The sequence below is a fragment of the Papaver somniferum genome, chromosome 1, assembly GCF_003573695.1.
Source record: "Papaver somniferum cultivar HN1 chromosome 1, ASM357369v1, whole genome shotgun sequence".
Lineage (NCBI taxonomy): Eukaryota > Viridiplantae > Streptophyta > Magnoliopsida > Ranunculales > Papaveraceae > Papaver > Papaver somniferum.
Window position 1 is genome coordinate 8,323,611 of NC_039358.1, and position 72,089 is coordinate 8,395,699.

At 36.1% G+C, this 72,089-nt stretch overlaps 1 protein-coding gene and 1 pseudogene across 1 annotated transcript; both read left to right on the plus strand.

Moving 5' to 3' along the window:
- Window positions 1-834, plus strand: part of LOC113325411 — a 2,119-nt pseudogene extending 1,285 nt beyond the window's left edge.
- A 42,605-nt stretch (window positions 835-43,439) lies between these two features.
- On the plus strand, window positions 43,440-47,496 carry LOC113325417 (thymidylate kinase-like). The gene is made up of 8 exons (XM_026573626.1): window positions 43,440-43,567; window positions 43,908-43,950; window positions 45,203-45,547; window positions 46,007-46,118; window positions 46,203-46,262; window positions 46,366-46,470; window positions 46,758-46,870; window positions 47,215-47,496. Coding segments are annotated over exons 1-8 (789 nt in total). The 5' UTR covers window positions 43,440-43,566; the 3' UTR covers window positions 47,225-47,496.
- The last annotated feature ends 24,593 nt before the right edge of the window (window positions 47,497-72,089 follow it).

Consider the following 72,089-nt stretch of genomic DNA (forward strand, 5'->3'; position numbering starts at 1 on the left):
GACCAGCTCAACATACTCAAATCCAAATCCAAATCCAAAGAGGATGGAAACGTCAAAGTTAACTACAGTTCTTATGTAATGCTTGCTTCACACATCTGGAGATCCGCCTGCTGGGCACGCGACCTTCCAGCTGATCAAGAAACAAAACTGTACATTGCGACAGATGGACGATCAAGACTGCGTCCTACTCTACCCTCCGGTTATTTCGGAAATGTTCTTTTCAGTGCTACACCAATTGCTTTTTTTCTAGTTCTCAATGTTTATGTGACCTAGTTTCGGAACCGGTGACGTACGCAGCTGGTAGGATTCATGATTCATTGATGAGGATGGACGATGTATATCTACGCTCTGCTCTTGATTATCTCGAACTTCAGCAGGATATAACGAGTCTTGCACGTGGTGCCCATACTTTTCGATGCCCAAATATGGCGATCACCAGTTGGGCTAGAATGGGGTTACATGATGCAGACTTCGGATGGGGTCGAGCGATATTTGCAGGTCCAGGTGCAGTAGTTTTTGAAGGATTAGCGTATATGTTACCAAGCTCTGTAAATGATGGAAGCTTATCGCTGGCTATTTCGTTGCAGTCAGACCATATGAAACGCTTTGAGAAAATCTTATACGATTTTTAAACCATAATATATTGTCCGAATCCCACTTCAATGGTTTCAAAAGAGAAAGAGCAACTTTGCGGCCCAGGAAACTTACACATGCTTTTTTTCTAGTTCTCAATGTTTATGTATTCGGTTTAAGAATAGTATCTCGGAGGAAAAAAAAATTAATGTAATAATAAACCTTGCCGTTAGTTTATTCGGAAAATGGGTTATTTGTCCACATATTTTTAAAACATGGTTTTAATGGACGAGTAAAACTTAGTACAGGTGAAATGAACACCAAAAAAATAGCAAGAATGAAACCGGATTCATCCTGACTTAAACTTAAAAAAAGAAAGTAAGGAGATTGTCGTCCATTTAAACAGTATCAAATTTTTCATGTCTTTTTCATCTAGAAATTGTTTATTTTGGTCTTTTTAACCAATTTTGTGTTCATTTGTGTTTGCCTGCGTACAAGGTTAAATTTTTTTATGACGGCTTTGCCGCTGTTATTCAAAATTTTGCACGATGCTATGTGAAGTGAAAGTAACTAGCTTAACAGAGCCGTTATCTAGTGTATAGCAAAATTCTTATTCGCGTGTATCGAATTACACGATATTTTAGTAGCAACGCCAACTACTAAATCCGCAGAAGGGCATGGGGGTAATGGCTGATGCTTATTGCTCTGTTGGTGACTTAACATTATTCGCACAACAACTAATCGGAAGCACTGAGCTGTAATATTGCATTTACAATCGAGAGACTATTTCAGAAAACAGAAATTGATACTCATGATGCCAATTTTTTTTTAAAGTACAAACACAAATTAGAAGACAGATCTAAAAGGAAAATAAGCTTCAAAACTAATTTCAATAAATATGTAATCATTAGAAACACTTTTATCATCCTCAATTTACTTGCCTTCAATTTATACAAAAAAAAAACAGAAAGAAAACAGCACATCAACAAAACTTAACTGGAAATGGACCGTAGAGGATCTTAAGACAGCCACCATCCATTATCATTTTCACTGCCTCCACAGCTGCTGTTTGGATAATAGAAGAAACTCAAAAGAGGTCATCCAATGTTTTCAACACATTTTACTTTTATGAGAGGAGAAATCATTATGCTAATGTTGTTGAAGATGTTTGAAACGATCATGATCTGGTTGCAATATAATAAACAAAGATAGATCTGCTTTGTGTTGATTTTTGGAGTTTCTTTCTTTTGCTATAGAGGTGACAGAGGAGATGAAGTGAATAGGGGAAAACTTTCCTGCTTATAAAGGAATTGATATCTTCCCGTTAACATTAGGGTTACATTATAACCGTTGGATTATTCAATTTAGTCTAATACATAACCTTGTGCCTGACCGTGTTGACTGACCGAAATATCTATATAGACGGTTTTGATTATGTAGGTTTTGGTACAAGCTGTTTAAGGGTTGGATTTTCTTTTTTTTTTGAAGCATGAAATTTATTGGATTAGGCTAAAATTACACGGTAATTTTGTTCTGGGCTTGGGTCATAAATATTCATCTACGAAGTATCTCAGCACTTCAGAATATGGTAGAACTTACAATGGTAGAACCTACAAAGCAGGGCTGAATTGGGGGCCCTGGAAAAACAATTGGGGACCCCTAGCTACATGACAAAAAAGGTCATGAAATGGTAATTAGGGGTTATCCATTATCTCATTTTTTTTTAAATGGCTAAACTACCCCCAAATCTTACTTAATTTGATTTTAACCTTTATTTTTTCAAATTTTTTGTTGCAATTTCGTTTTTTTAATTATTTTTAAAAAAAAAATTTGCTGAGATTTGTATGAAAAATCATCATGGAGGTGAAGTGTTCCATTGACGACTCTCAAGAGTCGTTACTATTTCAAAAACGACCCTCAAGAGTCGTCATTGTTTCATTGACGACCCTCAATAGTCGTTAATAATAGAAAACGACCCTCAAGAGTCGTCATTGTTTGAATGACGACTCTAAACAGTCGTTATCACATATAAAAGAGTCGTTATTATCTTCTGAGAGTTATTAATGGCGGAAATACATTAAAGGGTCGTAATAGTATTGAATAAGACCATGACGACCCTTTGATGTATTTTTCCGGAGAAGATAACGACCCTTTTATATGCAATAACGACTGTTTAGAGTCGTCATTTAAACATTGGCGACTCTTGAGGGTCGTTTACAATCATTAACGACTGTTGAGGGTCGTCAATGAAGGTCGTTTTTAAAATAGTAACGATTCTTGAGAGTCATCAATGAAACCCTTCACTACCACGACGATTTTTCATACAAATCTCGGCACAAAAAAAAAGAAAAATTAAAAAAGAATAACAAATAAAGAAAAAAAATAAAAATTAATAGGTTGACATGTGTCACAATCCCAAAAATTGGGGTAGTCTAGTCTTTTCATGGTATTTAGACACCCTTATCCTCTTCGCATGAGTGGGGATTGGAATCTAGGGCCCCTAATTATTTTTCCAGGGCCCCAAATTGAGCCCTGCTACAAAGCCGGCCTTCTAATAAACTTGGATTTCAAGATCCATTGAACCATTATCTGCATACCAAGTAGAATACTCAAGCCATATGTTCGGATAATATTTTGTCCTATGTGGTGTACGTGGAATGTGGTGGTTTGTTTATTTATCTATTTATGGCTCTTAATTTGCAGTTATATGCGAACAACTTGATGCAAGACAGATTCTTCACAATTTTGCACAAAGTCTCGATCCTAGTAGTTACAGACTTACAAGGAACATCTCTCTAGTGAGGTCATAGCAGTACTGGGGGAAATAAAAACGAATTGAAACTAATTTGGAATTATTAGACATTGCAGTGCTGAGGAACAGTTAAAAGGCACACTCTAAGAGCTATGTCACTGGGCCAATAACAATGCCATTGCATTTCCCAGCTAAAAGAGTACTACTAAAGGAGCTATTGGCTCGCATGACGATTAATCATAGAAATTCCAATGCATCACAGCCACTAATTAAAAACCCTTTTTTTTGGACTACTCAAAAATAGTGGCGGACTACTTTATGATATGAATGTCTACCAAGTACTTATAAGGGGTGTCCTAAAATGTGGAAATGACTAACCTTCTCTTCACCTATATATAATCACCTCCTCCCATCACCACCACCTATATATATATATATAACCACCTCCTCCCATCACCACCGCCGCTCACCACCACCGACCACATCAAATCACCACCACCGACACCTCTATATATAGCTTAATTTAAATCATTAACAAAACAAAATCAAAATTGTAACAAACCCATTCCTTTTTATTCGTTTTCCATTGAAAAAATGAGAAGTAATCATCAAAATGAGTTGAAAATGGAAGTTACAGAGAGAAGTTCGGCTAGGAATTATGTAAAAAAAATTGCCGAACTAGCCGAACTCAACTTTAATGGAGGTTTTTGTTTTCAGAGAAAAATTCGGTTACGTCGAAAAAAAAATGTCCAGTCCGAACTTATTGTTCGGTTACGTCGCAAAAAGTTCGGTTAAGCCACAAAAAAGTTCGGTTATATTGCAATTTTTTTCTCCTAACCGAACTCTGAAAAACCTGCATATTGAATTCGGTTACGTCGTAATTTTTTTCCCTAGACAAACTCCTAGTTCGGTTACGTCGCAATTTTCTTCTCCTAACCGAACTTTTCTCTGAAAGAAAAAACTCCATTAAAGCTAAGTTCGGCTACCTGTGTTTTCAGAAATATTAGCTGAACTACACATGCAGATGAGTTCAGCTACCTGTTCTTCATATTTCGTAGCCGAACTTTGTTAACCAAACCGAAATCGGTTTGTAAATTGTTCATTTTTAGGAATGTTTTGGCCAATTTAAGCACCATTAACTAAATTTGAAGTATCCGTGAGTACCCAAAACATCATACTCTTGTTGTCGCTCTTAAAGAAAAAGATCTTGACTTTTATTCTTCCAAAACCCTCATCTTCATTATCATCTTCATCTTCTTCTTCTCCCTCTCAATATTTCTAGAACTAATCATTTAATTCCCCTAATCATTAATTGAGTCTCCCTAATCACTAATTATTACACTAATTTAATTATAAAGGGCAAGTTTGGTATTAAAAAAACTTAGATAAGGGATGACTCATTATTATTTCTAATATCCATCCAAAAAATAGGGAGTAGTCCCCACCATTTTTGAGTGTTCCCCGAAAAACGGATCCTAATTAAAAGCACTGGGCTATTTGCATTTACAATGGGGTAGGTAGGTTGTCACTGGCTGTAATTATGGCCAGCAATTTTCCAATGTCAGTCAGTCACCGACAATTTACAGGGAACCCAAAACCAACGGAGAGACTATTTCCAACTGAAAGCGGTGATGCCAGATTTCTCATAAATAAAAACACAAATTGAAGACAGATTTGAAAGGGAAATAGACATTAAAACTTAGTAAACATTATATGAGATGAAAATGCAAACAATTCCTCAATGTCATCGGCATACAGACCTCACATAGCGTTTTACATCCACAATTTTCTTGCCTTTGGATACAAAGAACAGAAAGCGAAACAAGATTAGACAGACTCTACGGAGCACTTTACTAAGCATGGAGGTGGACAGAAAATCACCAATCACTAATATTTCTACCTTTTCCTCATCCACGATATCTGGTGCTTGCAAAACAGAAGAAAGACAAAACAGCTTATGGCGTAGAAGGAGTTTATGGCGTGTTTTTTTTTTAACTAGGCTAAAGCCGATCCAGATCTATCCGCAAGACCCAATCCCGCCAAACCCCTCTATACAACTAATAATTTAAATACAAACCTATATGATGGGGATTGAACTTCGGACTTCCTTCTTACTGGAGTTGATGTGATACCACTGAGCTACGTGCTTGGACCCAAGTGTTAGATATTTATGAGTAAGTAAATGGATGGTAATTTTGTTTATTCAAAAAAATACAAAAATACAAAAAAAAACGAATGGTAATTTTATTTTTATTCTCAGCTATTTATTTATTATTTTTTTATTCTCAGCTATTTTTTTATTTTATTTTTTTGATGGAAGAGGTATCCTCATAATATTAATATAAAATTTGCTTACATTGATCAATTACATCCGAAAACGGAGAAAAACAATTTGTACAAAAGTTACAATCTCATAAACGAAAATAAAAAATTATACAAAAGTCTTACAACCCATTGGAGAAATTGACATCCTTCTGATGGTTTCAAACCATTTTGTTTGTTTATCTTTTATTTCTAGATCATCATCATCATTGATGTAAGATGCTTCCATAAAAAAGAAGTAATATGCTCTTATTGATATCATCGCATTCATATTGGTCTTACTTTGATTTCCCGAAATAGACTGTCTCCTTCCAAAATATATTTGATACGAGTGCAACACCACCAAGAAATACCATAATGGCTATGAGATAACAAGTCTAGATAGCATAAAAATACCATCAGATTTATGAGAAAATAAGTAGGAAACCCTAAAAATTGTTGTTCCAACAATTTGTTTTATTTAAATATCTAATAGTATCTGCAAGTCTACTCGAATCTTAAAATAATTCAAAATCAAAATTGAAGAAAATACTAAGAAAAACAACGTAAAACCGTCAATATAACTCTTAGTCGAAGAAGACAACCGCTTTTAATTCAAGATAGAGTTGGAGAGCGAAAAAAGGGGAGACGGTTCTCAGCTATTATTTCTCAAACAAACGGTGTCTTCTGTTATTTTACCATAAATCCTAACATTATATTCTGGAAAGATCAATTAATATTTGAATACTGAATGGGAAGGATGATCAGAATCTTGAGGTGGTGGAGGATACCGAACTTGATTAAAGGTTGGCGCCTAATTATATGAACCTGATTATAGAATGCACTTAGTTTACCTTCTACTTGGTAGCATCTTATAGACAAATATAGTGGGATAAAAACTAATTTCTGTTGGGATTTATTTGACATTTGCTAGACTTTGTGGAGGGGGAAGAAAATAAAGTAGTGTGCTTAGTCCAACATGAAGTTCAAGCCTTTCTTAGATTGAAAACTAAGCAAATTTTATTGGGCAACCCAAATCTTTGAAAGAAAATCTTTGGTTTTTATCAAGTTGCTTACCAACGAAAATTTCAATGAAAACATTATACATTAATACATGGTGTGATTTTTAAACCTTAAGTTCCAATTTAATTACTACCTTCTTAAAAGTTGGACACTCTCAGATACAGTTCCCTCAAAAAATATGGATTTCAAAATTAATACCGTAGTTAAGTGTGTTTTTCCCCGATATTTGTTCCCAACAAGACTGGCAATAATACGCAAAAAAGTAATAGAAGTACCAAAAAATAAAGATGAACAAAAAAAAATGAAATAATACCACTTTAGCACTCTTATTAAAGATATGTCTCACTTATTATAAATTATTTTGTTAATTTTTAAAGGTTGTGACTTGAATGCAACCCACATTTGGGTTATATACCACCTTTGCTCTACTTTTATTATTTTCGTTTTTTACTATAAAAAATAACTAAATAAACCGAGGAAATAAAGAAACCTTTAGGATTAATTGGGTGTAATACGAAGCATAACTTGTTAAAATTAAACTTTTTTAAAGAAATTAGAAGAAGGTGATCTCGAAGAAATCAGAAAGATATGGTGATAAAGAAGAAATTAAATTCATATTGAGAGAAGCTCCGGATACTTTCTTGGTGGTTATCATTCCCATTTTGGTATTCCCTACCTCTCGTTACCCTAATTTCTTTTTATTTCTTAATTCTTATTAACCGAATGATTTTATGAATAATATTAACCCCCTTCACATTTATGCAGTTTTGCTATTAAATCAGATTATTTTTTATATTTTTTGTTAATTCTATTAAACTAGACTATTTATTATATTTTTGTTAATCTGATCAATACGGCACCATTTTTTGCCACATCATAAAAGACAATCCTCGCCAATCAAGGTTGATTAGAAGAGTGTTACCAAATTAGACTAAGCTAATTCATTTTCAAGCTTTTGATCAAGACATCAACTTCCAAACACATCACTAATTGGTGTTAATACATAGCTATCACTAAATCTGTCGATTTGTAAAAACCAATACGAACAAAAAATCAAGAAAATAAATCGCTCCCCAAGAATTAAATCTGATAAAAGAATCAAAAATAAGTACTTATTATTGGGTTGAAACTGAGTCAGGTCAAGAACTTTCATCAATATAATCCAGGAAATTCAAATCTTCAACTTCATATTAATGTGCTTGTTCATCTTTCAAGAAAAGGTTTTCTAAGCTAATTTTCTTTTGAATGACTGTGCATATTTTTTTCACATATTTACTTGAGTATATATATTCTTCACAAATTATGGAATCAAAAGATAATTTACAGCTCCTATGATGATGTATATGCCACGGTATAAACAATTATGAAAGGTTAATTATTTTGTGGATAATAGTTGCATACTAGAAACACATTGTGGATATTAGATGCACGCTAAAAAAATATGTGAATAGTATCTGCATACTAAGAAAATATTGTGGATGATAGATGTATTCTAAAAAATTGTGGATAATACCTGCACACTAAAAGATACGAAGAAAAAACTTAAAAATTATCTAAGGAATAAATAATGAAAAGGAAAAGATCATCGGTCGTGTTTGGAACTTGGATATCCCAACCCAGGTTGGATTATCACCAAAAAAAAATGGTTGAAAAGTGTTTGTTTACATTTTATTCCAGGTTGGGATAAGGATAGTTAATCCATCCTTGGTTTTCAGAGGCTAAAAAGTTGGTTCCATGGTATTCTCCTAAAAACTTGTTCTTCCCAATTTCCAACCTAGGATAGAGCCACAAATTCCACGGTTTAAATATTTTTAAAACTATTTTGTCATTTACTCCTACTAGTTAACCTCGATATATGATATACTTTCGTAAGTAGAGTTAAAAATGATCAATTTCAAGGTTAATCTACTGCTGGATTGAGTGTCAAACAAACCCAGATTGAGTCAATCTAAGATTGGAAACAACACTAAAACTGATCAATCTCAAAGTTATCATAAATAAAATTAAAATAACATATCCTGGGATATGTTATCCCATTTGCAAGCTCCTAAAAAGACCCTTCATATTTATTGTATAGGTCATTGAAAAAGCTTTATAAATATATAAAATTTGTCAAATTCCTACTTACAATTTAAGAGATTTGTTGTATTTAAGTTAGTTTGATAATTATATACTCATACAATATATAGTTTACATCTAGTATATTTTTATAAATAAGGTTATTTGTGTCATTGAAACCTTTTATTCAAAGGCTTCATCAAGAACCCACATTTGGGGACACCTCCACAAATTAAGAGGATACTGAGAAAAATATAATATTAAGAACCCCATATCCCAATATTTTATATAATGATTAAATTTTCCTTGATTAGTTGATTTTAGTAGTTATAGTATACATTAGAGTTAGTTGAAAGGATTGATAGAGCTTTTCAATGCCGACAATGTCAACTGTCGTTCATTGATGCGATAATCTCTCTAAATATCTGCAAGGAGAAAAGAATAAGATGTACTTTTTAGAGCATTGGTCGGTTGCACTCACAAGTGTTCATATCTCAAGATTGTTGTCAAAACTATATCTTGATTTCTAGTCTACTACAAGTCATGTCTCGGATTAGGATAAAAGTGTGTAGTTGAGCTTTAGACTTCACGGTGTATACCATTTGAAGAAGAAGATCAACTGAAGAATTTGTGGAACTTCATCAATAAAAGGTATGTGAAGAATACTTCATTTCTATTTCACTCGGATATTAAGACTATTCTACCTACTTAATTGATACCAAGTCCTATGACCATGTGGACTTTAAATTATAACATGTTTAGCAATTTCGAGTTGAGTTTATCTCGTGAAATTTACTTCTCGAAATATGAATGTAAGTTTAAACATTTCTTTCATCCACTCGATATGTTTAGCAAAGAACGATTCCTTTGTTGGTAACTAAATTACGAGTTAAATTTATCATGTGAAAATTACCTTGACATTTTATTTGATATGTGTGAGGCGATCATTTAATGTTAATTAGGGATGTTTTGTATTGATCAAATAATCATTTTAAAATTACTTGAAGCTAGTGATATGTGTAAGATTACCATTGTCGTCTTCTAAGGATGTTTCAAATCGATTATCGAGAATTAATGCACTACTGAATTCTGTAAACAGGACAGTATGCATACTCTATACATGTACTGGCGCAACTGTTAGTTCCGGAGCTTTTGAGTGCGTACCTAGTATGCGTATTTGGTTCAGAAGTTGTTGTATGCGTACCCGGTACACATACCAGCGTAAGTTCAGATTCGGCTACGGCAGCATGGTACGCAATATGCAAACTAATTTCCTTTAATCTTTATTGCCTTAAGGGTACACATACCCGATTTACATACTATGGCATAAACGGTGACGAACTGGTTAGAGTATACGTACCTAGTATACATACTTACCTGGTCGAATACTTTTGAATGCATTCAAATATATTATATGAGATATTATGCATTTGAACAATTCTATAAAACACATTAGATATCTTTGATCACATATTAAGTTATGGTTAATTATCAAATTGAGTCTAAAGTGTTGGATGAACTAGTTCATTATACACGTTTAGGTACAAATCATCCTTATCTAAGATTGTATATCCTATGTATATAAATCTCAAGCTAAACCATCTAATGGTGGATAATGATCACTTGATTACCAAGTTATTTTAGCTTGAATCTCAAGTCGAATTTCATCTAATGTTGAATATTGTTTGCTTGTTTATAAAGATACCCTAGCTTAAACCTAAAGCAATCTTCGATCTTGAAAGTCTATATAAAGAGAACCTTTTGTTTCTGGGAAAACTAATCCCGACACTTTTGTGTGTCCTAGTTGAAAACTAGAGTCGGTTCTCTCTTAACCAAGGTTTCTAGTTTTACTGAGAAACATAATTAGGTTTAGCGACTTAAAGACTTCGCTTAGGGATTCGTGAAGCCAGGTCCGACTATTTTATCTTTGATAGTTCGTTTATCCTGATCTTACTTTTCTATCGTTTTGAGTTTTAATTTTTTTCTAAGATTATCTCGTGTTTATATCCGATGGGTAAGATATAAAGTAATCATAAAGTTCTTCGTCTCAGACTTTGTGATTCCACAATAACTTCTTCTATCTATTAGTTAAGTTTATTATGAGTTGATTATTAATCTAGGATGCTGGTGGGCCCGGAGGAGTGTATAAAAATGAAGCGAAGAGAAACGCGGGCCTACAGTAATACCGCAAGTGCACGGTCGTCGGTTGTAGCTCGTGCAAGTACGGGTCGATCCACAGAGATTGGGAGTGTTTTGTGTGTTTAGCTATTTTGGGTTCTAGTTGCTATTGTTGGGCTTTGGGTTTAGTTTTGTTTGTAATGATGAAGTGCTTTAGGCCTTGGGCCTTTGAATTGAACTGAGCCTTGGACTCAGTTGGTCTTAAAATGAATTGAACTGGGCCTTAATAATGAACTTGGGCTTTGGTCTCTGAATTAGGCTTTTGATTAAGCCCACAGTTGACTGAATTGGGCTTTGAGCCTTAATGAACTGGGCTTTGGTTAAGTTCAGTGGACTGATGGGCTTTTGGTCTTAGAAACTGGGCTTGGTTTAGCTAGGCCTTTGGGCTTGCCTTAACCTAAACTGTGGCTGGGCCTAGGAGAGGAAGCAGTAGCAGCAGTAGGACTTAGGCCTTAACCAGCTGCAGCAACAGCAGCAACAGGGAAAAGGAAAGCAGCAGGCCAAGGGGAAGACAAGGCAGCAGAACAAGGCAAGAGGAAGAAAACAGAGATGGCAGTGAAGCAAAGACAATGGAGAAAATTTACAATGGAAGCAACACAGGGCAACACAGGGCAAAAGCATTAGGAGAAGGTGACAGAACACAGCAACCACAAGCAGAGAACAATGCAAGTGAACCAAGGCCTAAGCCAAGGGCAGGGGAGATGGTGAAACTGAAATGGTGACAATGCAAGGCCAAGGCAGTGGCTCTAGGCATACAAATAGAATGGGAAGAGAATTAGCTTGCTATGAGCACTAATTTCTCCCAATGCTCAATCAACACAATGCATCCTAAGCATACAAATGGAATGGGAAAGAGAATTAGCTTGCTATGAGCACTAATTTCTCCCATTGCTCAATCAAAACAATGCTTCAAAGCTTCTAGCCTAACATTCCACTAAACATGTATCACATAACAGGTACATTAACAGGAAATTAAAACAGGAAATTAAAACATGCACATCAACAGGAACATAACAAACATGAACATCAACAGGAAATTAAAACAGGGAAAGAAACTAACATGCAATAAACTGAAATTGAAGCAGGAATTGAAATTGAAAATTAAATTGAAACAGAAACCCTAAATTGATTTTGAAATTAAAAACAGAAATTAGAAGTGAACCTAACCCAAATTGGGTGGTTACTTGGCTAGTCCAAGAACACCTTCTACACATGATACATATCCCCTATTTATACCCAGGACAACCAATTAGGGTTTACAAACCAAATCCCTAAATTTCCCCCAAAAACAGTAAAACTAGGGTTTTAAATTCATCTCACCAATCATGATGAAAGTTGTTTCTGACTTCGACCCACGTTGCTACATCTCCTTCTAGCCTTCCTGCACGCTTCGAATTCGTCTATAGACTCACTTATTTTACTGATTTCTCACCTAGGGTTTCAGAGAAAGGAATGGTGAGAAATCAGTGAAATAAGGGGCTAGAGAGAGGGGGGAAAAGGGAGGGTAGGTGATGGTGGTAGATATGGCGACGTTTGGTGGCTGTGGCAGGTATGGAAGTAGCAGGTGGACGTGATGGTGGCGGAATGGGTGTTTCTGCAGAGGAATGGGGGAGAAGCACGGAAGAGAAGAAGGGAATGAGAGAAAAAACTCTCGATGGTTTTTAGGGTATAGGAATTTTCACTGTGGAGCATGTACATCGGAGATGATGATCAGAAACGTTGAGCGTTGGATGCAAATATGGTTGGTAGATCTAACGGTAATATAAGAGATGAATCACTTCGACCGTCGGATTGTGAAATACAACGAAGTCAACGGTCTTAGATGATGTTAGGTACTGTAGTGTAAAGCGGGAGTATCTAATTTTGATGCACAGGAATAGAAGCGATCGTTGGATTCAACTACAATCTAATCTGAAGGCTTGGAATTTATGCGCTGTGGCGTTTGGCAGAGACTTCAGATTTTGATGCTCTATGAATGAGCGACCGTAGGATGATGAGTTGGATCCAATCTGACGGATGAGAATGGAGGCGGTTTTGGTTATAGAAAATGGGTTTGGGTAAGGGTTTTGGGCCTTGGGTATGCCAAGCCCATATCTTCTTTAAGAGCAATTCTTCCTTCTTGAGCCCATTTCTAGTCTTTTGGGCTTATGCGCACCATTCTTCGCGGCTTCCTTGTGTAATTCCTCCCGGCTTTTCACTACTTTTCTGCTCTTTTCGTTCCGCAATTCATCCAAACTTTATTTACAACCTAAAAATGCAAAATTAAGTAAGAAAAATATTTATTCTTGAAAACAATGAAAATACAGAATATGGGATAAAATGTAGAATTACTGCGCAAAAGATGAGTTAAATGCCAACAAAAAGGGATAAATATATACAATATTTGGCACTCATCAGATGCTCTTTGGGAGTCATAAGACAAGATTTTGAGGTTGGCTGAGCTTTATGCTTATTGCAATCGATTTCCTATTTCAACTTGATCTTTGATCGGAACGGAAATCAACATAGACTTTTCTGTGGGAGACATATTTGTCTATAAGTCTTCACTTTGGTCTAAGAAACTTCTAGGATTTAAAGGTCGTCATCTAGGGGAATCAAATGCACAGGGTCTTGCGAGATCCAAGAGACGTAAGGAACGCGACTGTACCTTAATTGGTGTGATACTTGGTTTGGGATCAACTACATTCCAGTCCGAAGTTAATTTGTTAGTAGGATAGAGTATGTAGAGGCTTAATACAATGTGGTGTTCAAGACTGGACAAGGTCCCGGAGTTTTTCTGCATTTGCGGTTTCCTCGTTAACAAAATTTCTGGTGTCTGTATTATTTCTTTTCCGCATATATTTTTTTTACATAATTTAAATATCAAGGGTTGTGCATATACCAATCACAGTTGTTCAGTCTAACCTTGTTTGTTGTATAAGACTTGATTGATCTTGGATATTGGTCTTTGGTACCATCCAAGTTCTCTCACGCTATAATCAGGTTTACAGACTCGTTTCTGTTTAATTACTGATTGTGTAGAGAAAGAGATAAAACTCTTTATTAAGGTTTAGTCCATACATGTTTCTAAACAAAAAAGTTGGGTGTGGTTGTTATACCCCCACGTTTTCAATTGGTATCAGTGTAGGAAAACACGCTAATTAAGAACTCATAAGTCTGTGTTTGAAGAAATCTGATTGTTATGGATAAATGTGTTGTCTCTAATAAATGTACCACCAGGTTTGAAGGTGTTGTTGTTTTGGATTCTATTAAATAGATTGATTCGTCTATCTTGGATATAGTCGAACAATCTGTTCCCATGAAGCATCCAAATATTGACAAGTGTTATCCTTATTATCTTACCGATGAGTCCGACTCTGAAGTAGAAAGGGAAGCGGCCAAAGAAAGTGATGAGATTCTAAAACAGGTCCGAATTCATTCCACCGAGGTTAATAGGATGAAATACAAACTCAATAATCTTATTGGTATGGTTAATGAATGTGACTCTGAAATACGAATTCTTCGTGAAGAGAAAGCTGAAGTAAGTTTGACAATAACTTTACTTGAAGCCAAACTCAAAGAGAATGCTTTAGAAATAAAATGACTTTTGAGCGGATATCCTACTCAATGAAAGGTTTGTACAGAAGAGCCCACCATACCAATTTCTTATATTAAAGCTGATAAAGTAGAAAACGTGACTATTAGTAATCATGGTTTCCTAACGAAATCAGCTTCAGAAGATAAGAAGCAAGCCTTTCCTACTAATTCTGGAGATGTACAATTAAATTCCTCTAATCAAGGAAATATTATCTCTCTCTAAAGGAAGAAATCTTCTAATAATGTGTATGTTAAAACTACCTCTTCTAATCTCTCTGATGATCAGAAAGTTTGTTTCTACTACAACACTAAATGACACATTCAAAGGAAGTGAAAAGTAAGGTTAGATGATAATCAACTTCGTCATCTCCAACACACCTTAGATTTAATTCTTAAAGGTGTAAATGATATTCATATGTATAAGTCAATCGGTTCTCATACACATCCTGGTAAGTTTTATTCCAGGAAGATCAGTTCATCTTGTTCTTCTGATGCTCGAACTTGTAATGGTAGTAATAACTCAAATCGTTTAAAGAAGATGCTAAAGGTCGCTTCACAAATCTGGGTTCATAAAGATACTCAGAAAGTGAAAACGAAACTTGAGGAAACTATATATGATCGTACTACGCAAGCTAACATAAATCTAATTAGTACAGGATATAGAGATCTCATTGATAGGCTATCATATTCGTCCAAACAATCTTCTCCAGGTAAAGGTTATAACTTTGTCTCGTATTTTGATGACAATAAGTTCTATGATCATTTTTCACACCAAAGAAGGAACTTCTCAAAAGGAAGAAATAAAAAATGGTTTAAAGAGAAGCGTACTCCTTCTAATGAGCATGTTGCTCATCCTTGTGCCAATTAATCACAAGTCTTGGAACCTCACTCATGAAAATCCTGTTGAGCATGAGGTGAAAATAAACAGGTGTGATATTTAGATGGGATATACTTACTTACTCCAATTCTTTTGTGGTTAGATTAATTACTACGGGAAAGATTGCATAAAAATATTTTTTTTGAGTTCTAGTCCAATGATTCTACTCAATATGATATATGTTGAGAAGGCTATCAATTTTGTATAATTAGGTTGTTACATAGAATGAATATGTTGCCATCCTGTGGTCTAAATTTTTTTCTCTTGAGGATGAAGATTTATTGAGCTACGATGTTTGACAAAAAATTTCACATGGTAAAAATTTCATATGTAGCTATTATACCATGAAAGTAGTTTGTTGTAGTATTTAATAATATTATGTTCTTTGTAAAGAGGTTTATAACCATTTACTCGCTTGGGCTCAGAAGGTTCTTTCATAAGCTATCTGCGCATAATGAAACGTCCCCGTTTTTTTCGTACTTGAACTCTATTCTTAAGAAGAAGATCACGAACCGACTTTAAAACAGTAAAAATACCTTCCTAGTAAGCCATTTAAAGACCACTCCTATTGAGTTGAGTTATCTCATTCTAAGTTAATTTCAATCAAGCATGTCTCCTATCTCTCACACCCCACTTTGCGAAAATATAGAAGAATCTCTTGATAAAGGTAACGGTATTGGAACCGAAGGGAAGAAGAAAAGAACACTGGTAGAAGACGATGTTTTCGAATCTCAAGACTCTGAGGAAAATCCTGATATGACATGTTATTTTGAATACGATCATCAAGATGTTGAATATGAAGAGATGATTTCTACTGAAATTATTTATGATTTTCTTAAACACTTTGAGGAAGCAAAGATGTAACCTGTTGATACTATGAAAGGTCTTGACATGTTACTAACTGAGTTGAAAAATGTTTCTTCTGACCTTGTTCTCATGAAATCGCATGTTACTGATCTTCTCAAAGAGGATATCTTCTCCGAAGAAGCGGTCAACGTTGTTGACAACAAACTCAAGTGTCTCAAACCCAATTCCAGATGCAATTATCTATGATATGTACTTGTTCTTTTAGTTTTGTTCCTTATGATATCTAGGAAACTTCTTGTGAGAATTTATTCTTGTGTTCAAGAAAGATAACTAGGGTTTGGTATAGCATATTTTGTGAGTACACAAGCTATATGTTTCCGACGATTTTCATCTTGCATGTTTTTAGATTTATTAATTTAAATTCTAAGTTTTTGGAAGATAAACTTGCAGTATTAAATATTATTTGTTTTATATATTTCAAATGTCTTATGAGATATATATGTGCCTTTGCGTTTTTGTGAATCGAGCTGATATCTCATATATATATGCTCAAAAGTTAAGTCTATTTTGTTTTTATGGAATTATTGATAAAATATATGATGAACTTTTTGAGATATTTCGCAGTATTGATCCACTTTTATGGGAGTACTGCATATTAATCCGTAGGTTTCGCTTATGTTGAGTTATACCGTTTAAATTAATCAAAAAGATTCTCTTATGATTAGTTTTCTCGATGTTTGATGGATACAAGTCCATGTGATTTGTTAATGTCCAATGAAATCATTCTTTTCGCGTAAAAGTAAGGTCGCTCATGAAAAAACGGGAGTCTAACAACCTCACCCAATATTTCTCTTAGCAATCTATATGGACTAAATCCAATATATTTTTAAGATAATCAGCTAGACAGTTAGACTCAATCTTAAGAAAAGTATATCAAAGAGTTATATCTCAATTTCTCAATTCAATCCGCAATCAAACAAATAAGAATTTCGGAGCCTGATTGAATATAAGAGAAATAACTTGAACGGTACCAAAAACCAATGTTCAAGGATCAATCAATTTTAATCAACAACCAAAGGTTGGATTTACCAATTGATCGATTCAACGCACAACCTGCGATATTTCAATTATATAACAAAATATAATACGGAAAAGAAATAACACAGACACCAGAAGTTTTGTTAACCAGGAAACCACAAATGCAAAAAAAAACCCGGGATCTAGTCCATATTTGAATACCACACTGTATTAAGCCGCTACAGACACTAGCCTACTACAAATCTAACTTCGGTCTGAAATATAGTTGAACCCTAATAAATCTCACACTGATTAAAGGTACAGTCGTGCTTCTTACATCTCTGATCGCAGCAGGATATTGTGCACTTGATTCCCTTAGCTGATCTCACCTACAACTAAGAGTTGCGACGACCCAAAGTCGAAGACTTGATAAATAAATATGTATCACACAGAAAAGTATATCGAATAGATAAATCTGTCTCCCACAGATATACCTACGATTTTTTTTTCCGTCTTTTGATAAATCAAGGTGAACAGGAACCAATTGATAACCCAGGCTTATATTCTCGAAGAACAGCCTACAATTATCAATCACCTCACAATAATCTTAAATCGATTAACGAAACAAGATATTGTGGAATCACAAACGATGAGACGAAGGTATTTGTGACTACTTTTCTATATTGCCTATCAGAGATATAAATCTCAATCCAATCTTACGATTGTACTCAAACACGATAGAAACAGCAAGATCAGATCTTGCAACTACAGAGAAAATAGTTGGGTCTGGCTTCACAATCCCAATGAAGTATTTAATTCGTTAACCTACAGGGTTTCGTGAAAAACCTAAGGTTAACGGATAATCGACTCTAGATTATAGAATTAGTATCACACTGGAGGTGTGGGGATTAGTTTTCCGAGTTGTTAGAGTTCTCCTTTTTATATAGTCTTCAAATCAGGTTTTGCAATCTAAGTTACCTTGGTAACAAAGCATTAAATATTCACCGTTAAATGAAAACCTGATTAGGTTCAAGATAATATCTTTCAACCGTTAGATCGAACTTAGCTTGTTATACACAAACGAAATGTAACTTCATTTAGGTTTGAGTAACCGTACCTAAACGTATACACTTGGTTGGGTCAACAATAGTTAACCAATGGTTAGCCGTATGAGCACTTTCATATCAACCTTATTCATCTTCACCATAACTAGTTCAAATGACTCAAATGAACTAGCTATAGAGTTGTTCAATTGCTTATATCTTATAGAAGTATACAAGACACAATCGAAGCAAAATCGATTTTGATTCACTCGAGTCGATTCATGAACATTATAACCACGGTTTGCAAAGATTGCATTCTTATTATATAAATGCTTTAGTTCATGAACAAACCAATTTTGGAAAGAAACCTACCTAAGTATGCAAAATGGTACGCATACTTAAGTAACTGGATTGAGTTTGTTTTTCACTTTCAAACTCCAGCAGAAATTCACGGACGTGAACTTTCCGCCAGTATGCGTACGGGTATGCATACTCATCGGGATTTCCAACAACCGCTAGTACGCGTACGGGTACGCATAATTTGGGTTCTCGGTTTTGGACTTTTACACAAATGGGAGAACACACTATGTTTATATCCAGAGATGGTTACATGTTCTAAACTCTCATTTCAATCATTGAAACTTTCTTAGAGGATGTTAAAATAGTTGTTATTCACAAATTATTTTCATTAAAGCAATTTTCAAGTTATTGAAATAATCAACATGACTTTCGTCACGAGTAAAGATGAACTTGGCTAAAGCGAAAGCATACGAACACATATTTCGATAAATAGATAAGCGAGATAAACTCGGCTCGAAATAGCAAATGTGTATAATTGAAGTCTATATAGAAATACGACTTTTATCTTAAATAGGAGATAGAGTATATAGACTTTTGAGTGATAGATAAGTTCAAGTCTCCACACACCTTTTGTTGATGAACGTCGTGGAGTCTAAGGCTCAACTACACTTACTATCCTAATCCGAGACTTGGCTATAAGTAGACTAGAAATCAAGTCTTATAGTTTTGGAAACTAAACTTGACAAACAAGCTTGAAATAGAAATGCTTGTGAGTTCGACCGAGCAGTGCTCTAACAATCTCCCCTTTGTAAATTTTAGTGACAAAACTATCAATACATATGGAATACAAAATAAATAAACTTTGTAGCTTCTCATATCCAAATGCTTTATCTCCTTGGTTCTTCAACATTACTCGAAATCTTCGTCACTTCCAAGTACTCCAATGATTCTAAAGGTATTCAATTCAGCATCATCGTTGTTGAAGATCCGCAACTATAACAGTGAGAAATCAATAGCTCTCAATCATTCTTATACAGTGTCATAGTATTATTAGAAAACATCAAAGTTCAATTGTATCACAACTTCGACAACAATACTATGGTGATCTGTATCACTCCCCCTTAGTAAATACTTCATCTCACATGAAAACCACTCCCCCTTACATAATGATCCGAAAACCATATGTGTTTGTAGTGTGAACTACACATTAGTTCTCCCCCTTTTTGTCAATAAAATTTGGAAAGGTACGAAAATTAGTGGGATCCTAATGAAATTTCCATAGAGATACTTCATGACCAAAAGAAAAGAACATATCAACTTTTTAGATGCAATCATATAGCCGAAACTAAATGCATTCATCAAGGAGTTTATAAAGATATAAGATAACCCCTATAATATTCCACAACTGCAATCCCCACAAACATTTGGAAATTAAGCACAAGTTCAAATAATGACGCTCCCCCATAAAATATCATTCCCGAAAGAACAACAAGAGCGACCTTACTTTTACAAGAAAAGAAGGATTTCTTTGGACATTAATAACAAATCACATTAAAGATCAATTTCTATCCAAAAGATCTCAATTAAGTTAACCAAAAAAGAACCCATGATTAATTTAATCGGAAATGCCCACACAACACTAGTGGAAAATGGGATTTTTCTGACCCACATCCTAGACACTCAATAGCGGTCAGTTGATCGCGGACTGATCAAGACAGTCACAAATTTGGTAAAATACTTGGAGAGTTAAAAACAGTCATTGAATGAAAATTTTTATTATTATTTTATACCTTGTTCAACGACTCACTCTTTGACCGATGAACCTAGCTTTTTTTATGGTTCAATTTTCTAAGCATCCCTTCTCCCTTATTTTCTGTAGCCATGATTATCTAGAGATTGATTCTTCTCCTTGATCAATGGATGTGATTATATACCCCTCTCTCTCCGTTAAAACCAAGAGAACCTTATCTTTTCACTATGTTTCTTTTCTCACCTTCACAGCCAAAGTCGTAGCTCTTTCTCTCATTTTATTTTCCCCTTCTTTCACAAATCCCTCTTGTTCTCTTCTTTCACTGTTGTTTCTCAGACAAAAAATCTTACAAATCGAAAGAGTAAAAGCTCCCCGTCCAAGAAACAAAATCGTTTTATCTTAACTCTTCATTCGTGAGCAAAGACGAACCCTAGAACATCCAGTAAACCAAATCTATTCACCTAGCAGATTTATATTCGAGGTCTTCTTCTTTTTTGAAGATAAACAATAAAAGAATCCGTTAATGTTTTTTGTTGTTTTCTGATATTTACATGGTCTATGATTCAGTGAATCTAATAGCTTGATTTTTTAGGGTTTTGTAGTGAACAACATATTTCAGTCGGTCGGGTGTGTGTACAAAATTTATTTCTTCTGTCTGATTTTAATTTCTCAAGTTAGGGTTTCTTTAATTTATCTGTTTTTGCTTATTTAGAGTTGAGATATTTGGATCTGGATATTTTTGATTAATTAGCATCTATGTTGCTAGTTTTCATTAGATTTTGGTATGGATTTTCATGACTAAGAATTTGGTATAATTTTAAGTTTTATGGGATCAGTTCTGTGATTGTTGTTGTGATAGAATATGAATTGGAAAAATCTGATTTTCAAGTGTTTGGCACTATTATAGTGTTCAAATTTTGGTTTCATTCTTTTTATTGAGATTTTTCAGCTTTTTACATCTTCCAGATTGGATTCTAATGTTTATATACTATTTTCATGGCTTGAATATTTGCTGATGGATTTGTTGTTAGTGGTGGAGTATGCTGGTGATGTTGGTTACACTAAGGGTGCTGTTAGTGGTGATGTTTGGAGGTGGTGTTACTGCTACAAGGTGATGGTGGTGGTGGTCTCTTAACAATTACATGGTATGATAACAGTATGTACTTCTTAAGCTTAGAAATATATTATTGATACTTACTGATTCAATTAAATTACTTGTTATCCAAAGTATCTCATTTTGTATGTTGTTTACTAATTAACGTGAAGGTCGGTGCGCGCAATACTGTTCTAATTGATGCATTATCAAGGCGTGTACCGCTTATCAGTGACCTGCCCACCGTTATCTTGGGTGTTGATGTTGCCCATCTCACCAAGGATAGGATTAAAGCCCCTTCATCGCCGCTGGAAGATTTTATTTTTTGATCCACTCTAGTTCAACTTGGTGATTTCTAATTTATTCGAATTGTTGAATTTTATTATTTTGTACTTATTATCAAGGTTGTGGCATTACAAGGTTGGCCTGAGGCAATGAAGTGTGCTGGTTTCGTGTGTGCTCAAGCCCATTGCCAAGATTTTATTCAGATATGTTTAAAGTATTGCAGTATCCAGTTCGAGAACTGTGACGGGAGGCATGGTTAAGTATTTTTCGTGCCTGTTGCGTTTCTGCATATTTATCATCTCAATTTTTTTCCTTGTCGGGACCTGAACTGCATATTCAACGTTTTTTTTTTGGCTAATTTTTTAATATTTTCATGAACTAGGGAACTTTTTATCTGTTGCCGTAGAGAAACTGGGCAGAAGCCTCAGTATAATTCAATTTGCAAGTAATTTCAGTGTTTATAATGTAGACAATTAGCTTATGTCTACTGGTGAAGCTTCAACTGGCTGGGAAGGACACAAATAGGTGTTACCGTCCTACATTCCATCTTCCATTCAAAATGCCTTTGAAGCTTTAACTGGCTTTTTTACATTAGGATTCCATGTATAACCCATTTTGTATCTTGTGCTCGAGATATGTCAAGGTCGTGAATTAATGAACTAGTAACGTTTGTGTCGTTGTGTCGATGTTGGACATAGGCAAGTAAAGAGATTGACATCATATTGGTTAGAACCCACCTTTACAGATCACTGTCCTCTCATGTGCATGGCATGGTTATTGTTTTTATAAACATTTTCTTGAGTATTGTGACCTCCCCACATTAATCAGCTGATGGCTTTTGCTGTGCAGGTACACCATTAAGAAGTAGGAATAAGTTCTTCTTCATCATCAGAGTTTATAATTTTGTTGTTTAATGAATCGTTTTTTAGTTCATCGTTTTGTAACCGAATCCTAAAACTTAGTTACTTTTCTTGTAAGATTACACTGGTCAGAACTCCAGATTTTAATTCTTTTTGTGTAACTTGAAACCAATGAATCAATGAATGTTAAATTGAATGATTATTTGTGTGCAAGTTTAATTTGATTCTCATTTTTATTTGATTTGAATTTGGTTTTCATTTGATTCTCATTTGAATTCTAATTTGAGTTTCATTTGATTCTAATTTGAATTCGGTTTTCATTTGAGTTTCATTTATGTGATTTCAGATTTAATCAGATTCAGTCAGGCTAGACAGCCAATCTGAATCTTTTTTTTGTATTAAGATTTATATCTATGACTGATTGAAGTCGGTCATAAAATATTTACTGTTAAAATCGGTCCTTGATATAAGATTTTCAACGACCCGCAGGGACACGTCATAGTTGAAAAATACGCTCAAACAGTGACCCTTTCATTGACCGCCAAAGCAAGTCATTTAACTCGTATCTATGACTTGCTTTGTTGGTCGCGAAACTACTATTTTTCACTAGTGTAAGAGAACTTACGGAGCCGCACAGTATTTACATAAAATATGGATCAGGGAAGATCAATACTGCGGAATAAACAAAGATTCATTCTATTTTTCATCACTATTTGCATGGAGACATATAATAGACTTAATCTTTGTAGACAAAAGTTCATCCTATCTTCCATCAATATTTGCATAACAGGCTTAAATTTTGACATATATGGGATAATCATAGTTCGCGAACGCAATTTGCAATAGATAAAACCAATAAAGATTAATACTGCAAAATCATCATTCAAAAGCTACAAATGAGATTATAAGAGAAATACTCCAAGAATCCATGTGCCCAAGTCCAAGAGAAGCGGAACAAGTGCGACGAAACGGAGCAAAAAACTCAAAAACAAGAGTCAGGACAAATACCAATTCTAACTCATCCAAATCCAATAATTCTCATCACTATTTTGAATAGAATTCAAAGAGGAAGATAATTCAAAGAGAAAGAGGTCATTCCGAGTTCGGACGAAGAAGTTGCGGCCAAAACGAGTTTACCGAATATCGACGTCTACAGGCCAGTATGCATACGGGTTTGCAAACGAATTTTCCTGACCTGGAGCAGTATGCAAACGGGTATGCGTACTAAAATCCCTGGATTTTGATTTTAAATGATGGTATGCATACTTGGTATGTGTACCATGAAGTCCAAACATCCCAAACTACTATTTTCAAACCTAAGCATTTAAGAACCTTAAACAAAGATCAAGTTAGGTAGAAAAGAACGATAAGCAAGGTACATGGATCATCATAAGTACTCTAAGAAAATAAAAACACAAATATTGCTCAAGTTTATTGACATACCCTTTTAGAAGAATCCAATCGAACAGCCTTACCGAACATAATCTGTGTGCCCCAATTCTCGTGCTTCCCTCACCGTATATATAGCAGGCATTCCTTGGTGAGGATGCACTTAAAACACAATCAAGTTGTGTTGAGGTGAACAATGTATTGCTCACCACAAGTGACTTTTTGGTTATCATGAACGAGATCGCATTTAGAACCTTTCACATCCAAATCCATCTTTCCAAAGAAATTTTGAAGTTCCAACATCATGGATACTGCCTTCTCCATAGTCATGGAATTTTCTAGGAGTTTACTCCTTTTCACACTCAAAACATCATTGACTTTCTTTGGTATCCACTTTTGAGTGCGTTTAGGAACAACCAGAACCTTCTTCCCATTACTCTCTTCAAGAATTCTCGGAAGATAATTTGATTGAATATTCTTTTGCAAGTTAGTATTTTTCCAATTGGGAGCATCAGATCTTGTCTTCGTCTTTACGAAGTTATTCTTTTGATAACCATTACGATTTTGAAAAAGATTCGTATGACGTTTATAAGTAAATCTAGGTTTATCACAACACTGAGTCCTTTTCCTAAAGGTTGGACAATTACAACATGTAACGTTAAGTGGATTAGTCTTAACATATGATCTTGGTTTCACAACTTCTTGTGATGCCCAAACAAGAACATCATGAAGTTTCTTAGTCCTTATACGGAAACGACATCTCCTTTCCAGGTGACCTTTATTTCCGCAATAGTGGCAAACATAAGGAATGTTCTTACCTCGATCCGTGTGTGCTGACTTTGGAGGTTGATATACGTTACTCTTTTGACCCTTAACTGTTGGTTAAGGTATTTAACTTTTTCTATAAGCGGAAACATTTTGTTGAAAAGAATCACTAGCCTTGACAAATTTTAACTCTTTTCTAATACTTGGAGCATTTATTCCCTTGTAGACCAATCCTCGTGTATCACGATGATTTTTACTTGCTCCTAGCATAGTGGTTAATTTGCTTGAACTAGTATTGAACTTTTTCAAGTCATCTTCCAACATCTTGATTTTATCAAGAGCAGTAGTTAAATCATCCTCAAGGCGTTTTTCTCGAGAGAGAAAAGCGCTTTCTCTGTCATCAAAACTTGCTTGCTAAGAGTTAATTCTTCCTTCAATTTCTGCAAGTTTCTCTTCCAATAAGAAGTATTTTTGATAAACACAATCACACTCAAGTGACTTTCCACTCAGGATTTCCTCGGGATCTTTGAGGACCGATTCGCAAGAGCGATTCCGACCATAAAGACCTCCGTAAATCCTTTTCAAGCTAATATCTTTCAACCTGTAGATCAAACTTAGCTTGTTATACACAAATGAATGTAACTTCATTTAGGTTTGAGTAACCGTACCTAAACGTGTACACTTGGTTGGTTCAACAATAGTTAACCAATGGTTATCCATATGAGCACTTTCATATCAACCTTATTCATCTTCACCATAACTAGTTCAAATGACTCAAATGAACTAGTTAGAGATATGTTCAATTGCTTAGATCTTATAGAACTACACAAGACACCATTGAAGCAAAATCGGTTTTGATTCACTCGAATCGATTCATGAACATTATAGCCACGGTTTGCAAAGATTGTATTCCTTATTATAGAAATGTTTTATTTCATGAACAAACCAATTTTAGAAAGTAACCTACCTAAGTATGCGAACCGGTACGCATACATAAGTAACCGGATTGAGTTTGTTTTTCACTTTCAAACTCCAGCAGAAATTCACGGACATGAACTTTCCGCCAGTATGCGTACGGGTACGCATACTCACCCGGATTTCCAACAACCGCCAGTACGCGTACGGGTACGCATACTTTGGGTTCCCGGTTTTGGACTTTTACACAAATGTGGTAACACACTATGTTTATATCCAAAGATGGTTACATGTTCTGAACTCTCATTTCAAACATTGAAACTTTCTTAGAGGATGTTAAAATAGTTGTTATTCACAAACTATTTTCATCAAAGCGATTTTCAAGTTATTGAAATAATCAAGACGACTTTCGTCACGAGTAAAGATGAACTTGTCTAAAGAGAAAGCTTACCAACACATATTTCGAGAAATAGATAAGCGAGATAAATTCGGCTCGAAATAGCAAATGTGTATAATTGAAGTCTATATAGCAATATGACTTTTGTCGTAAATAGGAGATATAGTAGATAGACTTTTAAGTGATAGATAAGTTCAAGTCTCCACATACCCTTTGTTGATGAAGTTCCACAAGTTCCGAGTAGTTTTTCGTCTTTAATTGATGAACGCCGTGGAGTCTAAGGCTCAACTACACTTACTATCCTAATCCGAGACTTAGCTATAAGTAGACTAGAAATCAAGACTTATAGTTTTGGAAACTAAATTTGACAAACAAGTTTGAGATAGCAACGCTTGCGAGTTCGACCGAGCAATGCTCTAACATCTCATGTTGTTCTTATGGGAATGACATCAAATGGGGGATAGTTCTTAAATGAACTAGTGCTTGATTTCTATATTTTCGTGGGAAAGCGGTTGTGGAATATGTAGGGGTTAACTTGTATCTTAATAAACTCCTTGTTTCGACTATGTGATATCATCTAAAGTAAAAGTTGATATGCTTTTTAGTCATGAATTATCTTTTGAGAATTTATTACGATCCCATAGTTTTCGTACCTTTGCTAATTTATATTGACAAAAAGATGGAGAATTATTTAGTATTTCACACTACGTACATACATATGATTTACGGATCATTATGTAAAGGGGAGTGGATTAACATCTATAGGTTTTACCTATTATGGAAAAGATGGAAGTATTGACTAAAGGGGAGAAAACATATCACCGTATTATTATTTCGAAGTTATGATACAATTGGACTTTGATAAAGATAATAATACTATGAATTGTATGACAATGATTGAGAACATTCGTTTTTTTATTGTTATCGCTACGGATCTTCAACAACAATGATGCTGCGTTGAACACATTAAGAATCGATGGAGAACTTGAAGTTACGAAGAATTCAAGAAGTTGAAGAGCTAAGGAAATCAAGCATAATGGATCAGAATCTACAAAGTTTTATTTATTTTATAATCAATATGTATTGGTAGTTTTGTCACTAAAATTGACAAAGGGGGGGATTGTTAGACCATTGCTCGGTCGAACTCACAAATGTTGCTATTTCAAGATTGTTGTCAAATTTAGTTGATCAAAACTATATCTTGATTTATAGTCTACTACAAATCATGTCTCAGATTAGGATAGGAGTGTGTAGTTCAGATTTTGACTTCACGACGTTCACCATTTGAAGAAGAAGATCAACTGAAGACTTTGGAGGAACTTCATCAACAAAAGGTAGGTGAAGGATAATTCATTTATATTTCACTCAGATATTAAGTCTATTTTATCTATTTAATTGAGAGTAAGTCGTATGACCATGTGGACTTAAAATTATAACACAGATATAGGAATTTCGAGTTGAGTTTATCTCGTGAAATTTACTTCTAGAAATATAAATGTAAGCTTAAACTTTTTTTTTCATCCACTCGATATGTTTAGTAAAGAACAATTCATTTGTTGGTAACTAAATTACGAGGTAAATTGATCATGTGAAAACTACCTTGAACATTTTATATGATGTGTAGGACAGTCATTTGATGTTAAATTTGGATGTTTCGTTTTGATCTAATAATCATTTGAAAATTACTTGAAGCTAGTGATATGTGTAAGATTATCATTGTCTTCTTCTAAGGATGTTTAAAATCGATTATCGAGACTTATTGAACTACTAAATTCTGGAAACATCACAATATGCATACTCAGTACACGTACTGGCGCAACTGTTAGTTCTGGACCTTTTGTGTGCGTATCTAGTATGCTTACTAGCACTACGGTTTTGGTTCAGAAACTGTTGTATGGTACGTGGTACACATACCAGCGTAAGTTCAGATTTGGCTACCGCAACATGGTACACATTTCCAGTATGCAAACCAAGACGCCTGAGCTCGTGAATCATTGGGTGGTATGCGTATTTAGTAAGAAAACTAATTTCCTTAAATTTTTATTACCTTAAGGGTATACATACCCGGTTCACATACTATTGCATAAATGGTCACGAACTGGTTACAATATATGTACCTAATACACATACTTACCTGGTCGAATACTTTCGAATACATTCAAATATATTTTTGTATGAGATATTATCCATTTGAACAATTCTCTAAAACACACTAGATATCTTTGATCACCTATTAAGTTATGGTTGATTATCAAATTGAGTCTAAAAGTGTTGGATGAAAATGGTAAAGCTTATATGGTTCATATGGATAACTTAATTTGTTAACCGTTATTGAACTAGTTTATTATACACGTTTAGGTACGATTCATCCTTATCTAAGATTATATATCCTATGTATGTAAATTTTAAACTAAACCATCTAACGGTGGATAATGATCACTTGATTACCAAGTTATGTTAGCTTGAATCTGAAGTCGAATTTCATCTAACGGTGAATATTGTTTGCTTGTTTATAAAGATACCTTAGCTTAAACCTGAAAATGCAGGGGGTCTAACAACCACACCCAACAATTAATTTGGAAATCTGAGAGGACTTACTCTAATACACTTTCTAGAGAATCAACAAGACAGTTAGACTCAATCTCGAATAAAGCATATCAAAGAGTTTAATATCTCGAACTCTTAATTCAATCCGCAATCAGCAAATAGAAATCTGCGAGCCCGATTGAATATAATAGGAGTAACTTGAACGGTACCAAAGACCAATGTTCAAGTGTCAATCAATGTAAATCAACAACCCAAGGTTGGATATTCTAATTGATTGATCTCAACGCACAACTTGTGATATTTCAATTATATAACAAAATATAATGCGGAAAAGAAATAACACAGACACCAGAATTTTGTTAACGAGGAAACCGCAAATGCAGAAAAACCCCGGGACCTAGTCCAGATTGAACACCACACTGTATTAAGACGATACAGACACTAGCCTACAACCAATTAACTTCGTACTCGACTGTGGTTGAACCCTAATCAATCTCACAATGATTCAAGGTACAATTGCGCTCCTTACGTCTCTGATCCCAGCAGGATACTACGCACTTGATTCCCTTAGCTGATCTCACCCACAACTAAGAGTTGCTACGACCCAAAGTCGAAGACTTTATAAATTAATCTGTCTCACACAAAAAAGTCTATATGATTGAATAAATCTGTCTTCCAAAGAAATACCCAAGAGTTTTTGTTCCATCTTTTGATAAATCAAGGTGAACATGAACCAATTGATAAACCAGACTTATATTCCCGAAGAACATCCTAGTATTATCAATCACTTCACAATAAAATTAATCTACTAGCGAAACAAGTTATTTTGGAATCACAAACGATGAGACGAAGTTGTTTGTGATTACTTTTATATCTTGCCTATGAGAGATATAAATCTGAAGCCAATTTTACAATTGCACTCAATCACGATAGAAACAACAAGATCAGATCACGCAACTAAAAAGATAAAATAGTTGGGTCTGGCTTCACAATCCCAATGAAGTCTTCAAGTCGTTAATCTACAGGGTCTCGAGAAGAAACCTAAGGTTAAAGGAGAATCGACTCTAGTTATGCAACTAGTAACACACAGGAGGTGTGGGAATTAGGTTTCCCAGTTGTTAGAGTTCTCCTTTATATAGTTTTCAAATCATGGTTTGCAATCCAAGTTACCTTGGTAACAAAGCATTCAATAATCACAGTCAGATGAAAAACCTGATTCAACCAAGCTAATATCTTTCAATCGTTAGATCGAACTTAGATTGTTACACACAAATAAAATGTACCCTCATTTAGGTTTATGTAACCGTACCTAAACGTGTACACCATGTAAGTTCACAAATAGTTAACCAAGGTTACCCATATGATTACTCTCATATCAACCTTATTCATCTTAACCTTAACTAGTTCAAATGACTCAAATGAAAACTAGTTAAAGAGTTGTTCAATTGCTATATTCTCATGGATCTATACAAAGATTGCATTCCTTATGATTTAAATGTTTAAGTTCATGAACAGACCGATTTGATAAAATAACCATCTTAAGTATGCATACGGGTATGCGTACTTAAGCAACCGTATTTGATAGTTAAGTTTCCAAACTCAGCAGAAATTTCCGGTTCGAAAACTTCCGCCAGTATGCGTACGGGTACGCATACTTAAGGTGACTAGTTTAGTAGTTTGTAATTCCCAAACTCAGCAGATATTTTCGGTTCGAAAACTTCTACCAGTATGCATACGAGTACGCATACTTATCTTGTCTCCTTCACAAATTTGGTATACACACATATGCGTATACTTGGTTCCCGGTTTATGGATTTATACACTAATGTGCGAACACACTATATATGCTTATATCCAAAGATGGTTATGTCATGTACCTGAGTACAATGACAAGATTGGATCGAGACTTGAATAGTAACCTATTGATTTTCACGAATCAAGCCTTCAGGTTCAATGAAGAACATTTCCTAAAATCGTTAAACGATTCAATTTCATTAATATTTAGATAAGATATTCATTACAGACTCTTGGCTTATATATCTAGGTTTACCATACATAATACCCAATGACCACTGGCAACCCAGATGGTTACATCCTAAGCATCCTTTACAATTGATAAAGACAACCAAAAGTAAGCTAAGTCTACTACTATCACTAATTCTATATATACTGACACTAAATGGAATACGGGCACCTCTTCTCCTAGGTAGGTACATGACAATATATTCCTCTCCAAAACATCCTTGTCCTCAAGGATGAGAAATAAATACATTAGCTCGATTATTGAAGAGTTATTTGTGGTTGTACCTTCAAGTGTCGTCATAGCCGGAAATATAATAAGAATTAATGTAATTCAGGAACTCCCTGCTATAATGCTGAAGATACAACAATAGTTCCCTCCAGCTGCAGAAGAACCCAGTAGACACAAAGCTAACTCATGTCCATGTAAGGCCCTGAAATAGTGTAATACCAAGCCCAGTAATGCACTGACCATCTACTTGAGAAGTTCCGGTTTCACATATGGTCATAGTACCTCCCTTAAAGTCAACCAGTGACATTCGAGTACGTATGTCTCCAACATAAGAAGGTGTTTTATCTGCATTGCTCCCAGATTGGTGAACTCTTAGCATTACCACTATGAAGATAACTCCAGCAAGTATTGGTTTAAATATCAAACCACGTAACTTTGAGATCTGTGTGTGACTCTCCACATATAATTGATCGAGATGGGAAGCCAGTTGTTCAAAGAGTGAGTCAATCCCGACAACAAGGTGAACTGCTTGAAAGTTTCCATTAGTTGCAACTACGCCTTCTCTGTCTTTAGCTCCTATAAGAAGTTTGCAATCGACGAGCATGGAGCCAAAAATCATAGATATAGGTAATGAAGAATGCAAAAATAACCCCATTCCAGAAAGCCTGAAACCATTTTTATAAGGTGAAAGAAGCATCATAAGCGAATGGAAATGCGAGAACAAAAAACCACCTTCCTTGTAAGGAACTGCATAAGCTTGCCATTTAGGAAATTGCTTGAGCTTGCATTCCCACCACTCTAGTTCCCTCCAATTTAGTACAATCTGAAGGTTAGCACCATTTACTCCTACTATACAGAAAACTCCAATAGCAGTACCCAAGTTCCAACTGTCTTTCCTCATCAGAATTGCTGCAATTTGCTGATGAACAACAACTGTGAGTAACAGAGTGGTCTCATAATACTAGTCGGTGTCCAAGCACATAAATGAGGTGAAATGCATATAAATCCGTCTGAGAATAGGCAAAAGAAGCATGAACATATGTTTAAATTCCAGTGATAAAGTTTGTGATACATCTCTATGTTCATGCAAACCACCAATAACTGTTAACAATATATCATAGAGGACCCTTGGAGCAGAAGATAAGAAAAGTTGGAGTTGCAAAAGAGTATAAGCTTTAACACCATAAAAATTCCATACTACAGTCCCGAGCAGTCTACATAACAGAGGAGTTAAAGTACTCTTGTATATATTGTTTCTTTGCACCTTTTCTACAGACAGATAACCTCTAGCACCATAGTCGCCAGTTTTCAAAAACAACGGCACATATGAATTCATAAACAACAATTCAGATTGATACCCGTACATAAGAATTATCCGTTGAACAAGCACTTGATTATGAAGAATAAGAGGACAAGTATCTTTCTGGTAATCAGAAGCACTTACAGCAAACCAAAAGCAAACCCACAATTGTTCAAATGCTTTTCCACGGTCATATACTAAACGAGTATAAATAAAATGCAAAGTAAAATACCTCCGCAGAACAAACTGCGTTATCCAATTAAACCAGGAGACGTGGTCATGCAACAACATTTTAGCAAATAATGCATGTATTTTCCAAATAACATCCATCCCAGTTAGCAAGCGCAGTACAAATCTGTTTCTCTCTGTCATATGATCAAGCAACTTCATCTCATCACTAATTTCAGAATTATTAGCGCATAAAGTAGCAATTGAATGATTACCCCTAGTATTTGATTCATACCCAAAGCTAAGAACCAATCGAAGAAGCTTACCTCGATCAAAAATTCTACGGGAAGAAACGAAGATAAGGAAGAGATATTGATCAACTATTAAATTGTAACTCGGCCTCCTCAGCTGAAGTGGAGAGAGAAAAGAATATCCAATTTTAGTACCCTTAACACATACATAAATCATTGAATGTATAGAAGAAAATTCAGTTTGGTACTCTAAGCTTGTAATCAACAGAGAAATCAATTTCCCATTATAAGTAAGCATTAGAATTGATCTATCAAGACCCTTCCCACGATCAAATAAGGAACAGGTATAAACAAAATAAGTATAAAAACAAACAACACCGACATTCCAGCTCCACAAAACAATCTCAATCATTATATCCAACAAAATTGTCTCGCTCTCTGACATTTGAACATACACCTTCATCTCACCATGAGTATCACATACAAGAGCAATCGAATTGATAAACCTCAAATCTGAATTGTACCCCATGCCAAGAATTAAATGAACAATGAATTTACCATAAGCAATTGATGAAACAGTAGCACACTTACCGGGATCGAATAACAACCGAGGATCAACAAGTTGGACTATATGTTTATGAATTTTATGCTCCCAACATTCATTATCCAGTATAAGCATTTTAACAATTAGCTGCCAGGAGATACTCGAAACACTACCATTAGCCAACATACCAACAATTGGATCTCTTAACCATGAATTTGGAAGTACCCATTCTTAAAAGTCAACTCACATTCAAAATTTCTACCAAATTCATCCATTAAAATTGAACTAACATGGAGCGCAAAAGAACATGAAGTAATTGTATCAAAATCGAAGATAACAAAGCCTCTTAATGAGTTTAAGATACTTTCCTGGATCAAATATGTGACGATATGAATTGAGAATAGTTGAAAAACACTCACCAATTAGTGGTTTGTGAAAACTAAAAATCTTATTCTTCCTCTCGAACTCATTCACGGAAGCGTTCACAACCTTGGTTGGAATTGATTTGACTATTGAATCTTCTTTATCTTCGTCGAAGAAAAATGAAGGAATCAAATATTTTTCTAAATCAGTGCCTGGATCCTCTTTTTCGTCAAATAAAAACGATGGAATCAACTCATCAAGCAAATCGAGAGAATCAACAACCAATTCTTCAGAGTGAATTTCTTCCTGAATCTGTTGAGCTTCAATAACCACACGGATTGAATCTAACTGCTTCTCTGCCTTGTTGATGAGCTTCATAAATTCCCTAAGATTATATTCTCGAGTTGGAGAGTTATCTTCTCTGAAGTGAGTATCATACAACCACTGTAGATTTAGTATATCCTCCCTGATTTTCTTTTCCTTGTTCACCGCAGCATCAATCTCCATAGATCGAACGAATCTGATACCAATTGTCATGTACCTGAGTACGATGATAAGATTGGATCGAGAATTGGATAGTAACCTCTTGATTCTCACGAATCAAACCTTCAGGTTCAATGAAGAACACTGCCTAAAATCGTTAAATGAATCAATTTCATTAATATTTAGATAAGATATTCATTACAGACTCTTGGCTTATATATCTAGGTTTACCATACATAATATCCAACGACCACTGGAAACCTAGATGGTTACATCCTAATCCTCCCTTACAATTGATAAAGACAACCAAAAGTAAGCTAAGTACTACTACTATCATTAATTCTATATATACTGACACAGAATGGAATACAAGCACCTCTACTCCTAGGTAGGCACATGACAGGTTACATTATCAACTCTTTATTTCAATTATTGAAACATTCTTCTATAATGACAATATCCATTTTCACATACTATTAACATCAAAGCAATTTCCAAGATATTGAAATAATCATTATCGAAACATTCCAAGTCTTACACCAAATGATTGTATCACACAAACCATATAAGATGTTACTCGGCAATTTTCTCATGATATAAGATGAACGTGCATGGCCGAAGCGAAAGCTTACCAACACATATTTCGAGAAATATGTAAGCGAGATATACTCAGCTCGAAATCTCAAATGTGTATAGAGAAAACTATATCGTAACACGACTTATGTCTCAATATAGGAGATAGAGTATAAATAGACTTTCCAAGTGATAGATGAGTTTAAGTCTCCACATACATTTTGTCGATGAAGTTCCACAAGCTCTCCTTAGTAGTTCTTGTCTTCAAGTGATAAGCGTTGTGAAGTCTAAACTCAACTACACAAACTATGTCCTAGACCGAGACATCTATAAATAGGCTAGAAATCAAGACTTATAGTTTTGATCACTAACATTGACAAACATGCTTGAGATAGAAACGCATGCGAGTTCGACTGAGCAGTTCTCTAACAATCTCCCCCTTTGTCAATTTTAGTGACTAAACTATTAATACATATGGATTACAAAATAAATAAAAATTGTAGCTTCTCATCCAAATACTTGATCTCCTTGGCATCTTCAACGCGACTCAAAATCTTCGTCACTTCCAAGTACTCCATGATCCTAAAGGTTATAAGTTCAGCATCATAGTTGTTGAAGATCCGTAATGATAACAATGAGAAAACAAATGCTCTCAATCATTGTTATACAGTGTCATAGTATTATTACATAGCATCAAAGTTCAATTGTATCACAAATTTGACAATAAAACTATGGTGATATGTATCACTTCCCCTTAGTCAATACTTCATCTCGACATGAAAACCATTCCCCCTTACATAATGATCTGTAAACCATATGTATTTGTAGTATCACACTACACATTAATTCCCCCCCTTTTTGTTAATATAAATTGGCAAAAGTATGAAAACTAGTGGGATCCTCATGAAATTTGCATAGAGATACTTCATGACCAAAAGAGAATACCATATCAACTTATTTAGATGCCATCATAAAGCCGAAGCAAAATGCATTCATCAAGGAGTTTATAAAGATACAAGATAACCCCTCTAATATTCCACAGCCGCACTCGCCACAAATATTTGGTAATTAAGCACAAGTTCAAAAGAACTCTCCTCCATAAAATGTCATTCCCGAAAGAACAACAAAGGAGACCTAACTTTCACAAGAAAAGAAGGATTTCTTTGGACATAATCAAATCACATGAAAACATGAAGTTGAATCCAAAGTATTCAATTAAATTAACCAAGAATTTAACTTTGAAAAAAGAATTCATGATTAATCCAATCGAAATACACAGCTAAATTAACCACAAGAAAACCCATGAATAATTCAATCGGAATTTCACAACTAAATTAAACACAAGAAAGTGATCAATTCAATTGGACATGCTCGTCATAAGAGAACTTACGGAGCAACCACTAAACTGACACAAGATAATGATCAATTCAATTGGTCATTCTCAAACATAAGAAAACTTATGGAGCAATACAGTATAAGCACAAAAATGTTGATCGGAGGTCGACCAATACTGCGGAATAGACAAGGATTCATTCTATTATCCATCACTATCTGCACAATCACATACAATAAACTTAATCCTTGTAAACAAAAGTTTTATCCTTTCTTCCATCAAAACAATGACATAAAAGGCTTGAACTTTTGTAATGTCAAAAGTTTAAATTATCTTCTATCAATACTTTCATACCGACATAATAGAGATAACTTTTGAGCAAGTATGGGACAATCACAGGTTCACAAACGTAAACAACATATCCCATAATAATTTGCAATATGTAAAATCATAAAGATTAAAATTGCAAAAATCATCTTCCAAAAACTTAGAATTTAAATAAATAAATCTAAAAACATTGAAGAACAAAATCGTTGGACATGGCTATGTGTACTCACAATAATGGCTATTCCAAACTCTAGTTATTCTTCTAAACAAAAACAAGAATAAAAATTCTTAAAAAGAAGATTTACTAGACAATCAAAGTTCCTTGAGAACCTCATACCTTTCAATGAATCCATCATAGAAGGTGTCACTGATTTTCTTCACTTTTCTGACCGTAGAAAATCCATGTTCGTGAGTAAGTACACAAAATTTACGATCAACAACCCGAGCAAGTTGTCTAGCTTTGACACAGTCCATGATGAGCTTCTTCTGATTCTGTATTAGAATATTTTGATTTGCAAGTATTTTGGCCTGACCATCTAAGAGTTGGTTTATTTGCGGTTGAAGATTTGCAAACTCGACCTTTGAATCGTTCTGAAAACGAGTTTAATCCTTGATAGAATCATCAATCCAGGAGTTGTGGTCCTTCCTTACAAGCATCTTATTTAGAACCAGCTCTTGAAACGAAACGCGTTCCTGAGTGTCTTCCCCCATGTCAAGATGCACAAGCTCTTGAGATTTTGCAGAGTTTTTCATATAATTTTTGTTAGGGATTGAGAAAACACAATATATAAATATATACATATGTATTTATAAACAGGGAAAGGGAACTCCTGTTATGGAAACTCTATGAACGCATTAGAGGAGGACACGAACGTTCGTGGACCGGTCAGCAGAAAGAACACAAGAAAAAAAAATATTATACAAACATACTTGAGCATTCCTCAATTATCATCCTTGCAGATCCCAAGCTAGATACAAGGATGAAAATACCTGGAATCAGTTGGTAGAGTGAGAAATAATCTCACTACGATCATTGAGGAAAGAGTTATAAACAACATCAGAATGTTTATCCTTTGTTTTCTTTTCCTTTCTTCGATTGACTTTCATCCCAGATGAGTAGGACACAACCTGTTTAACATATCCGTCAGAAGGATTTTTTTAAGGAAAAAATCTAGGACCTCTTGAAATTGGGTCAAGAGGATCAGGATTTAGAGAAATCCATCTCATAGACTTTGATTTACCAGACTTATTTTTATACACACAGGCTAGGAAATGTGTTCATTAGTGGATCAACAATTTATACCATTGAGATGAACATGTATCCTGTGACGATTTCTCGAAAAGAATTAATTTTATAAGAGTTCTGGTTTTCTGTAGGTAAGAACATCTCTTTAGATGTCCTCCAACGAACTACTCAATTGACAGTAGAAAGAAGTAATTTATGCAGAACAGAAATTTGTTTCTTTCTGGCAAAACAATGAAGGGCATAGCGATTCTTTTTCCCACAAAAGGAACAACATCGTGGATTAGAGACATGCTTTCCTTGATCCATAACTTCGTCTTCCACATGCGAATTTTGAAAATAATTCACAATGGGTGATTCTTTAGAAGAACTATTCATGCTAGGTAAAGCCTTGTGAGAAACAGAAGAAGGTGCAGGAGATGACTTTTTCATCAAAACATAGTTTTCCCTTTTTAAGGTGTTACACTGTTCTCGGGCATATTGAAGAGATGCAACAAGTTTCTCTTTTCCAACACGAAAATTGTTAATTTCTGATGAATGAGTCTTGACTAAGCGTTCTTCTCTAACTGAGTTTTCTCTGACAGTATTTTCATGCATACTAATCTTCTTGTGTTGTAGAGTAGTTTCTTCAGCCAATTTTTCGATACTGTTAGAGAGAGATTCAACATAGCTATAGAGTTCACGTTCCCTGTCAATAGATTTCTTAAATTCATCAATAAGCTGACCATTCTTTTCTTTAAGAGACTTGATTTTGGCCGCTTGACAATCAATGATTTCAGCAGATTTTTTTAACATTCTGGTGAGTTCCATTTCGGATTCTGGCACGATCTCACAAATCTTGTTTTTTCCTCGGGATTCGGAAGAATCTACTAAGGAGTTACCCTTTGAGGCACACCCAAGATTTTTGGTGTAATCCGAATCTTTGGAAGACATATCAATAAGCGTTATCTTGAGAGATACTTCTTAGGTCGTCATAATACAGATTGCTACAAACACATACTTATGAGGTTTTTAATGTGTTTGCCTGCTCTGATAACAATTGAAAATGCGGGGGGTCTAACAACCACACCCAACAATTCATTAGGCAATCTGAGAGGACTTACTCCAATACACTTAATCTCGAATAAAGTATATCAAAGAGTTTAATATCTCTAACTCTAATTCAATCCGAAATCAGAAAATATATATCTGCGAGCCCGATTGAATATAAGAGGAGTAAATTGAACGGTACCAAAGACCAATGTTCAAGTGTCAATCAATGTAAATCAACAATCCAAGGATGGATATTCTAATTGATTGATCTTAACGCACAACCTGTGATATTTCAATTATATAACAAAATATAATGCGGAAAAGAAATAACACAGACACCAGAATTTTGTTAACGAGAAAACCGCAAATGCATAAAAACCCCGGGACCTAGTCCAGATTGAACACCACACTGTATTAAGACGCTACAGACACTACCCTACTACCAATTAACTTCAGACTGGACTGCAGTTGAACCCTAATCAATCTCACACTGATTCAATAAATCTGTCTCACACAGAAAAGTCTATAGGATTGAATAAATCTGTCTCCCACATAAATACCCAAGAGTTTTTGTTTCGTTTTTTGATAAATCAAGGTGAACATGAACCAATTGATAAACCAGACTTATATTCCCGAAGAACAGCCTAATATTATCAATCACTTCACAATAAACTTAAATCGTTATTTTGGAATCACAAACGATGAGACGAAGGTGTTTGTGATTACTTTTCTATCTTGCCTATCAGAGATATAAATCTCAAGCCAATTTTACAATTGGACTCAATCACGATAGAAACAGCAAGATCAGATCACGCAACTTCAAAGAGAATAGTTGGGTCCGGCTTCACAATCCCAATGAAGTCTTCAAGTCGTTAACCTACAGGGTCTCGAGAAGAAACCTAAGGTTAAAGGAAATTCGACTCTAGTTATGCAACTAGTAACACACAGGAGGCGCGGGGATTAGGTTTCCCAGTTTCTAGAGTTCTCCTTTATATATTTTTCAAATTAGGGTTTGCAATCCAAGTTACCTTGGTAACAAAGCATTCAATAATCATCGTCAGATGAAAAACCTGATTCAACCAAGCGAATATCTTTCAACCGTTAGATCGAAGTTAGCTTGTTACACACAAATGAAATGTACCCTCATTTAGGTTTATGTAACCGTACCTAAACGTGTACACCATGTTGGTTCACAAATAGTTAACCGAGGTTACCCATATGATTACTATCATATCAACCTTATTCCTCTTAACCTTAACTAGTTCAAATGACTCAAATGAAACTAGTTAAAGAGTTGTTCAATTGTTATATTCTCATGGATTTATACAAGAACACAATTGAAGCAAAATCGGCTTGATTCACTCGAATCAATCATGAACATTATAGCCACGGTTTGCAAAGATTACATTCCTTATGGTTTAAATGTTTAAGTTCATGAACATACCGATTTGATAAAATAACCAGCTTAAGTATGCGTATTTAAGCAACCGGATTTGAGTCTGTTAAGTTTCCAAACTCAGCAGAAATTTCCGGTTCGAAAACTTCCGCCAGTATGCGTACGGGTACGCATACTTAAGGTGACTAGTTTAGGAGTTTGTAATTCCCAAACTCATCAGATATTTTCGTTTCGAAAACTTCTACCAGTATGCGTACGGGTACTCATACTTATCTTATCTCCTTCACCAAATGGTATACACACATATGCATACACTTGGTTCCCGATTTATGGATTTATACATTAATGTGCGAACACACTATATATATGCTTATATCCAAAGATGGTTACATTATCAACTCTTTATTTCAATCATTGAAACATTCTTCTATAATGACAATAGCCATTTTCACATACTATTAACATCAAAGCAATTTCCAAGATATTGAAATAATCATTATCGAAACATTCCAAGTCTTACACCAAATGATTGTATCACACAAACCATGTAAGATGTTACTTGAAAATTTTCTCATGATATAAGATGAACGTGGTCGAAGAGAAATCTTACCAACACATATTTCTAGAAGTATGTAAGCGAGATATACTCAGCTCGAAATCTCAAATGTGTATAGAGAAAACTATATCGTAACACGACTTATGTCTCAATATAGGAGATAAAGTAATAATAGACTTTCCAAGTGATAGATGAGTTTAAGTCTCCACATACCTTTTGTCGATGAAGTTCCACAAGCTCTCCTTAGTAGTTCTTCGTCTTCAAGTGATAAGCGCTGTGAAGTCTAAGCTCAACTACACAAACTATATCCTAGTCAGAGACATCTATAAATATGCTAGAAATCAAGACTTATAATTTTGATCACTAACATTGACAAACATGTTTGAGATAGCAATGCATGCGAGTTCGACCGAGAGGTGCTCTAACAAAACCTAAAGCAATCTTCGATCTTGAAAGTCCATATCAAGAGAACCACTTGCTTCTGGAAAAACTAAACCCGACACTTTGTGTGTCCTAGTTGCAAACTAGAGTCGATTCTCTCTTAACCTCGGTTTCCAGTTTTACTGAGAAACATAATTAGGTTTAATGACTTAAAGACTTCGCTTAGGGATTCATGAAGCCAGGTCCGACTATTTTAACTTTGATAGTTTGTGTATCCTGATTTTACTTTTCTATCGTTTTGAGTTTTAATCTTGTTCTAAGATTATCTCGAGTTTATCTCTGATAGGATATCAAGTAATCACAAAGTTAATTATGCATCTCAGACTTTGTGATTCCACAATAACTTCTTTTATCTATTAGTTAACTTTATTCTTCTATGAATTGTAATCTAGGCTTCTCTTCGGGAGTCATAAGACCGTATTTTGAGATTTGCTGAGCTTTATGGTTATTGTAATTGATTTCCTATTTCACCTTGATCTTTGATCATAACGGAAATCAACATAGACTTTTCTGTAGGAGACAGATTTTTCTATAAGTCTTCACTTAGGTCGAAGAAACTTATAGGATGTAAAGGACTCAGCTAGCGGAATCAAGTGCGCAGGGTCTTGCGAGATCCAAGAGGCGTAAGGAACACGACTGTACCTTAATTGGTGTGATACTTGGTTGGGGCTCAACTACATTCTAGTCCGAAGTTAATTTGTTAATAGGCGAGTCTGAAGCGGCTTAATACAGTATGGTGTTCAAGACTGGACAAGGTCCCGGAGTTTTCCGGCATTTGCAATTTCCTCGTTAACAAAATTTTTGATGTCTGTGTTACTTCTTTTGCGCATATATTTTGTTTATATAATTGAAATATCACGGGTTGTGCATATATCAATCACAGTTGTTAAGTCCAACCTTGTTTATTGTATAATACTTGATTGATCTTGGATATTGGTCTTTGGTACCATCCAAGTTTTCTCACGTTATAATCAGGTTTACAGACTCGTTTTTGTTTAACTACTGATTGTGTAGAGAAAGAGATAAAACTCTTTAATAATATAATATTTCTTGATTGAGTTGTTACTCTCGAAATCTTATTAAGGTTTAGTCCATATAGGTTGTTAAACGAAAAAGTTGTGTGTGGTTGTTATACCCCACGTTTTTAGGATTGGACACCGGATCTTCTGTCTTCTTAATTTCGATGTTATCATATTGCTAATTTATCTATGATATGGAATATCTAAGCTACTGATGTTTCTAGTACCCATATTGATAAGGCCATGTCTTGTATTAGGATGTCGTGGGTTTCTGTCTGAGCACCATTATTTTTCTGATCAAACACGTCATTTAATGGAAATCAAAATCACAAGTATGAAGCATGCCTTTCAACTGTTTGTTGAAATGTCTGAAAGAAGAAAAAAAATTCTCTTATACATTAACCATTGAGATCTTGACCTTTGATTCATTGACTGGAGTATTGTGGTTAGTTTGGTTAAAACTTCACTCCCGGATAAAGCTTGGACATAAGCCTCATTTCAAATCAGACAATAGATTTTTTTTTTTAAAGGAGGATATTGAATGATTTTAGTCAAAGATATTTGGTAAAGTTGAGAGAGTCGGTATAGTTTTCATTAATGAACCTTATGCTTGCTTCAAAATAAATAAAAATGAAGACTATGCCAATTTTAAAATGATTGTTTGGTCTTTGTAACCTTTTAGTCACCCCTTATCGGCATATCTAGCATTGTTTTAACTAGAAGTACCCCAAATAGAGGTGTAAATTGGGTTGTGCTAGCACGAGCACAGCCCAACCCAACACGTTAGTTTCATCGGATGTGTTGGGTTAGCCTAATCGGCATAGTAGCACAACACATCACGCCGCACGAATAAACACGTGGCCCAGCCCAGCTCAGCACGTTAACAAAGCACGTCATAGCATATGCACAAGTACACTATATAACAAGGCATAATACATCACATTTTATATTTCACAAAAGAGTCACTATTCTAGCTAGTTTTTGACATTTTGTACTGGCTTATTTTTATAACAACACATATAATACATATATATTTGGAAAGTACATTTCAATATCGTTGTTATAATGTCGTTACCTATATTTGACTAGAACATTAATTTACATGACAATGATTCAATTTTATATTTGGGCTATTTCGTTTTATTGAATAAACTTGTTAATTTTACTTAAAATAATTTCAAATAATATGTTGTCTATTTAGATTTTCGTGATAATGTCCGGCTTAATGTATATAATCAAGTGATTTCAAATTGTTTATAACACGTGTGCCAACACGGCACATCACATTTATTCGTTTGCTATCCCCGTGGGCTGTGCTGTGCCTAGCTTTTAACTAGTAAAGCACATCACGACACAACACGTTTAAATCGTTGGCACGTCACATAGCGTGTGAAGCACGCGATTTCGTGTGCCGGGTCGTTACATTTTACACCTCTATCCCCAAATGCGGATTCTTTATCAAGCATCTTTATTCACATGACCTTTTTTTTTCCTTCATAAAAAAATGGGTGAAAGAATGTTTAAATTGGATTCAAGCCCAAAATCACTGGAATAATAGTGTGTGTGTGTTTTTTGGAGTATATCCGAATCCGACTCCCTGTTTCCTTTACAGCGGGAAAAAGCGGGAAAATTATTGGTTACAACATTAGTGCAGAAAAAATAGATTGGGATTTTGCTGCGAGTAGAAACAAGAGTGAAGAAGATTTTCCTAAGACATCTAATTGGTGCTCTAGAAGCTACAAGGATCATCATCATTACAAAAAAAAGAAAAAGGGACCGAAGTAAGTTACCTGTTTAATTTTTTTCCAATTTTGGTTTGAGTGTTTGTCTGATTTTTTAAGTTTGTTAGATGTTATTGTTGAATGCAACGTTTGGGTTGTTGTTATTTTTCTTCGAATTAAGAGAATTGTATGGTTGGTGAATTATGCAGTCATTGTTATAGTGTGTTAGGGTTTTGGGTTTTTTTTTCTGTCAACAAAAATTGGGGATTCATATGTAGCTTCATATGATCTATGAGTTCAGTTGGATATGTAGAATTTTACGAAGACGAGAATAAGGATTAAATTCAGTGCACATTTTCTCTTGTTGTCTCATGTCCATACTTTCATTTTTGTTTTACAGTGCATTTGGTTGTTTTGTTGTTTCTTTGGCCTGCACATTTCAGGTGAGCATTTTTACATATCATGAAGTAAATTCCTCTATGAAACGAGTTATTTATATTCTTATATGAAATCTGTTGGTGCATACAGTAGGATGAGAATGTCACAACAAGCTGTAATTCACTCGGCAAAAACCTAAAATCTAAATTTGGTCTTAAACCCCAGAATAATCCCAACTCTTTTGTACAAGAATATCACAACAAGCTGTAGTTTCTTGCTTTACTAGTGCAATTAAGGTGGGGATTTTTAAGAAATTTGAACCTGGTTTCCAGAGTAAAATGAAACATTTGCTATGTTAAATGTCTAACACCCAGTTAGGAAGTTTGCCACAGAGGTGAAGATACCAACTTGCTTGGGGTAATGTTTTGGCTTATATAGATTTTGGTACCCCACACAAATTGGTGCCTTTGTAGTTTGTAACAATCTTTCAGTTTTGGGCAGAGGGATTAGAATGAATCTTTTATTCTGTTTTCCTCCTATATTAACAGACTGAGTTGCAACTTCAACTGATCAATGAACGGTTTAAAATCCCCCTCTCCCTTTTTTACTCACTCTTGCTTCCTAAAAACTTCTCTACACGCAACAACTCTCTTGTCTCTCTCGGCAATGTGTAGGCAAGATAACAGGACTAGAGTTCGATAGCAGAGTTGGTGTCAATGCACTTCACTCTCTATGGCACATGGGACTGAACATATCTTGGTGTCATTTTAAATTTTTTAATAAATTAGGGTCTCTATTTTGAGTTTTGGTTACTTATATCAGACTTTCATGATTGATCTTATGTTAGTGTCAATCTCATTGATTTTAGATCGTTATTCAATTTTAAGGATTTTTGAACTACCAAATACAAACTTATGTTTTCTTAGTTCCTTCTTTTACACTAGACTTTAAAGGGATATGTCACATGCATGCTCGTTGAGGGTTGCGAAGCTTTTGTAAGTTCTCCCCTCCAAAGGTCCTATTCTAGGCTCTTGTTTCACTATAAGAATACATCTCTCAAGAACCAGAGTACCAGAGTTGCACCGTATTTATGTGTATGGTAATTGTGGTGCACCGTGCAGTGTGGAAAAGTGACGTTTTTAGAACTCCTTGTGTATACGCCATCTATGCTTGCTAAAACCAAATATTTTATTGAGAACTATTTCTAATAAAATCCTTCACATTCTATTGTAGAACTTAATCCTCAATTTACAATCTGGGTACATCTCATTTATCAGAAATATCCTTGTCCCTAATATTGCATTTCCTCATTTCCAGAAATTTCGGGGCAGTATCAACACCTAGCTTGTTAAGGTCATCGAGGGTTCATTTGCATTTCGCTGTCAAGAGCTCCAGTAGTAAAATTCAAATGGAAAATGGTACGACTGATAATCCCAGAGGTGCATTGGTTGTTTTAGAAGGTTTGGACCGAAGTGGGAAAACATCACAAGCTAGTGGATTGCTCTCATACTTGGAAGGACAAGGGTTGTCAGCTGAGTTATGGCAGTTTCCAGACAGAAATACATGTGTTGGGAAGATGATATCTTCGTATCTTTCCAACAAGTCAGAATTAGATGATCGGACGATCCATCTTCTTTTCAGTGCAAATCGTTGGGAGAAGAGGTTAGTATTGTTTTTGTATGTGTGAAGTTCAGCTCTGAACATCCAACTCTGTTTAGCTGTTCATTTTTTTTATTTTCAAAACTTGTGGTCACCAACTCATGTATTCTGTTTCCACCTCTTTTTTTTTTTTATCATTGTTTTCACCCAATAACTATAGTCTCATATTACTTGCTGAGATTAGAACTTTCTTAATCACTGCCTAGACCAACGAAGCCATGAAATATGAAGAGTCTCAAGATGGTATTGAATGCCATTAACACACTAGTTTTTCTTGTAGCTGTGATGATTATTTTATCAAATCTAATCTGAGAACATCTGAACAGACTGTTATTGTTGATTGATTGTTGGGCTCAGAGGACTCGCAGTTTTGATGCCATATCACCAGCATCAAATGACTAATGTGTTCCTCAGGTAATTAAAAAAGTACTAGTACTTAATCAAAAGTACTTTTGATGTCAGAACATTGATGGAGAGTAAGTTGAGGAGTGGGACAACCCTGATTGTAGACCGCTATTCTTACTCTGGAGTGGCTTTTTCATCTGCCAAGGGTCTTGATACTGAATGGTGCAAGGTGATTCCCATTAGAAACTCGACACACACAGGCTTGAGGTTTTTTTACTTATGAGATGACCACAGAATTCGTTATCTGTCACAGGGTCCAGAGATAGGTTTGCTGGCTCCAGATCTAGTAGCATACCTTGACATACCACCACAGGTGGTTCCTAACTATTGCTAGCTTCCAGTTCGCTTAGTAAGAATCACTTTGATACTTGATACACATCATAACTTGTGTTTTTATAACTGAAACATTATTTCAGAAAGCTGCAGAAAGAGGAGGTTATGGAGGTGAGAGATACGAGCAGCTTGAGTTCCAGAAGAAAGTTGCTCAACACTATGAGATGCTTCATGATCCCAAATGGAAGGTACATTCCTGCGTTCAATTATCAAGGCAGGCATATTTCATGGAATTTCTACTCACAAAAGAACTACCTTAAACTTGAAATATCTGTACTTTATTAGCTTCAAACCTTGATGATCTCGTCAGCTCTATCATTTTCTTATCTTAGGCCGTTTGTCAATGGTTTGTCTCATATGTAATTATAAATTCCCAGCTAGGCCAGGCTTACCTAAAATCCCGACCATCTGTTTAAGCTAATGAGAGATCTTAATGATTACTCATTTCTGACAATCTTGTACATCTCTGTTTCAGACCGTTGATGCCTGCCTTCCCATGGAAGAGGTAGCAAAACAGTTGAGGGAGATTGTAATGGATTGCGTAGTTAATTGCCGGAAAGGGAAACCACTAACTGAGCTATGGCAAAGGTAAAATGCTCGCCTATTAGTAGTAGAGATGAGCACAAAAATCTTGGGATATGCATTTATTTCCTGCCATCACTAAGGCATCTCTGGAGCGCTGAGAGGTGCCGTATCTGATTACAATTAGACACTATGTATTAGCGATATTGTTTCATCCTTTATATAACCTCAAACTCACGCAGTACCATAATGAATTTATTCAATGATTCAGTGAAACCACCCTTTGATGATAAACACCTGTGTTGTAAGTATATTCTTTTGCTGGGCATGTCTTTATAATTCTCTGGAGGAAACTTTGTTCAAATGTATTTAATATTAGAGATTAAATCCTGGGAATTTTGGCTTTGCAGGAAGGTGTAGGTGGTGGTGCAGGATTTCTCTCTGTATTTGATACTTTTGACCAAGGAAGAGGATTTCTGCTGCTACTTGGACCTGCGGTGAGCAAGATATTGTGCCGTTTCCATAATTCTTTGGAATTTAGTTGGAAAAGGCCCCAAATTTCTTAGCTCATTCTCTCAATTAGATCAGAATTTTTTTCTGGCTTGCTGTTATTCTAAGAAATCTGATTATGGTTTCACAATACCAGTATTTAGAAACTTCTAAATTTGAGAATATATGGAAACCTTTTTCCAGCTGTACGAAATTAAATTTTTGAACGAGTTTAGGAAACCTCTTGTATTTCCTTTTCCATGTACAACTACGACAATAAAAACAAAGATCGGAGTTCAGGAAACTCTTTGCTTGTAAATCAACTTTGCATCCCTTGAGCGACAGGCACACAAACTTTTAAGGCATTCTTCCAAGAGTTGCAGAATTTGACAGAATAAACTTTTGAGGTATCCATCTGTGATTCGATCAATTTGAAAATCCTTAGACAATGCAAGCTGGGTCGAGATATTATCAGATGGCCCCTAATAAAGCAGAAAAATCAATTAGTGGTTGCAACAAGAGAAAAACTGAATCTATGGAATGGCGGCCTAAAGTTCCCGCATCATGGGAGAAAAGTTATTGCGAAGAAGAGGGATTAATCCCTTGGAAACAGATATTGAAGGCTCATCGGTCAATAAAATCTATGGCTTGGGATGGTAAGATCAAGAGATCTTTGGATTGGGACGATTCTTCCGCTGACGAAGCGTTAGGAAAGGCAAAAGCTCGGTTCTGGTATAAATTGAATGGCTTTCCTTCCGAATCTCTGACAACGGATGAGAACGCCGACATGAATATCGATAAAGATATCAACTGGAACCCAAAAATAGACCCTGAAATATCGTTGGCTTTTGAAAACCGGCATATCAGTGATGACGAGAATGATGACATTAATGAAGGCGAGAATGATAAGTCATTAGAATCATCAGATGATAAACTCAAATGGTTAACCAAGGATTATTTGTCCCACAAGGATTTACCAGTCGTACCTGTATCTGAAGGATGGGGCCCTGGATTTATTGACTAGCTAGGAAGACGAATGGGAGAATGAATATAAGATTTTCTTATTGTGTAACATGAACTTTTGCTTCGATATTTTATATATAATTATTCAATTTTCATTCAAAGAGTTTGTTTCTCTTCGTAAAATCCATTAAATATGTAGATAAACTATTTTCATAGAAGACATAATGCAAAAAAAAAAAAAAAAAACGTAGTTTCGCAAGGGTTATTGAATCTGGCAACTATTTGTTAGCATCTGACAACTTTTGGTCTGACTAATTTTTGTCGCAAGTTTTTTTTAGTAAAGCTCAAAATGTCAGCTGCTAGGGCTTAAACGCCATTCGGATACTTGAAGAAGCTGCAGGAACTGCTCTTAGCATATCCTTGAATTGCTCAACTTGTCTCTCCTTGTCAGGAGACCCAAAAGTAGAACGAAAAACCAAAACAACATCCTGCAAAGCCTTTGCATTTTTCAACAAATAAAAGAAGAGCTTTGCTGAATGTTACCTCCTTGGATTCAAGGGAAATAGAAGTTATATTAGGAGACATCTTGAGCAAGAATGCTATAGTCCGGAGGCAACCTCTTGTAGACCACATTTCCAGTGTCAAATGTCGTAGATTGCATAAGCGAGGTGGTCGATAACACTCTCGTAAGTCAGGAGCTAGTGAGAGAACCTTGATAAATAAACAAAGTAATAATGCAATGTAACAGTTAAAATCTCGCTCTCTAAACTAAACCAAGGCTACTAAAAATTTTAAGATAATTCATGCAAGAGAAGAAGCACCCATACCTCAAGGAATCCAGGTGATAAGCTTAGGTTTTTAACCCTATGCACCGCCCATAGAAATCCCATCGTACGTCTGGCATAAGCTTTTTTTTTTCATTTGAAGGCAGGTTCGAATATATTTCTCCATTTTCATCTTCTTCGTTTTCTTGGAGTACCATGTCAAACGACACCTCGGACAGTGGAGAACTAGATAATAACTTTGTGACTAGAAAATCCTGCAATTGAAGACTTTGAGTTTTGGAGCAGATAATTTGATAAACTTAGCCGAAGTATCAGTATGATTATGAAAATGAGAGTAGTAAAACTGCTTGAGGCTGGGAGAATCAACAATCAATTTCCACCTATTATCAGTTCCTATATCACAATCCTCTAAACGTAACGTTTCGATACGTGGACAGCTTGATAAGAACCTTTTAAATGATCTACATTGGAAATGGAACATCCTACGAGCGACAGATATATGAGCTGAGGTAAACTCATTGATTTCGGGAGAACAATATCTGCATATTGGACATGAAAATCATGCACTTCTATTATCAACTTCCTCAGCGATTTACAATTAAGCAGTTCATCAGGAATTTCATATTCCCCATGTTGATAGTAGCCAATGCTTATGTCTACCTCCTGAACATTACGTTTAACAGCAACTGGGATCCATGTATTAACATGTGCTAAACTTCTCTATATCACAGTTACTGCGAAACATGAGCATGTAAACAAAATCTATGAACCTCTGATTTGTTGAGAATGAGCTCCTGTTGAAGTCAAGAAACGGGAGAGATTTCCAAATAACAATCCAGCTTTTCGACAAAACGCTAGTTTGGACTGCATATTTGGTATCTGAGAAAGACATGATGTCATGGATTATCTCATCCGGTAAACTGCTTATTCTATCTTCGTTCTTAGAAGATGGTGCCTTTCGTGTTTCTTCCATTGTTTCTCTCTTGACAAATAACTGTGCAAAAAGATAAAATCAAAACATATGCTTCAAATCAATACGTGCTTACGTTACATGGGAGTTTTATCGTAACAATGATAAATACTAAACCTAGCTGATTAAACAAGAGTATTGCAGAGGAAAAAGACATAAGCGCCTATCATGCGCAACATCCAAGCAGTTGAGGAAGCGTATGACAGTGCAACTAGTGATCGAAGTTGCTCCGGTAACAAAAAAGAATTAAGAAAACCTAATTTAAAAAGTTAGAGTAAAGATATTCACCTGAACACTCCTCAAGATCAAAGAAGATCGATCAATGGAATATAAGAAGTACCTACGAAGACATTTAGATGCTCAAGCCCGGAGGAATGAAGATTGTGTCCCACTGAAGTTGGAATTCAACACTTATTTACACTAGAAATTAATCCAATCTAATTACACCATGTTTGTTTACTCGTGACTCATCTGAGCCGTCTGGATCTGAATCATCTGGATCTGAGTGAAATCACCTGACTCATCTGGATCTGAGTCGATATGTTTGTTTTGAGTCAGATCTGACTCATCTGACTCGGAAATAAGTGAGTCAGTGGTTTGGTCCTATGAGTCAGGGGTATTTTGTTACCTGACTCAAATGAGTCCGAGTCAGGGGTTATGTCTGAGTTAGAGGTCGAGTCAGATCTGACTCAAAATGGAAAACAAACGGTCTGACTGCTGACTCGGTCCGAGTCAGGGGTTGACTCAGATTCAGACTCGGTCCGAGTCAGGGGTTGACTCAGATTCAGACGCCGAGTCAGCTGCAAATAAACAAGTTTAGTTGGGATCTGTAATTATCTTGAATAAACATGATCTTATTTTTTATTTTATTTTTATTTTCTTTTCCGATTTTAGTTGAGATTTAAATAACCAAATATTTGACTGTATCACAAGTTTAATCCTCGTGCTAACTAAATAACTGGAACACCACTTTTCCTTTCCTAATACGTGGGCCGGTCAGGCATAGTAGACGGGCATGGGTATTTGGAGTCTAATACGGTCAATTATTAAATAAATTACGGTCCGCGAGTTAAAATCCCAAAGGTGTCATTATCCATACACAAAAACTCCAACAAAAAAAATTGTTCACAAAAACCCCATTTAATATAATTGGTCTATATTACCTTTTTAGTTTACATCACCCCAACAAAAACAAAAATCAACCCCACTTTAATTATTATTATATTATCACCACCAACAAGCAACGCCACCTTCTACCACCGCCACCGACTATCACCGTCGCCGCCGCCACCGACCACCACCGCCAACCATCGCCGCCACCACCTCCGACCGCCGCCGCCACCACCGACCGCTGCCGCCGCCACCACCGACCGCTGCCGCCGCCACCGACCACCACCGCCGCCGCCACCTCCGACCGTCACCGCCGCCGCCGACCACCACCGCCACCGACCACCACCGCCACCGACCACCACCACTACTGACCAAAATTTAGATGAAACCAATTTTGGTTTCATCATAAAATAAGAAGAAACCCTAATTGGTTTCATCAGAATTCAACTACAAGAAAAATTCAACAAGGATCTTATGTTGCAGTTGTCTTGGATACAGAAACATCACAACAACACAGATCCATGCTCTATGCTACAACACATATTATCAACTGCCAGCACCACCATTGTCGACCACCGCCGACCACCACCGACTAAAACCAGCAACATCGCCAACACCCGCCGACGACCACCACCATCACTGACCAAAAATTAGATGAAACCATAATCGGTTTCATCAGAATTCATCATTAGCTGCACTTCATTTAAGCTTCATTTCTTATCTAGTTTACATCATCATCTGCTGTAACTCAGCTCTAAATAAAAACAGCTCTACTTTCATGCAAAAACCAGCTGCACTATCCACCTTCAATTGCTTCAACTCCAGCTGCACTATCCACCAGGCCCTATTCTTTGCATCTTAACCTGCACTTCCAATTCCAACCCTATAATCCACAACTCCACAATACTTTCCTGCTTTTCCTAGCATTCATCTATTTGTGAATCTTCTCAATCATTCATTCAAGCCAACATCATTGTATCAACAACCTCATTCTATTCTTTCAACCACCAGGCCATCAATTCAATTTATTTCTTTCTTCAGTCACAGCCTTTGTCCATCAAACCAACACTGCCATCTTTTATTCCATTTCCTTGTCTGCAACACAGACCAACACCATTTCAGTCGCCTGCACAACCCCATTTGCATATACCACCTGCAGATGCTCAGGTAACCTGCAATTCATTCATATACAACACCAATTTCATTTCAAACTCAGGCCATTTTCACCTGCATCTCTCTGCTGCCTCAAAAACTTGTAAACAATCACACAACAACGACAAACTCATTGCACAACATCCACAACTTACTCATTGCAACATCTCATATTCAAGCTTCTGTCATTCTCCAACTCCATTGCACCAAAACCATCTCTAAATCCTCCATCAACTGAATCTTCTCTATGAAAAACTCTATCCAAGAGCCTAACCCATAGCACCATCAGTTCACATACATCACATAATTCTTCAGTTATAGAAACCCCCACTTCAATTCAATCATCATCCTCTTCCATACTTCGATTTCAGGAAAAACCTGTTCATAAATTCATCACAGTAAGACCTCGATTTCATATCAAATTCGTCGTGGTAGCAGCAACTGGTTCTGCAACTTCATCATCACTACCAGCTACAACTTCAGTTCTTCTACTTCTTCCTTGTAATCCTTCTCTCAACCATAAATTCCTCCAATCCCCATCTTTTTCTCAATTCATCTCAGATATCTACAGGAGCAGCAGAAACCAAACCCTAACCAATTTCCATCGTCAGAACCTCAATTTCACCAGCAACAACCTAATTCACATCTTCACATCAATCTAACTCAACTCTGAGTTTCAATTTCTGAATCAACCCCAGACGAGATGCAGATCCAATTTCTTGCAATCTGAGATTCAACCCATCTTAAATCTGTTTCAAATCCATCATCTCTATCTTACCCTTTTCACATCTCCCAATTCTCGATCTATTTCTCGATCAACAACAACGAGATTTACTCTCAATTTCAGGTGATAAAACAGCGGCATCTGCTGCTTCTTCTTTTCTCAGTTTTAGGGAAATGAATGAACTAATGATTGAGAGAAAACTTCTCTCGAATTCTTCATCTCTTGAATCAGCGCCGTTCTTTTCTGCTTCTTCATCTCTGTCTCGATCTAATTTCAGGTGATAACAGCGGCAGCTGCTGCTTCTTCCTTTCTAAGTTTTAGGGACTTGAAATGAACGATTGAGAAAAGAATTTCTCGATTTAGATCTCTCGGCTTTAATAACAACAACCGTTTCTCAATGAACAAACTAAATTTACAGGGAATTACAGGGAAGTGGTGTGTCGGGGGAGAATAAAATTGTTGTTGGTGTTCGTGGAGATCCATTGTTGCTGCTGGTGACGATGGTGGTGGGATAAGGAGTAGGAAGAAAGAAGAAAAAATAAATCAGAGAAGAAAAAGAAAAGATAAAAGGGTACATTTGGGTTTTTTTAAAATAAAAAAAAAATAAATTTGCTCATTATCATTTGACTTGGGGTTTTTGTCCCAGTTTTATTTGAAACGGTTTTTATTTGGTAGAAATAATATGACCGATTTTTTCTTATCACTAGTTTGTTCACCTAGGGGTTTTTTCACTAGTTTTGAATAAATTATTGTCGAGGAGAAATGTTTATGTTACTGCCTTTGTTTTTAAAATAGAGATATTATCATATTTTTTTTATTTTATCCTAAAAATATGGTAGTTTTTTATTCTTTTTCCAAAATGAAGGGAGTATCATATGGTATTATCTTTTTGTACAAGAAACGGACGATAGTTCTTTAAGAGAGTGAGGGGAGACGTTGATACAATGATACTATTAATTGGGAAGTAGGAGCCTAGGAGCTGGTTCCGAGATTTTAGTCTAGAAAAGTAAATGAATATTGCAGTTATATGGCTCTCCTATATTATTTATGGCTTCTGCTTATTTGACGTTTGTTGTCAACTTCTTGAGAACAACTCTAGGGGATGGATTGCCTCGAGCAGAAAAGCTTAACAGACCACATGGAAAGACATGCAAAAGCCGTCCCCTCGCATCTTCCCATTATGAGGCCAAAAAATGGCTCCCCATTAATCCTAAAGAGGCAGGACCCGCCCCCATATGAGGCGTGGCTGTTGCGTGCGGTCCATGTAGGATCACTGTACCTCAGAACTCTTTTTGATGATTATTTTGAACTTTCCACGAAAATCTCTGGTTGAAATAAGGTTTCCTAAAAACTGTTTGGTGAATGTTTGTTAGCCCATTATTTTGAGTTTACCAAGAAAATAAGAAAACATTGGTGACATGTATTGCAATGATAGAGCCTCCTGGACAGGTGTTGTATCCTGTACATACTGGCCTAATTTGTTCATTTATTTATTTATTTATTACTTAAAATGGTGCACTGTAAAAGAAAGATATAAAGCTCAATTATATTAAAGTTATTATTACAAAGGACCAAGCATAGCTTCCCACTTACTCAGGACCTGATTGATTGAAATACCATCAAAAAGATTAAAACTAGTAGACCAGTTGTAAGTAAGAATTTTGACACTGTCAATAATCTCATCCAAATTTTTGTACTTTTCATTGAAGACTCTGTTATTTCTCTCAATCCAGACTGCCCCACCAAATAGCAAAAGGAATCAAGGCCTAAATTCTTCTTCTTCTAGACAAACTAGCTCATTTTTTCCTATTCCATTTCCATAATATTTGTTTAACTGAACGCTGAAAAACCCATTGCAACTTGTATCCTTTCAAGAAAAATAGCCATATGTCTCTTGTAGTCTGGCAATGCAAGAAAATACGATGGTTTGACTCAGCATCTCTTTTACATAAAAGGCAACCATTCACCACGATCTTCCCCTTCAACTTATCAATAGTAGGTGCAGCGTCATAACATAAACACCACACAAAGAATATAAATTTTTGTGGAATTTTAGGATTCCACAAACTCTTACGAGGGAAAATATGAGACCATCATCTTCTAAAGCCTTGTAACAACCTGCAACAGAGAAAAAATCACCAAACTTCCAAATTATTTGATCATCTCCACCATCTGGATTAATCGCTAGAAGAAGAAGAATAAGCTGAGCCACTTCTTCTACCTCAGTATCCTTTAGTGCTCTGCAAAAATTCAAATACCAACCTTCATGTGAATGTAGGTCTTGCATAGTAGCATCTGTTGATCTACTGATTTTGTACAGTGCAGGGAACAACTCCTTCAATGAATGACCATTGACCCACTTTTCCTTCCAAAACACACACTTATTGCCATTGTTTACATGAATTGTTGAACTGGCTTCCACCTGCTCCTTGCTTTTTAGAATTCCAATCTATAAACTCTTCCCGGTAGGTTTCTTTATTAGATTAAGATAAAAATATTTAGAGTTCCCACCAAACTTCTGATTAACAATTCTTCTCCACGGTGCGTTTTCCTCAACACCATATCTCCATATCCACTTAGCATGGAGATCTTTATTCATCAGTCTAAGCTTTTTTACACCCACATCTCCACCATCTTTAGGCAAAGAAACATTCTTCCATCCTACCCATTTTTTTCATAAAGCTGACATGTCTTTCGAATGTTTGCCACCCAAAAAGAGAGATAATTGTCTAGACCCCTAGGACACGTACTACTAACCACATTGGTAATATTTCATTTCATAGGAATGGTGTTGCGTAATTAACCACAGATTGCTAATATTATTAAAGCTGCAAATCAAGAATACGGTATCACATAACAGTCAAAAAAACAAAAACAAAATGAATGCAGAAATATAAAAAGCAATTCAATGAATTTAGATACAAATGGATACGAAGAGTTTTGACGTCAAATGGGCTATTAAGAGCGCACCTTCTCATTTTTTTTTTATTTTTTTTTTATTCTCTTTACTCCCAAGTTGCTTCATTAGAAGAAAAAAACAGAGTAGGCCAAGAAGGATCATATGAGTTCAGGTTCGAGAAAAATGCGACACGGTGGTGGTAGTGGTAAAGGGCGTGAAGCTGACAAACCTCCTCTTCTCCAGCTTTTCATTCTTGCCTTGCATGTACCTCCTAACACTATAGAGCATGCTAATTTAACTGCTGAATAAAGTTTTTGAACCAACTTGTTGAAGAATGTCGTGCTGATCTTGAATAACTATTACCCATTGAAAAAGTGGGGGTCTAACAACACCAGCCAATATTTCGCTTAGCAATCTGTATGGAAAAACTCGAATATACGTTTAAGAGAATCAATAAGACTCAATCAATTAAAAGTACATCAACGAGTTTATATCTCTCTCTTGATTTGATTTCCTCAAGCAGAAACTGCGAGTACTAATCAAACACAGGGAATAACTTGGATAGTACCAAATACCAATATCAAAGTGTCAATCAACAACCGTTAGGTCTCCAATTGATTGAACTAACGCACAAACTGTATTATTTCAATTATAAAGATAAAAGAATACAATGCGGAAACTGAAGTAACACAGACACCAAAAAAAATTTTAACGAGGAAACCGCAAAACCTCGGGACCTAGTCCAGATTGAACACACGTTGTATTAAGCCGCTACAGACACTAGCCTAATCCAAGCTAACTTCGGACTGGAATGTAGTTGAACCCCAATCAGTCTCCCAATGATCCAAGGTACAGTTGTACTCCCTACGCCTCTGATCCCAGTAGGATACTGCGCACTTGATTCACTTAGCTGATCTCACCCACAACTAAGAGTTGCTACAACCCAAAATCGCAGGCTTTGACAATAAACAAATCTGTCTCACACAGACAAGTATATCAAAGGATGAATCTGTCTCCCACAGAAAAACCCTAAAGTTTTTGTTCCGTCTTTTGATAATAATCAAGGTGAACAGGAACCAATTGATAATCCGGTATAATATTCCCGAAGAACGTCCTAGATAAATCAATCACCTCACAACAATTTTAATCGTATGGTAGCGAAACAAGATGTTGTGGAATCATAAACAATGAGACGAAGATGTTTGTGACTACTTTTTATATCTTTCCTATCAGAGATATTAATCCCAAGCCAATCAATCTGATTGTACTCGTATGGTAGAAGATGCAAGATCAGATCACAAAACTATAATAAAAGTAGTATCAGTCTGGCTTTACAATCTCAATGAAGTCTTTAAGTCGTTAACCTGGTTTTAGAAGAAGAAAACCAAAGGTTAATGGAGAAAAGACTCTAGCACGCAAACTAGTATCACACGTGAGGTGTGGGGATTACTTTTGCAGAGTTGCTAAATGTCCCCTTATATAGTCTTTCAAATCAGGGTTTCGCCTTGGTCATAAAGCAAACAATATCCACCGTTAGATGAAAACTTGATTTATATTCAAGCTAATATTTCTCAACCGTTATATCGAAAACTTAGCTTGTTATACACAAATGAAATGCACGCTTCTAGGTTTGTTAACCGTACCCAAACGTGTACATTGTTGGTTCAACAATAGTTAACCAAAATGTTAGCCATATGAGCATTTCATACCAACCATGTTATGCTTCACCATAACTAGTTCAAATGACTCAAATGAACTAGTTAGAGAGTTTTTCAATTGCAAGGAAATCTTATGTACTACACAAGACACAATTGAAGAAAAGATGATTTGATTCACTTGAATCGGTTCATGAACTTTATAGCCAAGGTTTACAATTTGCATTCCTTAGTCTTTATAAGTTTAAGTTCAGAATCATCTTCAGATATATAACCTTCTTAAGTTCGCACACTAGGTTTGCGGACTTAAGCAACCGGGCAGAGTTTACAAACTCCAGCAGAAAATATCGGCAAAGACTTTTCTCCGGTTCGCGGACTGGTACTCACGCAACAAGTTTGTGAACTCCAGCAGAATTTCTCGGGATGAGAAGTTCGGCAGTTCGCGGACTTGGCAACTAGCCATTCTTCCAGTTTCTCTTGATCAACAAAGTTCGCAAACTTTGGTTCAAGGGATAGGACTTATGCACATATGTGTTTCCACAACAAGGCTTATGTCCATCATTGGTTATGTAATCTAAACTCTCATTACAACCATTGAAACATTCTTAGAGGACGTTATACAGTTGTTACACCATTTCTCGTCAAAGCAATTTTCAAAGTGATCGAAACATCTCATGACTTTCATCACTAGGTAAAGAAAAACAAGGTCGAAGTGAAACGCTTACCAACACATATTTCTATATATAGATAGGCGAGGTATACTCGGCTCGAAATACCAAATGTGTACAATCTAAATCTATATATAGCATACGACTTTTTGTCTCAAGAAGTAGGAGATAGAGTACATAGACTTTTGAGTGACATATAAGTTCAAGTATTCACATACCTTTTTGTCGAGAAGTTCCACCGGTTACTTGAGTAGTTCTTCTTCTTGTATGATGAATCTCCATGAAGTCCTTGAGATCAACTACACTTTCTATCCTAGTCCGAGACTTAGCTATAGTAGACTAGAAACCAAGACTTATAGTTTTGATCACTAACATTGAAAAATATGCTTGAGATAGCAACGCATGCGAGTTCGACCGAGTAATGCTCTAACAATCTCCCCCTTTGTCAATTTTAGTGACAAAACTATCAATATATATGGAATACAAAAAAAGATAAATAAACTTTAGTAGCTCCTATTCCACATGTCTAATCTTTAACATTCCTCGAAATCTTCGTCACTTCCAAGTACTCCAACGATCCCAAAGGTTGTAAGTTTAGCATCACCGTAGTTGAAGATCCGTAGATATAACAATGAGAAAGCATCGGTCTCGATCATTGTTATACAATGTCATAGTATTATTACACAGTGTCAAAGTCCAATTGTATCACAACTTCAACAATAATACTATGGTGATATGTATCACTCCCTCTTAGTCAATACTCCATCTCACATGGAAACCACTCCCCCTTACACAATGATCTAAAAACCATATGTATTTTTAGTGTGAAATACATATTAATTCTCCCTCTTTTTTGTCAATAAAATTGGCAAAGGTACAAGAACGGGATCATAATAAAATTTCCGTAAGATAAATTTCATGACTAAAAGAAAAAATACATACCATCTAATTTAGATGCAATCATATAGACGAAGATAATAGCATTCATCGAAGAGTTTAAATATACAAGATAACCCCTTTAAAATTCTACATCCACACACCCCTCAAGATATGACCATTAACCACAAGTTCAAAAGAACTCTCCCCCATTTTCTTTCATTCCCAAGGGAACAATAAGAGCGACTTTAATTTCAAAAAGAAAAGAAGGGTTTTTATTGGACACCAAAAACCATGAGAATGATTTTCTATATCCAAAAACTCAATCAAATTAATCACAAGTAAGCCCATGATTAATTTAATCGGAATACACAATCAAACTAAACACAAAAGTAATCAACTTAATTGATTATGCTCGACATAAGAAAACTTACGGAACATAAGACTAACATACCCATTAGAAAATGAAAAGGATAGTCGTTCATATACTCAACATAAGAGGAATCTTACGGAGTAAGAAAATACTCAACTAGATTAATTACAAGAGAACCCATAATTAATCTAACTGGAATACACAACCAAACTAATTACAAAAGTAATCTATTTAATTGTCATTTTTTTGCTCGACATAAAAATACTTATGGAGCAATAACTAAATAACCAAACAAGATGATTAATTTAGTTCAAGAATGCTCAACATAAAGTACCTTACGGAAAAACCAACAAATCTAATCAAAAATTAATCAACTTGGTTGTATCGTGCTCAATATAAGACACATTACGGAGCCTCACAGTATTACATAAAATATGGATCAGTGAAGATCAATACTGTGGAGTACATAAGGATTCATTTTATCTTCCATCACTATTTGCATGACGATTTTTAATAGACATAATCCTTGAACACAAAATATTTTAACCTATCTTCCATCAAAGAATTGACAATATAGGCTTAAATTTTGTATATGTCAAAAGTCTATTCATCTTTAAATCAATACATGAATACCGAATACGAACGACTTTACTTTTGACAAAATATGGGACAACATAGTTCACAGACGTAAACACCAATATCCCATAACAAATTGCAATATAACAAATCATAAAGATTAAATACTGCAAACCATTATCCTCCAAATATTTTTAGAATTTAATATCAATAAACCTAAAAAGAACAAGAAGATGAAAAATAATAGCTATGTGTAGTCACAATCATTGCTATTCGAGCACTAGTTATTCTTCCAACTAAACCAAAAAGAAGACATACTATGAAACAATATCTTTGAGAAATTTCTTATCATTCCCGAACTCCTTGTCGTCAAAATCCATTGGAATATAATGTTCATGTAGGAAGGAGTCAATACCAACAAACCGTCTTGGAGGATGATGTCGAACCAGGGCCTTATGAATTTCCAAAGATCTTAAAACACAACCCTTTATTTCATAAATATCCTTTCTTACTTCCTTCAACTCATCAAGAACATCAGAAAACTTCTGAGAGTTAGAAGGGACATCCCTTGGCTTTTTTGTATTCCTCCTCTTTCTTTTCAAGGAAGGAGTTAGTGGTGATTTCTCTTTTTTTCCTTGATTGGTGGCTTAACAATCATATTGACATCTTTTCCATCCAAACACATGATGCTTAGATAATAATTATAAACAACTGGTTTTTGTGAGTGGAATTCACAATCTCATCAAGCAGTCTTAATATATAAAAGATATCAGAGAGGAAAAAGGAATGTAGGGTTCGCAACTTTTAAGCAGGTTCGTAGACGCCCAATTCTAAACCCTATAAAGAGTAGAATTGTCGATAATAAACCTTTACTTTATTTTGACCCTATGAACATTGTTGATACGCGAAAAATATTACCCCTTAGCTGGGCTAGTGTGCACTCAAAAGAGAGGCAAACCCAACATCAGACATGGGGACTTGGGGACTAAGGCCCAAGTCCACCAAGAAAGTATCTATAAGATGAAAAGGACAAGGGAGGAATTAATAGGAAAGAAGGAGGTTTTATTAGAGAAGGGATGGCATTAGTACTAATGAAGGGAGTCTACGACACATGGCATGGTGTCATGAAAGGAAGGGGCTTTTGGAAAGTATATATAAAGAAGGACAAGGTACAATGGAAAGACAACTCTCTCTCTTACTATTCTTGGTAAAGTTAGGTCATTTGGCTAGCTAGGAAGGGTAGAAACTCAAACCTAAATTCACCCCTCAATATTTGGAGACCACAGTGGGAGGCTCGTGCCTAGCTAACCATGACACACTCAGGAGGCGCTAACTCAAGCGCGACAGAGAGTCCACCGAACATCCCCCGACTTAACACATAATGAGAAAGGGTAGGGACAGTATCGGAGCCCATCACGAAAGCAAGAAAGCCCAACGACGTGCGCGAGAAGGATAAACAACATGAAGTCGAGGAAACACCACTCGTTCAGCCCTCCCTCAAAGATATGCAGAAGGAGTTAGAAAACCACATACGCAAAGAGCAAGAATTGAGAAAATGAGAAAACTCATGAAGGTGAAGAACACCGATAAGAATGCTAAAGAGGCGGAGGAAGTTACAGAAGAAAAGGAAGAACCTATATCCATGATGCAAGAAGCGATGGTCAAGTACTTGGAGATGAACTATAGAGTTTTCAAACAAGATAATTACAATTTTATGGCTAGCCCTTACTCCTCGGAAATTACAGAGTATCAATACCCGGAGGATTATATTTCACCAAAGTTCAAAGTCTACAACGGGCAAGGAAATGCGAGGGAACACCTTAGACGGTTTCTGTTTACCATGAACGATCGTGCCACCGACGGGAAACTATGTCTGAGGGAGTTTCCAAAGTCGCTAACTGATATAACGTTTGCCTGGTACGACAACCTAAAGTCAGGAAGAATCAGCTCATGGTCAACCATGTCCACTATTTTCCTCAGAAAGTTCTATTCAGCAAAAATAAAGGTTACGACTATAGATATGATCAAATGCAACCAGCGCCCAGGCGAGGAAATAGGAAAATATATCACGAGGTTCCGACTGCTCACTCTAGATTTCCATGAGGATGTTAAGGAGGAAGAGCTAGTAGAAATCTATGTGCGGGGAATGACTCCGTCCTTTAAGAAAAGCCTGGTCAATTTCCGCTTCCCAACGTTCGTTGAGCTAGAAGAAGCGGCGGCAAGAATCGCTGATTGTGTTGAGGAGCACAACTCAGATTATATCTGGCGCAACACAGTTAACATCGTATCAACCGTACCAAGAAACACCCGCGCCAATAATAACCTAGAAGGTTGGAGCACCCAGTCGCTTCCTCCCCCCTACCTTGCAGCAAGGAACATATCGTAGGTGTGTTGGAGAAGTGGATAGCAAATCAAGAAACTCAACTGCTGCCAACAAAGACGGACCCCAACATCATTGACATAGAAGAAGATTCCAGGGAACCGACGACGACTTTTCTGGACGGTTTCCATGATCCCGAGAACTTTTTCATGCGAACAAAAGTGCAGATATTTGTGAAGAATTCTCTAGACTCATCTAGACTCATGGGTTTGAGGAATTAGACTTGAATTTTGAAAGCGAAGATAGAAGATTTGAGAAAGACAAGAACTTGGAAAGAAACTTACAAAGGGAAAGGGATTTTATTCCTAAGAGGATTGCAAGCAAATTGAAGCCTATAAATAGAGAAATTCTATACTTTTCTCTATACAGTTTTGCACACCTTTTACACACACAACACTTCTCTTTTCTTTATTCTTTGTGTGAACTCCTTAGCATAACTAGCTAATATTATTGATTGAGGATGAATTACTAGTTCTTGACATGTTTTGAGTTTTGTTTTAAATCTACTTTGAAGTTTTCACATGATTATTGTTTGTTTTTACTAATAGGAATGTTTATACATTCATGGTCGATTGATAGGTCGTTTAGGATGCATACTAAATTGATTTGTTAATTGATCTAAAGCTAGTGAAAGTTAGGGGATAAGTAATCGTTTCTTGACTCTTTACACAAGTGGCAAACACGAGACCTTGCGGAAGGATTCCGTGGAGAAATTGTGTGTGAAAACAACGTTAGCAAGTAGACCTTGATCTAAGAGTCTAACTACTAATATCAACCTAATAAATTCATGAATCTTAATGCGTTTAACTAAATTACATCTTGAGTGATCTACTACTAGGTGGTTTGGTAAATAGAATCCGGTAGTCGAGAACTTCCGTATCCGGTGATACAAGGGATTTATGGGTCTAGCACTGATCTAGCTGCTTTACCTACGTTGGTGATAATCTATGACTAATAAAAAGTGGAAAAGAACATAACTTGAATCATTGTTTTGCAACGAAGAAGGATTCCTTGGTCTTGTCTCTCTTATTGATTTTCCTTTATCTTTTAATTGCTTTATTTATTTATTTATTTATTTTGCTTTATAAAATCTAAAACCAAAACCCCTCTTTTGTGACATTATACGACAACTAAAACCTCTTGCTCCTCGTGGTAATGAACTTAACTACCACAATATTACTTGTTAATTGAGTGGAAAAATATTCACTAATTTGTTGTGGTTACTACACGCATCAAATTTTGGTGTCGGGGAGCAGCGGAGCAGCTTTAGTTGTTTTTATTTTATTTTCTTTTTTTTTTCAGGTACCGGTTTTCCATGTATGGTGGACAAGATCAAGCATGTTACAATAATCAATACGGTTTTCAAATTCAACATTATGGAAATTTCCAACCATCCTTAGGATACAGACTTTATGGATATTCTCATACATATCAACAACCTTATGACAGGTATGTAAGTGAACAATCACTAGGAGGCGAGGATAGTTATGCTTCTATATCTATGCATGATCTCCTTGGTGTAAGGCAACCTAGTTTGAGGGAACTTGAGAGAAGGTTCTATCAATTGATCGATGAAGGCCTAGCATCGGATGAATAAATTCTTCAAGATAAAAGATCTTTAAGAATGGAGCGTGAAAAACGTTATTATATGGGTTTCGATGATGATTTTGAACCTTTTAAAAATTATTGTAACAAGGATAAATTTATTCCAACTCCGGATCATAATAACGATCATTCACCTATTCAAAAGGAGGAGATTGGATGTGACTTTCCTATTGTTATAAATGGTGTAACACCCTCACAAGAAGATCTTACAATCTATACCGACGAAATTCATTTTAGTGAATGTCCCGATTCCGATGATGAAAATGTTGAAGAGATGATGCTCGAGATTGAAACCGAATTGAATGATATTTTGGAAGACCCAATTGAACTTTCCAATGATTTTAATGATGCCAAGACTTTGGTTAAGGTATAAAATAACGAAGAATGGTTGCAAGATTTTGATAGAGGACCACGATATACAAGAGGTAAGTAATTCACTTGAATTTTCTAAGGATGAAGAGGATACCGTAAAACAAGAGATTGTGCAAGGTTTGTTTAACACTTTGCATATTGATTCTTCTCCTTTGCCTCTTATTGGTTTGAATGTATGTGCTTCGAAAGTATTTTTGGATGATTTTGTTTCTCGATATCCACCATTGGAAACACTTGATGCTAACACCATGCAGGTTTGCCAAGAGGAGTCCATAGAAATTCCCAAATTCTATGTTCTTTATACACTTACAATTGTGGACAAGAATAAGTGTGGGGGAAATTTCTATCGAGCGATAACATTATTACTATTTTCTTATGCTAACATTTGTATGAAGCTATTGTGTGCAAAACAGGTACGATGGTGGATCCCCAAATTTTCTGATTGTTAGTATATGGGGAGTGAATCTTGCAAGAGCTAAGTCGGGTCGTCGACTTTAAAACAAGAGCTAAATGGGAGGCAACTCATAGGTTTTGTATTTCTTATCCTTTTGCTTTTTATTTTTGTTTGTTTATTTTTCTCGTTCCATATCATGTTAGGACTTCCCACTTTGACTTTACTAGGACGATTCAATTACATTGAGGACAATGTAAGGTTTAAGTGTGGGGGAGTGGTTAAGCATACTTAAAAAAATGCATAAAACCTCCAACTTGTAGAGATTCTAGAGTCACTAGCATACTTCTAGGTATGTTCACATAGAGAATTCTGACGACATAACTGAACTTGGAAGTGTTAGGGAACTACATTCGGATTTCTTGATTGTTAGAGTGTTAAATAATGGATTTAATAATGCCGGTGATGCAACTTAGGAGCAGAGAGAAATGCATTATTAGAGTTGATGATCAATCATTAGTGGAGACTAACCGTATTTATATCATGTGAGGCACCGACCAAAAACATTCTTTGTAGATGACTAAAAAAGCTTTCTTTTGAGTGTGTGTCCTCGTACGTTAATTTCGGGTAGAATGGTGAGCCACCCAACCTCCCACAAATAGAATAACTACTCTTTGATCTCTTGAGTGCTAATTTTGTCAATCATGAGGGTGACGTCTATGGATGAAAACCTCCTTCTTGTAGTTCGATTTGCAGTTAGCACCATTCTCTCTCTCGGCAACAACGGGTCCATAGAAACACCATCATCATCAACAGGGGAGCGACATCAAAATCTACAAGGAAAGTTGAAAACATTCAATGTTTACAAGCAACGGAACAAGAAAAGAGCAAATTTCATATCCAAGTAAAGCAACTAGACAGTGAGCGGAATTATATATACATGTTGAAGACTTATTTACAAGAGCAAAGAAAAGCAAAAAAGTGAGAATTATTGAAGTTTATGATTTCGAGACGATACAAGTTGTGAAGAATCAAGCGGTAAATTACTTTTCCCACGACCATGGTTTGTTTTTATTTTCACTTTGTTTTGTATTTTATTTCTCTTGTCTATAAAAAAAAAAAAGTAAAATGAAACAAAAAATTGAATGAAAAAAAGAAAAGAAAATGATGACAAGAGAATTTTTATTATTTTTGGTTTTATTTATTTAATAAGCCATGGGGAAGGAAAAATATATTAAAAAGTTTCAAGCGACAAAGATTTTGAGGAAGAGAGTTATAAATTGTCAAGAAATTACGAAGTTCAAGTGTTTATCATCATAGTTGAAGCCGAAGACGAAGACCAAGAAGATGAAGACGAGGAGCGAAGAAGTCTTTATTGGATACCTTGAGAGTGGTGTTATCATCATTGTAATCAGATGTGAAGGTGAGTAAGTAATCTCATCCTCGATAATAGTGGTTGATTTCCTTTCTTAGAGATCGTCAGAAAAATGGTTCTTCAAAATGTTAAAAGATGTGGGTTTTTTAAAATATTTCGGAAGTTGTCTTTCCCACCATTCAACGTGTTGCAGGATTTCTCTCTTCATTCCTACCTGCACACATGTGAGAACCATAAAAGTACGTCTTTTGAGTGCAATTTCATAAAACCCTTTTTGGTGAGGCACAAGTCGAGGCGAAATGCTTATTGATCGCTTCTCAAACACGCGTTCTCTCATTATGCTATGGCTATTTCTCACTCAACATTTAAGAATGATAATATGTTCTTTAGTATTCCTAACTTCTTATTACTAGCATGCAGAAACTCTATGTCCTCATGGCTCTTTGGATGACGCTGGAACGCTTTGAAGTTGTAAGTTTTAGTTTGATTTGCTCGAGGACTAGCAAAGTCTAAGTATGGGGGAATTTGATAGGTGCATAATACGCCGTATTTATTATCTATGGTTTATGCTTTCTTTGATATTTTTCTTGTAAATTACGTATTTTACGTGTATTTTTGAGTTATTAGGTACTCTGGAGTCGTACGGAGGAAAAGAAGAAGAAATCACCACATTTGAGCACAAAAGGGCAAAAATGTCATTCCATGGACGAACACTATTGGAGTTGGCCAAGGTTAAGGGGATACTCTATTTGAAGGAGTACTAAATAGAGATCATCCATGGTTAAGGGGGTTACCATCTGGGTGACCCTTATCTCAAGTGCTGGGGTGTTTGAATCTTGCCCTAAAATCCAACCCTACCCTAAATACGAGAGATGTCGTCTCTCATTCACAATCCCCTCTTTTCACCTGAAATTAAAGCATCGGCTGTTGGTGTTGGTCCGATATATATATATATATATATGGAATTTAAGATCGAGAAGTGGAAGATTCGTGGAGAATATGAAGAAGGCAGTAATGGTGACTACTTCGGGTAGAGATTGATTGATGATTTTCAATGAAATCTAGAAGACTAACTGAATCTGAGATGGGTATGGAATGGAATATGAAAATGGGTTTATTGTGTTGGAGAAATTGAACCAAGAATGGGTTTGGTGGTGTTGTTGCTAAGATGGGTTTGAATCTGATGAAGCTACAACAGATGAAGAAGGAGATGGATTTGGTTCTGTCAAAGAAGGGGGTTCTGAAATTGGATTAGGGTTTTGAATTAATGAAGAAGAACACCTAGTTCTTGCCATGGATTAAAAGGGTTTTTTTGTTGAATCTGTGATGGCAAAGACGAGAAGAAATTAAAGGGATTTCTGCGAATTTGTGAGATTGTGAAGCAAATAACGAAGAAATTGGAGTTGTTGTACAGGAATGGAAGCACTGAATTGAAGTTGTGTTCAAATCAGCGAAGAAAGGTAATATGGTGGAGCTGCAGAAAAGAAGAGATTTGAAGAATTGAGAAATAGGTATGGGTTTTGATGATGACAGAATGGGAAAGTATGCTGCCAAGAAGAAAATGGGTTTGATTTATTGAGATTGGTGTTGAGCTGATGAGTGAAGCTCTGTTGCAGGAATGAAGACTATAATTGTTATATGTATGCCTAGGTTGTTAACAGGTATGAAGCAGAGAAAAAGGACTGAAAAATGGCCGGAATACACCTGAAATACAAACAGAACTCTGCCCAAATTTCTCCTCCAGCGAGTCGATCCAGACGAGTCTGATGGCCGATCCATCTCTGCAACTCAGTCGAGTAAGCCCAGTAAGACCGAGTTAGACTACTGACTCGGTATCTGAATTTATCCCTTGACTCCCTTGACTAACGAAAGATTGTTTATCAGAGAAGAAGATTCCAGGGAACCGACGACGACTTTTCTGGCCGGTTTCCGTGATCCCGAGAACTTTTTCATTCGAAAAAAAGTGCAGATATTTGTGAATAATTCTCTAGACTCATCTAGATTCATGGGTTTGAGGAATTGGACTTGAATTTGGAAAGCGAAGATAGAAGATTTGAGAAAGACAAGAACTTGGAAAGAAACTTACAAAGGTAAAGGGATTTTATTCCTAAGAGAATTGCAAGCAAATTGAAGCCTATAAATAGAGAAATTCTATACTTTTCTCTATACACTTTTGCAGACCTTTTACACACACAACACTCCTCTTTTCTTTATTCTTTGTGTGAACTCCTTAGCATAACTAGCTAATTTTATTGATTGAGGATGAATTACTAGTTCTTGACATGTTTTGAGTTTTGTTTTAAATCTACTTTGAAGTTTTCACATGATTATTGTTTGTTTTTACTAATAGGAATGTTTATACATTCATGGTTGATTGATAGGTCGTTTAGGATGCATACTAAATTGATTTGTTAATTGATCTAAAGCTAGTGAAAGTTAGGGGATAAGTAATCGTTTATTGACTCTTTACACAAGTGGCAAACACGAGACCTTGCGGAAGGATTCCGTGGAGAAATTGTGTGTGAAATCAACGTTAGCAAGTAGACCTTGATCTAAGAGTCTAACTACTAATATCAACCTAATAAATTCATGAATCTTAATGCGTTTAACTAAATTACATCTTGAGTGATCTAATACTAGGTGGTTTGGTAAATAGAATCCGGTAATCGAGAACTTCCGTATCCGGTGATACAAGGGATTTATGGGTCTAGCACTGATCTAGCTGCTTTACCTATGGTTGGTGATAATCTGTGACTAATAAAAAGTGGAAAAGAACATAACTTGAATCATTGTTTTGCAACGAAGAAGGATTCCTTGGTCTTGTCTCTCTTATTGATTTTCCTTTATCTTTTAATTGCTTTATTTATTTATTTTGCTTTATAAAATCTAAAACCAAAACCTCCCTTTTGTGACATTATAAGACAACTAAAACCTATTTCTCCTCGTGGTAATGAACTTAACTACCACAATATTACTTGTTAATTGAGTGGAAAAATATTCACTAATTTGTTGTGGTTACGACACGCATCAGCCCTCCAAGATAGTTGCGCCAACTATCAGTCTCCACCACAAACCGCGGAGGTTTGTACAGCCGAGGGAGTAGATTGGAGACAGCTTACATAGATTTCATCCAACATGGAAAGTCTCCCGGTGAAAGGCAAGCGGCTCTGAAGATCCAAAAGAAATCTGCACGTTTCTTCGTACACGACGGTATCCTTTATCGCAGAAGCTACAGCGGGGCTATATTACGATGCCAATCAGATCAAGAAGAAACATAGGTAATTACGCAGTCACATGACGCCGGGCATCAAGGAATGCGGAAGCTGTTCCTCCAGCTTTATGAAGGTGGATTTTACTAGCCAACCATGGAAAGCGATACCGCATAGCATGTCCGAAAATGCTTGAGTTTCCAAATGCACGGAAATCTGATCCAAGCGCCCCACACACAGCTACACAACATAGTAACACCATGGCCTTTTCATAGATGGGGGCTTGACCTTATAGGCCAAATCAACCCGACGTCGTCAAAGCTCCACATATACATAATAACGGCCATCGAGTACGCATCAAAATGTGTAGAAGCAATACCTCTTAAAGACTACGCTGGAGCAACTGTAGCCGCATTCATCAAAGAACATATCATGTATAGGCTCGGCGTGCCCATGATAATTAGAGCAGATAATGCCAAGTTTTTTGTACATAAGGATGAACTCGATCTGCTCCGCCAATACAACATAAGGCTCCATACATCGACCCCTTATTACCCAAAGGGAAATGGGAAAGCTGAGGCGACAAACAAGACGCTCATCTGAATCCTCAGCAGGAAAGTGCACGATCACCATAGGGAGTGGCACGAACAACTGCCATTAGCACTCGGGGCATGCAGAATCTCGAAGCGTAGCTCCATCATAGCATCACCCTATTCACTAATATACGGAGAAGACGCGATACTTCCGGCGGAGATAGCGATCCCATCGACAAGAGTAGCGATGGCCAGCCACAACACGTCAGACGAGATAAGTCATTTCGCCCACCTGGACACAATATAGGAACGAAGATCACGAGCGGAACGATTCGCAAAAGCTTGCAGGAAGCGTGCAACAAATTACTATAACCAGAGCGTGAAAGAGAGAACCTTCAAGGCGGACGACTTGGTATTAAAAATCGTCCCTCACGTACAATGAAATGCCAGAGCCGGTAAGTTTGTCGCTAACTGGGAAGGCCTGTTCAAAATAAGGAAGGGAGCAGAAAGAAGATACTATAAGCTTAGGCGCATGGATGGAACCAAGGTCAAAACACCCATCAACGGTAAATGGTTAAAAAAGCTACATGCCTGAACCTCTCAATGTATGAACATCTGCTTCAAGCAATAAAAGTAAGTCATCAAAAGTGGTGTGAATCTACAAAAGGTCTCAGGTAAGCCAAGGGCGCCCGATTTACTGACAAATCTACAAAAGGTCTCATGTTAGCCAAAGGCGCCTGGTCGACTGAAAAATTCACAAAAAGTCTCAGGTCAGCCAAGGGCGCCTGATGTACTGACAAATCTACAAAAGGTCTCAGGTCATCTAAAGGAGCCTGGTCGACTGACAAATTCACAAAAGGTCTCAGGTCAGCCAAGGGCGCCTAATTGACTGAAAAATTCAAAAAAGATCTCAGGTCAGCCAAGGGCGACTGATTGGCTGACAAATCTACAAAAAGTCTCAGGTTAGCCAAAGGCGCCTGATCGGCTGACGAATCTACAAAAGGTCTCAGGTTAGCCAAATGCGCCTGATCGACTGAAAAATCTACAAGGGGTCTCCGGGAAACCAAGAGCGCCTGATTGACTGACAAATCTACAAAAGTTCTCAGGACAGCCAAGGGATCCCGATTGAATGGAAAACCTACAAAAGGCATCAGGTTATCCAAGAGCACCTGATTGACTGATGAATCCACAAAAATCACGGAAACTCTGAAAACACCTAGTGATTGACGAGTAGGCGCGTTTCACTAACTCCCACCCGACACCCTTTCAATAAAAAGAGGTGGGAATATGCGCATTTCACCAACGTCCACCCAACACCCTTTCAATAAAAAGAGGGGGAGTAGGCGCGTTTCACTAACGAACACCCCACCCAACACCATTTCAATAAAAAGAAGGGGGAGTAGGCGCGTTTCACTAACACCCACCCCACCCAACACCCTTTCAATAAAAAGAAGGGGGAATAGGTGCGTTTCACTAATACCCACCCCACCCAACACCCTTTAGAAAGGGGAATAGGCGCGTTTCACTAAAGCCCGCCCGTCCCAACATCTGTTCAATAAAAAGAAAGGGGGAGTAGGCACGTTTCGCTAACAACCGCCCCACTCAACACCCTCCCGAAAATTAAAAATGAGGGAAGAATAGGCGTGTTTCACTAGGGCGTTAACCCTCTTTTATCAGCGTAACCCCCTCACAAAAGAGGGAGGGAGTGTGCATACCCTTATCAAGAGAGATAAACGTGAGAGGGAGGGAGTAAGCGCATTCAAAGAAAAAAAAAAGAGAAGGAGAAGAGAACAATGCTCCAACTTAAAAGCAAAAAATTGTACATACTGATTCAGAACAAACACAAAAGGAAACAGAGGAACCAAGCGCCAAAAACGAAAGATAACCTTGTAGAGGGATATGTAACCTAATCAGCCATTAGCGCCCGACAACGAGCAATATCCGCATACAAAGCTTCCACCATCAAACGTCCGTCATCACACTGGGAAATATCCAAACGAAGATCCTGATCAGCTTCACGCACTAAATTATTGATGTCTTGAATAATTTCACCGTCAACTCCAGTTCCACGAGAAAGCGAAAGAGTATCCTTATGTTCATCGTATTCTTTACGAGCTTTATCTTGACGGATCAACCGAAGCGTACACAATAAACCCGCTTCCTCTTTCAGAACCAATAAA

Excerpts from the sequence above, each read along its gene's own strand:
- LOC113325417 (XM_026573626.1), top strand. Across the intron at positions 45,548-46,006 it reads GCAAATCGTTGGGAGAAGAG|AACATTGATGGAGAGTAAGT; the intron begins GTTAGTATTGTT and ends TTTTGATGTCAG. Across the intron at positions 46,263-46,365 it reads ACCTTGACATACCACCACAG|AAAGCTGCAGAAAGAGGAGG; the intron begins GTGGTTCCTAAC and ends ACATTATTTCAG.